This window comes from Chlorocebus sabaeus, chromosome 7, assembly GCF_047675955.1.
Source record: "Chlorocebus sabaeus isolate Y175 chromosome 7, mChlSab1.0.hap1, whole genome shotgun sequence".
In the NCBI taxonomy this organism is placed as follows: Eukaryota; Metazoa; Chordata; class Mammalia; order Primates; family Cercopithecidae; genus Chlorocebus; species Chlorocebus sabaeus.
This window is the reverse complement of record NC_132910.1, coordinates 8,393-80,481: the sequence shown is the minus strand read 5'-3', so window position 1 is coordinate 80,481 and position 72,089 is coordinate 8,393. Positions and strand designations below refer to the sequence as shown.

Genomic DNA, 72,089 nt, shown 5'->3' with positions numbered 1-72,089 from the left:
GCCACCAGTGTGGACGGGTCCTGAGATCAGGAGACCCAGAACAGACTTGTATTTGAAACCCTTCATGTGCTGCAATCTCTTTGAAGAGGACCACAAGTTGTCTGTTAATTATGTTGTAAAATTAATTTTTTATTAAGTGCCATGACGTTTTTGTGTGGGGGGTGTAGGGCTGGTGTGTGACAGTAAAACAGATGCAGTGACACAGCTGGTAGGTGTTGGTTCTGGGCCCCAGTTGGGCAGTTGTATGAAAACAAACAAAAAATTCTCGACAGTGGTATGAACCGAAACACCTGGATTTCGTGTTTTCATGTAATTAACATGAAGGCACACATTTGTATGTTAAACCCACATTTTTCTACATGTAGTAAAATTCACACCTTTAAGTATTTAGCATAGAAACAGCTGTGCAGCATCTTCTCCCTGCCCACAGCCACCCGGATGTTCTGAGTGGAAACTGCGCTGCCGTGGGCTTTGTGAGTGGTGAGCCGTACACAGATATGCACTGTTTGCTGTGTCCGCTGACGCGAGCCCTGGTCAGTTCTGTTTCAGGTGGATGCTTTCGTTTGTACTTCGCTTCTCTTGTTATGTTTGTAAGTTCAGTAAACTTGGGACCAATGGTGAGAGTAGGCGTAGAGGAGTGTGGTGTCATCAATTAAGGAAAATCCACGCTCGCCAGGCGTTGCAGAAGGAGGAGGCGTGCAGGGTTCCACTGCCTGCATGAGCCATGACTGCTGAGGGCCTCTGGGCAGCAGCTTATCTGGGCTACTTCGAAATGCAGATTCCTGGGCACAGACCTGAGAGGCCCTGGAGTGACCACCCTCCAGGGATTCCACCCAAACTTGGCCATCTTGTCTCTTGGCAAGTCACCCGTGCCCGGCTGTCTCATTGACATGCCTGGCCATCACAGAGTTAGCTTAGTCATCTGCACAGTTGGTGTGGGTGTGCTGATGGGTGTACCGGGCTGACCCGTCTTCCTTTCTCCCCCTATGAAGTGTTTGAAAGTCTGTTATCCTACCCTGTCCTCTCCCTGTCCTCAGTGGGTAAAAACAGGAGGTTCATTTTCACTTGGAGATGAGGAAAATTCTGAAGTCTCGTAAAGCAGCCAGGACCATCTTCAGAATCATCTTTGTTCCAATCAGCTCTGATATTTTCAGTTGGAAAGACTTTTCCTCAAACACTTTGCATTCGTTCTGTATGAGAAGTGCTGTAGACTTTCCTGTTGGCTTAGTAATTAGTATCTGTTCTGTTGTCCATCACAACTGTATATATTTTCATTCTGAGACATGTTGAGTCAGCCTTTGCAGTCCAGAGGGATTTCATGTGTGTTCATAGAAGCTTCCATCAGAAACCACATTCCAAATACCTGTGGACATAGAACCTGCTTGTGACTTTGGGAATTGGCAAAGTCAAATTCTATCTCGATTTGAGGCTTTAGGAGCTTTAGAAATTTTGAAATTAGAAAATGAAAATGTGACAAAATTAAGTGTATTTAAAAGAAAAGAGATGTTATGCTGCGGGTTTTAAGTGCTGTGATGCATTATTTGGTTACCTTTAAGGATGTCATGTTCCACCCAAGTTACAAATACAGGAAATAATTTAAATATAAGGTGACCCCTTCAGAACATCCTGGATTTGGTCTTGATCTTCTGCCCTTGAAAATGTGATTTGTGTTTTTTGAAAATATTGTTGTCCTAAACTGTGTGTCTAGACCATCTCATCTGAATTGCTTTGGAAACATCTGCAAGGGCATCTTTATATTCTTGGGTATAGAGTGATAGACACCATTATGCTTCAAAATAGTGAAAGTCCCGTAGAGCAGTTTTTCTTAAACTAATGAGCTATTGTTAGAAATCAAGGGGTGGGTGTAGCAAGTTACAGAATCTCTCAGTGAAAGTGATTATTTAAAATAGAAATTGAGAGAGTGCAATGCATTCTTAGTTTTTAAAGTAAAATGCCAATAGAGAACGTTTTGTTCGCAAGAATGTAAAATGTTACGTCTTTGTTTAGGATTTAAGGATAGTAATTTGTTTCTGAGATCTTTGTGACTGAGATTTGAAATATTAACTACGGTTTATCATCAGTGTTTTATACACATGCACGTATACATATATATGTAAGGTATGTAAAAGGAAAATAAGCATATATGTATTTACATTTATATACCCTTCTATAATGTGTATACTTCTAGTCACATATAGGTCTAAGTGACTATGACTTTATTTGATGACCCTGAGGGTAATTAAATAATTTTCCTGCTCTTAGCCTTGCTTTTGCATCTGAGCAGGGACCCTGCGAAGTGTGCCTACCGCGTTCCAGGCCTTACACAGCCTGTGCCAGGTTTTGGAAGCTGAAGTTTGTCTGCAGCCACTTCGGGAAGCAGGTGGTTGCCAGGATTGCCTAGAGCTCCAGGCTGTCTCCAGTCCCAGCCTCCCTGGGGTAGAAGCTGCCCCACCAGGGGCCTGGACAGGGACGTTAGGACCTGGAGCCAGGGACTGCTCCGGAAGGAGGGCTTCTGTCACTGCTGGGCATGAGAACCGAGGACAGGAGGTGGAACCAGCCTCAGGCCAGTGCACGGCCTCCCGGGAGTGCTTGCGGGAAGCCCTAGCCACCCTTTTGCGACCCCACAGTGAGCACCAAACTCAGTGAGATCCCCTTGGCCCACCCCTCAGGTTCCTAAAATGGTTAGAGTTTCCTGGGCTGTGAATTTTTAAGTCTAGGCTAAAAAGTGCTGGGACAGACTCACAGGGTTCTTTACGTAGAAACGACGGGTATGCTGGTGACTCAGAGCAGGCACTGCATCCTCACTCCAGGGTCCTTTGTGCCAGGTGGAAACGAGCGTGTGGGTCACACAGAGTCCCTGCATCCTCACTCCAGGCACTGCTCTTTGGTTTCTAATTAATAAGCCTTGATAATGAAAATGTGTTCTCCCCAGAGTAGAGTTTCCGGTTATGGAGGCTTACCTGTAAATGCCGTGCCAGGTCAAATATGCTGAGATCTGGGCCAGGTCCTGCTTCCTGACCATGGCCAAGGCGGGTACTTCATTTGGGAGGTGACCCAGAGGGACATCTGAGAGGCCTGCCTGTCCCTGAGGGATGAAGCCGCTGGCCTTCACACGCTGCTCCAGCCTCCATCAGTTCCTTCCTACCTGCAAACTGCCTGCTTTTATGTTGCCATCATTGGAGATGTGTTAGGGACTTCGTATGGAGCGACCCCCATAGGACGAGCAGATCGTGGAAAGGTGGGAACCAGGGCTGGGAGGGTGGTGACCACGGCCAAAATGAGAACCGTGTTGGGCTGGGAGGTCCATCTTCTGTCTAAAGTGTTTTTTAAAATAAAACTGTCTCAGGAGCATGAGAGGGCAGGCCACAGATGGGGAGAACGTATCTGTAAAAGACTCATCTGATAAAGGCTGTTATCCAAACCGCGCAAGGAACTCTCAAAATGCAACAAGAAAATGAACAACCTGATTAAAAATTGACCAAAGACCTGGACAGATATACCCCAACAAAGAAGATACACCGATGGCAAATCTACACGTGGAAAGATGGCCCGCGTCTTATGTCGTAGGGCGAGGCGCCACTGCGCACCCAGCAGCCTGGTCAAAACTGGAACTCAGACACCATCTCGTGCTGGTGGGTGTGTGGGCATCAGGACCCTCACTCATCGCTGGGGAAAGTGGGGCAGCTGCGGCGGGAGGCAGCGTGGCAGTTTTCTGTGGAATTAAGCACTCTGACTGCAGAAGCAATCACGGTCCTGCACGTTTACTCAGAGGAGCTGAAAGTTTACTTCCGTGCAGAAATGTGCACACAGATGTTGACAACAGCTTTATTTATAATTGCCAAAACTAGAAAGGAACCAAGATGCACTCCAGTAGGTGAATGGATAAACTGTGTTATGTCAAAACTGGGATATTATTCAGCACTAAAAAGAACTGGACCACTAAGCCATGAAAAGACACGGATCTTGAACGCATGTTGCTAAGTGAGCCTCCAATCTGGAAAGGCTGCCTGCTCTCTGAGTCCAACCACAGGACAGTGTGGAAAAGGCAAAGCTGTGGAGACAGTAAAATGGTCAGCAGCTGCCAGGGGTTGGGGAAGGGAGGGATGAATGGGAGGAGCATAGGGGGATGTGTAGGGTGGGGAAGCCACTCCGGGTGGGGCTTTCGTAGGGGATCCATGCCGTTCCACATCTCTGAAACCCACAGAGTGAGCAGCAGCAGGCCAAGCTCTCGTGTGAGCTGTGGACTCGGTGGTGGTGCTGTGTTGATGCGGGTCTGTCGGTCGTACAGACGTGCTGGTCCGGTAGGGGCAGGAGAATGATGGAAGCTTTGCCTGTGCTGGGGAAGGAGATATGTGAGGACTCTGTACTTTCCTCCTGATTTTGCTATGAATTGAAAACTGCTTTTAAAAACATCTCTTGAAAAGGCAAAGTGCTAGCCAGATAGCATCTGTGTGAAGGTGTGGCCTATGTTCTACTCTCAGGATTTCCCTGTTAGAATACACATATCTAAATTATTCAGAAGTTAAACCTTTGCATTAAGTAACTCACTACAAAGTTAATTACAGCATCAGCTTGAGCACTGCCAGGATAGCCAGGATCCTGTATATTGACCAGCTTCTCTAGGAGTCAGGCTTTGGGGGGCAGAGAGGAAGTGAGATCTGTAAGCCTGTGGCAGGGAGCCGGCAGGGATGTTTTTTTTTTTTTCTTACATCAGTTTTCCTTATCACTGTGGCCTTCATAGACTTGGGGAGTCAGGAGTCCCCACTCTTGGGCACCTCAGAAACCAAAGGCTGCTCCTAATCCTCATGCTCCAGATGCCTCAGGGGGAGGTACCTGGGTTGTTGGGTGCAGTTCCCTTATTTGCTACTCAGTGGAATTGGCCCACAGCATTTCTGGTTGTTTTTAAGAGCTGATGCTTGAGCTGCTTAAAATCACATATGGATATTGATTTACCTGTAAAAGTTAAGAATGGAATTTGAGCTCAAAGATTTGTGAAAATGCTCAGTTTGTGTACTGATACATACATTACATTTGTGAAAACATCTAAAAGTCCAGGATTTATATTAAACACTTCTTGATTTTTGTAATATCTACCTGTCATATTTCCATTTGATTAATAGATGTCAGAGGGCTTAAATTTTGAGTGCCTGAATTCACTGAATTTAAAACTTCTTACATCAAATGTAATTGAACTGAATGTAGCCAACAGTGCATGCTTTTGTAAGTATTGATTAAAAAATATATAAAAACACATATGAACATGCAGATGGGGGCAACATCTTTGTTTTCTGAGAAGACAAATTTTTAAAAAGCTAAGGGGTCTTATAACTTTTTAGTTTCCAACTTATTTGCCCTAAAGTTGAAAGTTTGGCAGCAGCAGATTGACAGCAGCAGAAGAGGAGATCCTGCGCAAGCGCAGGCTCTGGGAGCAGCGGGGTGAGTGCCGGAAGGAGCTGGCTGGAGGCAGAGCAGGGAGGTGCTCAGGCAGGCCAGGATGGCCTCAGGGCACGCGGCTCAGCCAGTGAGAAAGGGCTCACATTTCCTGGAGAGCCCTTGTCTCTGCCCACGGAAAACCCAGACTCCTTCCAACTGGGATGTGCATCTTATATAAAAGTTGTTACTCCCAGAAAGGAAGCCAGTGGATATAGAATTTTTTTGTATGCAGAAATTACTTTACATTTGTTTCTAACTTTATCCTTTTCTTCCCTCGTCTTAGTGTCTAGTAACTTTCTGCAGGTAACACGCACATCTTAGGAGAGAGCTGTATTTCAGTTGCTGTTGGCTCTGATGTGACTTTGTGGTGTCTGAGGTTCTGCCCAGAGCGTGGCGCTCTCTGCTGAGTGTTGCCTGTTGAAGGCCCGTGTGGAAACTTTCCCTGTAAGCTCGTCGACCCCAGCAGTCTTGGTTCAGAAACCTTTGGACTCGCTGAGACTTCACACAGCCTTCTAAATTTTCTTTTCATTTTAGTGTTCCCCATTCATTCAGATGTTTTCCAGAATGTAAGTAAGCTGCTGAATGCAGGGTGGGGGGTGCCCTCCGTTGGCCCTGGGGAGAAGCATCGCTGTTTCTCCGGATGGAGCTTCCCGCCCGCCATGACGTGCTCCAAGATGGAGCGGGTTCTTTGGCAGAAGTAACCATCAAAGGCCCACCTCTCAGCGGCAGGGTGGCTGTGGGTATGCGACCTCACGGCCATGCCGGCCCCTTCCCGTCAATGGCACCAAGGAGAGGAGCAGGGGGAGGCCTGGGATATGTGCTTCCGAGACTGTGTCATCCGTTTGTAACTAGACATGCAGAGATAGTGTTGGAGATAAGCAGGACACAGTGTCTCTCCCTAATGAGCGCAGGCGTGCCCTTGAGAGGGTCAGGTTTCTGTGCGGTTGATCCAGACTCAGCCTGGCTGTGGCAGTGCAGGTGACTGCTGGGCTGTGGCAAGGCTGCACCCATTGTCCATCTGAAATGGCCCCATTCCCAGGCTCGCTGTGCCAGCTGGGTGCCCAGGCCTGACTTCCTGCCAGGACGGAGGCCCCATGTATGTGGGGGACGGGGGGAGGTGGGGGTCCTGCTTTATTGCCGTATCCAATACCACACAGGGTCAGCACTCAGGAAACATGTGCTATGTGGGTCAGCGATTGAGTTCAGAAACCTGGAAAACTCAGCAGTGCAGGCTTCGGGTATGACCCGTCCAGCCCTCGGGCTCTTTCTCTGAATTTCTTTCCATGACATCCTCCTCATCCCAAGGACCCCTGTCCCCGCGTGACTATTGGCAACTTCAGAGCTTCCTCTGCCTCCCCTCCCAGGCCCTGGTGTGGCTGGGGCAGCTAGTGGCTGTGCAGACCCCACAACCAGTAGATCGTAGGTGCCAACGGCTTGGTCCTGGGTTACCTGAGCCAAGGACTCCAGTGCACGGCTGGATCAAAAGGCCTTGGGTTGCAGAGAGGGTGGTTGGATATTGAAGGACAATCTGGAAAGGAGAAAGGGAAATGGGTGTGCTGGATGGGCAACTGGAGAAGTCTGCAGAGCCTGGGACCCGGTGCAGTTGCAGAGCTGGCATGGGGAACCTGGTGACACAGCCAGCGTGCAAGTGGGCAAAGTCAAAGGCTTCAGACCGACATGGAGGGGCTGGTCTAAAACGATCCTCCTTTTCCTTTAATCCTAGCGACTGCTGGCTTACTGGGTGGGGGAATGAGATCTGTGGTGGCGGCGAGGAGAGACAGGGATTTTAATTAAACCCCTCTTTCTGGGAGAGGGGAGTAGCCGTCTCCGTAGAACGGTGAAGCATTGTCATCTCAGGCAGCTCAGGCTGCTGTAACGAAACACCATTGACTGAGTGGCTTATGAACAACAGGAATTTCTCACAGTTCTAGAGGCTGGAAGGCGGGATCAGGGTGCCACACAGGTGGGTTCTGGTGCGGGCCACTTCCTGGTTCATGCACACCTTCTCTCTGACCCAGACACAGTGGGAGGGTGACGGATTTGCTGGGCTCCTTTCTGAGGCACAAACCCCATTCATGGGGCTCCAGCCTTGGGAACTCATCACCTCCCAAAGACCACCTGACAGCATCGCATTGAGGGTGAGGATTTCAACCTGTGTTTTGGGGGACAGGCAGGCAGTTCCTAACCATCACTCTCTTTGTGTATTTCTGACTCAACATTGAGTCTGCATTCGGCTCTCTGCGAGACAGAGCCTGTAAGCATGTCCACATCGGGGGCAAGGTAGCTGCCAGGGGTGCGAGAACAGGGTTTCAATGTCAGTCGGAGCTGCTTTCCTGGCACATGTACTCATAAGCTATCCTGGCAACATTTGCTCTTCACGAAGAGTCGATCAGGCAGTGGGGGCAGCGGGCGTTGTTGCCAGAAGCTTGGAACTGATGGGCAGCAGAGAAGGGGCAGAGGTCACGACCTTGGGGGTTCAGTGCCAGGTGTCTGCCCTGTGTAGGCCTCACACCTGTGACTGTGCAGGGACTGAGCAGACCGGGGCTTGCTGTCCAGTGTGGCTCTCATGCAGATGATTATCGGGGTGTGCTTTCTATATAATGTTCCCTCAACCCCATGCCCACCCCACCAGTTTCTGTGCCTAGCAGAAATCATGCTGCATCTCTTTGATAGGAAGCTCTGAGTTGTCTATCGAGGTGTAGGAATAGCACGATTTGGCTCAAGTCAAAATACTTTGCAGTGAAGATGCATGGAAGAGGATTCTAGGCTTCCATTTGACGTTTTAGACTGCCTGAGTGTTACAGGACTGTCTTGCTTGTTAAAAAGCACCAGATGGGAAAGGGTACTGGTTAATAAAGGAGACTTTTTACATTAGCACAGAGAGGGTGGCTTTTGAGACAAATTCAGTGTAACGTAGGTGTGTTTGTGAGCCGTCAAAGGGACCATCTCTCTGCTGGCGACACATGTTTTCTGGTATTGGTTTTGTTCTGAAAAAGGATGAGTGGCATTCGGTAGAGTCATTCCAAAATTCACCTGGAAGGCGTCCACATGGTACCTTGTTTTCTCCTGACATTCGGGCACCACGAGGAATTATTCTTGTCTTCAGCACAAGCAGGAGACTTTTCCTGAACACCTGCTCCTCTTTGGCATTGTGGGTGTGAAGGGCTCAGAGTGACCCTGTCTTCATGGAGCTTTCAGACACCACGGGGGACAGAGTGGCATGAGTGTCAGGCTCGGGTGGGACAGAGGCTTTCCCCAGAAAACAGCTGTGGATTCCAGAACGGCCCTCGACCCCTCCTCCCTCTGTTCCTCCACGTCATATTTGAATTAAGGCTGTTCTATCATAGCGGGGGTGTCATGTTAACTGGAAGTGTGCTTTTCTTCTGGGCAGCAAATAAATTAGTGGTATGTTTGCCAAGGACAGCGAGATTTGATTTGATGAATCCAGTGGGGAAAAGGAGAAGGGGCTTGGCTGGGTGGGGACTGGTTTGAGCACACACCATTCTTGGTGCCATCACTTTCTGCAGCTGAACCCTGCGTACGTGTCCCATTAATCTTGCTAGTCCAGTGTTACTGGGTCCTGGGAGTGGTGCCATCTTGGCTCACTGCAACCTCCGCTTCCTAGGTTCAAGCAGTTCTCTCTGCCTCAGCCTCCTGAGTAGCTGGGATTATAGGTGTGTGCCACCACGCTTGGTTAATTACAAAAATGTTTAATATAGGCAGGATTTTGCCATATTGGCCAGGCTGGTCTCGAACTCCTTACCTCAAGTGATCGGCCCACCTTGGCCTCCTAAAATTCTGAGATTGCAGGCTTGAGCCACTGCGCCCGGCCCGATCCTGACATCTTCTAAAGCTGCCTTCATGAACCAAAAGCCAGTCTATGTTTGAAAATCAGGCTTGAAGAGCCTAGGAGGAGAGGGATATACTTCAGCTAAGTAAGTAACTATGCATATGTTAAAAATATGGGCCAAAACCTACCCCAAATGTTAACTCTTCTGCTTTGTGTTTTGTATCCATTTATGGTTATTCTTTCAGTATTAAGATTTTTAAAGATTCTTTTGATAATTATGGATGAATTACTATTAAAACTGAGCTGCATTTGTAACACTTTAAAGAACTAATTGGATGACATTATTTTTCTCGGACGCATTTTGGATAGTTACATAATTAATGTTTATCTCTTTGCCAGAAATCTTTTTTTTTTTTCCCCAGAACAGAAACCTGAAAAGAAACATTCCTTTGCAGTAAGTGCTATTTCACTGTGTGACAATCAATTTTTGAATGTGAGAACACGATCGTGTATTTTTGGGATAATTCTTGCTTAATAGTGATAATGCTAAGTGTTGAAATTATGGAACAATTTGTTTCTTTGAAAATTACTATTCTCCTGCTCACCAGGTGGGAGCTGATGAGAACGTGGATGTAAAAATTAAATTATATTTAGCTTGTATAAAATAAGTTAAAAAAAAAAAACTTTTTTGTTTTGTGCTACTACTGAAGTTGCTTAGCTGTGGAAATGAGGTTATTGCAGGCACCTAGAATTGTATCTCCTTCACTTCCATGATGGGAAGAAATTCTCCAACAAGCACAGGAATCTGACTTTCTGATACTGAGACTCCTAGGCATGAAGTCCCATGGAAGGGGTGGTGATTACGTGAGTGTTGGCGTTGATGTGGGCACCCTCCAAGCCGGACGCGGGAGTAGGGATAGGTGAGCGTTGGCATTGATGTGGGCGTCCTCCAAGCCGGACGCGGGAGTAGGGATAGGTGAGCGTTGGCGTTGATGTGGGCGTCCTCCAAGCCAAGAGCAGGGAAGGGCAGAAAGAACAGGCCCCTCAGGAGCCATGAGAAAATAAAGTGTTGGCAGCAGTGGTAAGGGTTGGTGTCAGGGGCCAGGAAGAGGTGGCGAAGGGGGCATGTGCCTCAAGGCAGCCCTGGAACCCACGGTCCCTGCGGTCCCTGCAGTGAGGTCTGGTCTGCAGGGGATGTGAACGGCCACACGGGGAGGCCCACAGACAGCCTGGACTTGGCTGCCTCAGAACTCTGGTGGACGTTGCAAATAGCCCCACAGGGTTGCAGTGCACATTCCTCGGACAGAAAGAAGATGCTTGGAACTGTTCCAGGCACGAAGCCAGTGCCCTGTGAATAGTGGCCGCTGCTGTCGTGACTGAGTGCCATCCAACTGGGGCCATTTGCTCTGCTCAGTTCACTTAATTGGGCCAGGAATGGGGTTGCCCTGCCTTCAACAACCTTGACGCATTGAACGAGGACTCAGTTGATAATATACTCTGTAAATACGCTCTCTCGGCTAGAGTGAGCAAAGCCCAGGGAGCGGGTGGTTCTTCAGTATTAGACAGGTGTTTGTGGCAGGGCCAGCTGTGCGGCTGCCAGAGCGAATGTGACCAGGAAGCCTCTCCCCCCGGAGGTGGCCAGCATTCCTGTTAAACGTGGCGTAGGCAGAAGGTGGGCGCTGCTGGGGAACTTGCTCATGTTCCTGTTTTCTGATTGGAAATTCAAGGTTTCTGCACATCCTACATCGAAGTTGTACATTGCTAAGACTGTACACATTTCAACACTTGTGGTTTTTTTTCTGCTTTTCGGATCTATACAACCTGGCATTTGGCCGTGGCTTCCAGGACAGGCTGGATGCAGAGTGAAGTCCTCTCTGCACTGTCGATGTTTGCAGATGTCTTTTTGTATAAACTTTTTCTTGAGACTTTCAATTGCCATGCACATAACTCTACCAGTTACAATCGTGAGCTAACAGGGGTTTTTGGTTTTACTTGGATGAATGTTTAACATTTGTATGCTAGATTTGGGGGTGGAGGTCATTTATCTGCTTTTCATTTCCTCCTTGGTTATACTTAGTGACTTTCAGGTAAAGTGTGGAAGGCGTGGTACAGTGTGAATTGCAGGTCGCACTGTGGTGCAGTGGACGAGAGACGCGGGCTGCAGTGGTGTGCACAGTGCATGAGAGAAAAGAGACTTCCATCCTCAAGGGAAACACACAACAATTTAAAAAACTGATGATCTAGCTTACATGAGGTCCAACAAATTCAGTTTGCAAAGTTTAACTTCTAAGTTAATTTAGTAATTTTTCCCCTAAGTCATTAAGTTAGTAGCTTATGTTCAAATATATTTTTTTGTCTAAAGCAAGTCATAAATTCTAAAATGAATGACTAAAGATGTAATAATTTAGGCATACAGCACCTGAAGAGAAAATTGACAGTATGCTAAAATATTGGATACAGATGCTTAAAAAATATAATGTAGCATTCTTCCAATGCATGTGCTTTTAGCATGTAACTTGGTGAGTGGTTTTGAGCTATGTTTGTAGGAATGTGTATCTTTGAATACTTCAGGGCACCACTGCAGATGTGTGCGTGAGATGTGTAAATACTGAATGTTCTTCTCCCTTCCCTTAAATGAAAAGCATTAGCTCTCTTTTTTGTATTTTTATTTTATTTTTATTTTATTTTTATTTTTGGAAGTAGACTCTTGCTCTTGTTGCCCAGGCTGGCATGCAGTGGTGCAATCTCGGCCCACTGCAACTTCTGCTTCCAGGGTTGAAGTGATTCTCCTGTCTCAGCCTCCTGAGTAGCTAAGATTACAGGCACCCACTACCATGCCCGGCTAATTTTTGTGTTTTTATTAGAGATGGGGTTTTGCCATATTGGCCAGGTTGGTCTCAAACTCCTGACCTCAGCTGTGATCTGCCCACCTCGACCTCCCAAAATGCTGAGATTACAGGCGTGCACCACCGTGCCCAGCCAGTTCCCTTCTGTACTGATTTATACAGTTTTTGCTTTTTTTTTGAGAAGTGGTCTCACTCTGTCGCCCAAACTGGAGTGCAGTGACGCAAACCTTGGCTGACTACAGCCTTTACCTCCTGGGCTCAGGTGATCCTCCCATCTCAGCTTCCTGAGTAGCTGGGAATAGACACATGTCACCACGCCCAGCTAATCCTTTTTTTTTTTTTTTTTTTTTTTTTTTTTTTTTTTTTTTGTAATTTTAGTAGAGACAGGGTTTTGCCATGTTTTCCAGGCTGGTCTCAAACTCCTGGGCTCAAGCGATCTGCCTGCCTCGGCCTCCCAAACTGCTGACATTACAGGCGTGAGCACCACATCTGGCAGTTTTTTTTTTTTTTTTTTGGTCCTTCCAGGATTAGAAGTCGATTTTCAGAAAACCCTTCACACTTGCAAACTTAATTTTCCATAATAATATGCCTCTAGGATAAAAACAAGACAGAAACAAAGAAGTATGTGTGGACTGCAGTTAAAAATTTTCAACACAACATAGCTTACGAGAGGTGACATTTACAAAGAGCAGGAGGGCCCGTTCAGTGCCTTCCAGGCATTGGCAATGGCGGTCTGTGGGCGACCCTAAAGTGTGCAGCGTCCTGAGATGTGATCGTGGTGCTCACGCTTTTACCGAGGGCCTCGCAGGAGTACCGGAGGCGGCTCTTCTGCAGGCGGCCAGCCAGGCGGCAGCTGCTGGAGAAGGAACAAACGGTAGAAGACAGACGTACACGATGTTATTGTGGCAGAGAGGTTAAAAGCAGGCTCACTTTGTTCTTCAAGTTTTAAATAACTAATAATGAAGTCCTTAAATATGTATTGCGTTTCTGGATTTTACAGCAGTTGTGGGTGTGTCTGTCTCTCTAGCTCCCGTTTGGGTGCTCCCTGTGAAGAGATCTCAGAGATGCCACCTTTCTTTGTTGAGGTGACAGTGTCTGGAGAGCTGTGAACCCCGCGGTGAGGGGCGGGTGACTGACCTGGGGGGAGGCTGGGTCAGCGTGGGGATCCACCCCCACTCCACCTTCCTGTAGGGAATCCAGTTGTAAGTCTTTATGATATGGGTAAAAGGAACCTGGAAGAGGTGTTATTTTTTAAGAAGTAAGTGCCATGCTCTTTTTTCCTCATTCTTCTCCGTGTTTAAGCAGCATTGAAGGATAAGGCACTACTAGCATGTTTGTTTGGAAACGATCTTGTTGGTTATTTTACATTGAATATGATACTAAGGTTGCCTGGTAACAGAAGTTTCCCTTAACAACATGGAACTCTGTTGAATCTATTGTCCCATTGGCTAAGCCTTCTGAAGTCAGTGCGGTGGCAGCTGAAGAGGCCGCTTCCCCTTGGAGGAAGCCCCTGGATTGGCAAGAGGCAAGGCCCTTGACTGAGGGAGTGAGGCCAGTTTGCAGGGACCCCACATGGCACCTGCGGCTCTCTCCTGCCCCCTGCTGGCTGGCCAAGCAGCTTCGCGACAGTGTGCTCAGTGTGAATGTTCACTGGGCAGGCCAAGGCTTTTGTTCCAGAAACACTGACTTCAGAAACGGCCGGCCGTGTGTGTGGAGCATGGCTTACGTGTGTCTTAAACCTCTTGAACAAAGCAAGTTGATGTTTCAAATGCAAGAAACATCATTTCCTCCCATTGCTTTCTTTCATTTATTTTAGCAGTGTGTTTCTTCTGTGTTAAGAATGAGCCAGATTTCCCCCTCACCCTTTTCTAGCTTGGCTTTATGTCAGTCACACTGGCCAGAACAGGGTAAATTTTTTAGCTTCTCTGCCTTAGGAAGAACCTGTCTTTATTGATTAAAAGTGAGAGGATATATCCAGTCCTTGGGGTCGTGTTTCTATCCCTGCTAGACTAGGGGAGTGGTGAGCACCATTTCTCTGGAGACTGCCTCTCCCGCCTGCGTTGAGTAGCGAGGCCGCAGGGTCAGCTGTGGGAGCCTGCAGGAAGGGGTTTGAGTGCCTGGTACGTACGAGCTCTGGGACAGAGGCGTGCCCACTGGGGGCCACTGCCTGGAACCACAGCCTTCCTGGTGAGACGAGAGGTTCTGAAGAGAGCCGAGATCATGCCCTCCTGGGCAGGCAGTTTCACCAATATGTGCTTTGGAAGGAGTGGATTCTGCCAGTCATGGGCGTGGTGCTGACACCCTCATGGTGGCCCCCTCCGGTCCCTGATAAGCTGACCCAGAGAGGGTCCTCATCTGCAAATGGGACAGTGGCCCCCTTGGCACATGGGGTTACATCAGTGACTTGGCCGCCTGGTGCCTCCTGGAGAGCAGCCGCTGGCCTTTACCTTAGATGTTCACGTCCAAACCAGCTCCAGAGTTTGCATGAAAACTCCCAGCCCTGTTGGAGACTCCTTAGTTCAGCTTGGCACAGAACCTCGGAAAACAGCAGTTCTGTTCCGGGTTCTTCCTTCAGAACTGAGTTCCAGTGCAGGGAAGGGAGCAGAGGGGCCGTGAGGTCAGCTGCAGCCTCCTGTGCCTCCCACTCGAGCTGAGGGCCATCTCTCTCCTGGGCTTCTCCCTGTCGTGTTCCCTGGTGCTCTACTGGCTTTGCAGAGGTTGGCAACGGCTCGTTCCATGGACTTCCTTGGGCCCCGCGCTTGACTCCTGTTCACTGAATGTCGTTAGGGTCCGGCCATCGCTGGCTTTGCTCTCCTTTAGCAGTTTCTAGATGTCCAGGCTTGAAACACTGCAGGCAGGCAGGGCCATGCCTGGGATCAGCCTTCTTCTTGTCAGTACTACTTTGACTAATTGCCTGAGGCACCGCCGGAGGGACTTGCTATTTTTAGAAGCTAATTCAGGTTTAAGACACCATCTAGGTAATGAGAGAGTTCAGGAAAGCTGTGTCTGAGCTCCAGTAAAGGCGGACTCTTCCGTCCCAGCTGTCACTGTGTTTACACTCAGAGGAGCACACGATCGGGGGCGTGGCTCAGGTGTCAGCGCTGCGCTGTTCCACGCACCCACAGCAGCAGCCTGGTGGGACTAGAACTCAGACACGCTCGGGCACAAATCAGCCTCTTGGGAGAGCTGCTTACCTGCAGAATTCTTTTGTCATTAAGTGGTTGATGTCATTCTTTGAATGAGTGACAGTAATTCCCCACCTCAGGGTGGGCTGCGGGGGAGATTCAGTTGGAAAAATAACCCATAAGGCTTTGTGGCTCTGGGGGTCCTGATGCCCCACCCACATTTTCCTTCCCATGCCCGGGATTCTCTAAGACAAAGGGTAAGTCTTAAAGCCTTACGACATCCTAAGTCTTAGATCGCAATTAGAGAGAGAACCCAGTACAGGTGGAACAGTGACACCCTCAGAATTCTGCACTGGCCCTTCAAGAAGGCAGTTGTGGGCTCTTTGGACCCTTGACGGGCTTCTGTCCTCTGTCCTTCCTAAGCACAAAGATGGGAATTCTTCCCATTGCCTGTTTCTCTCCCCATCTCGGCTTCTACACAATGCAAAGTGGCCCGCTAACTAGAGCCCGTGTTCACTTTTGAACACATCAACCAATTATTTTGGGAGGAAAAGAATCTGCCAAAGAAACGAAGTATAGGTTGGAATGGTTTAATGAAGCCTGTGTTTATTCAACAAAGTGTGTTTTAAAATTTCATCCGAAGATCTCAAGTGAAAATTTCCCAGTGGGTGTTAAACTTTGGTGCACAGACTCTCATGTGGCCCCCAGTCTCAAGTCCACACCCCCACTTCATGCTTTTACTCTTGGCTGAGTCCCATGGAGGCCGGTTAGGGAATCCTGCAGGATCAGCCCTTGACCAGGATGGCTGGCTGGCTGGAGAATACTGTGCTTATGTCATTCAGAGACAAGCATTTCTTGAGCGCCTGCTGTGGGTGCTTGGCCGGGTCCTGCTGATGGTGCAGTGGTGGAAGTCCAGCCCACAGTTCCTGCCCTCATGGAATTTGTAGCCTAGTGAGGACTGCAAGTCAAATAACCACGAGCTAACTGCAGGGAGAGACTCCAGGGTGATTTCTATGAAGAGAGGACATGGGGTGCCCCGAGAACCCCTGACAGACGAACTTTGCCATTAGAAACCAGGCGGCATTTTCGTGAGAAAATGACATTTCCCTCCTGGTCAGAGCTGAGGAAGGTGCCTGTGTGTGTTCCGTGGCTGCTGTGACCCTGACCACACACCTGGGGCTGGAAAATAATACTCACTGTCACACAGTTCTGGAAGGCAGGAGCCATGGACTGAGGCCAGTGTTTGCTCCAGGAGAGTCCCTCGTGGCCCATTCAGGTGCCCAGAGCTGCGGGCCTTGCCCGCCTTGTTCCCCGGTGCCGCCGCCTCCCATGTAGGTGTGCAGCATCCTGCTCCAGGGCCTCTACACCCCTCATCTGCTGATGCAAGTGGTGGCACTTAGGGCGCACCTGGATAGTCCTCAGGATTCCTTTATCACCGCATGAGGGAACGTTCTCAGGTTCCAGGCATTAGGACCAGGATTCTTTTGGGGGCTGCTCTCCCGCCCACCACTGTACCTGAATGCACACAGCAGCCAGCATATCCAGAGGCCCCAGGAGGACCTGAGGTTGCTGGATCTAGAGCGGGACCTGGTATCAGAAGCAGGCGGGGCCAGGGATTCCCGAGAAAGTCTTGACGTGTACTTGAAGTGAGCCAAAGGGTTTTGAATGACTGGATCAGATTTATGTTTTTTATAGATGGGTCTCCAGTCTGTGTGAACAGATTGGAGGGTGCCGGGATGGGAGCTGAGGCCCAGGCAGAGGTTTTGCAGAGTCCCAGGAGAGGGCGCTGCAGCCCGGACTCGTGTGTGGGTGGGAAGGTGGCCGATGCATTTCTCTGCTGCTTTTCTCCCCACTGAGCTTGGGTCCTCGTGGAGGGCGGATGGCAGACATTTCACTTGGGGACCTGATGCCTATGCATCCGAAAGACTCCCCAGGCACCTGGGTCTAAGAACCACCGTCTGCCTTTGAGTAGAGTTTCTATAAACGTAACATTCACTGATGAATGGAAGATGGCCACAGATCTAAAATCACAGGGAGCTTTAATGGAAGAAAATAGAAGATCACAGCTGTTCCCATGGACTAAGCTGGTAGGGGAGAGCCCCCTAACTTCTCAGCTCACACCTAACGGTGTCCGTGTCTGGTGAAAGCTGCTTCAGCAGGGACAGAGAGCAGCGTGGAGTGAGCTGGCTTGTGGGGTCGTCTTTTCAGTCTCCTCTTATGGGTCCTGGGAGAAGGGAGCGGCAGATGGCCAGGCCCCCACCACAGGTCATTGAGGTCATCTCCAGGTGGCTGCCACGGTGGGGTGGGGGGGTTGGGGGCATGTTCACACCCACTCCAAGGGCACATCCCGGCTGCTGTACACCCTTCACCTCTGCGATGCTGGGACCGCATGCTCAGGCGCGGTGGGGGCCCTTGCTGCACTTACTCGTCGGGGAGCTCTGGGATGGTGGGTGCACCCTGGCCCTGGGCTGGAGTGACTGATCTCTGTGACCAGACCTGCGACCACATCAAGCAGTCCGCCAGCGGAACCAAGCGGCGCGTGTTCATCAAGTCCATGGGCGGCTACCGTGGCTACCTGGCCAACATGGGGGGCTCACGGCCGGAGCCGCTGCCGCATACATTTTCGAAGGAGCCCTTCGACATCAGGGATCTGCAGGTATGTGACGGGGGCTGGCCTAGGGGGACCGTCCCCTTTGGATCCACTCGGTGCTGTGGAGTGAAACATCGTATCTAGGGTGGTTTGCTTTTCGAGGGGGCATGGAGACAGGTACTACAGAACACGCCATGCTTGATGCCCTTCGCATTGCCCAGATGCCTCTCCCATGTGTCAGGTGAAGGCGGACGTGCCTGGTTGAGGACACCTTCTAGTCTCTTGTGTGAAACACGAGCTTGTTTTTTTGATGTAGTCTGTTGTGTAGTTAATGTTTTCTCACTTCTGTCACAAACGATTTGAGCGCCTCCGCTAACAATCACCACCCACGTCTGCAACTGGCTCTGAAGCTTGCTGCAGCTTCTTTTAAATCTTGAGGCCTCTGATGCTGCGTCTGCCTCTAAACTGACACACACACGGCCGTGGTTTTTTGGCATCTGTGGCTCTTTTAGGGAAGAGTGTCACCGAGCCCGGGGTCTGCCCCTGCTTGGATGGCACAGCAGAATCCAGGCCTGGACCCTGCAGTGTTCAGTTAAACTCCATGCAGGATGACAGGCCTTGGCAGATAAAATGCAACTTGAACAATTGTCTTTAGTTAGTTATATAAATAAATATATAATGTTATATATTGCTCTGCAACCCAGGTTGGAATGCAGTGGCATGATCCTGGCTCGCTACAACCTCCGATTCCCAGGTTCCAACAATTCTCCTGCCTCAGACTCCCGAGTAGTTGAGATTACAGGCACGTGCCACCATGCCCAGATAATTTTTGTATTTTTAATAGAGATGGGGTTTCACCTTGTTGGTCAGGCTGGTCTCGAACTCCTGACCTCGTGATCTGCCCATCTTGGCCTTCCAAAGTGCTGGGATTACAGGCGTGAGCCACTGTACCCGGCACCATTGTCTTTTAAAAGGTTAGGATGTTACTTGTTTCTGGGCCAAGTAGATCAAGTAAAAAGGGCCTTGGCGTTGTCACTAATTATGTGACATGTGAATCACGAATTTCTTCACTATGTCATATTAAATACTTGTGGAGTCATTCACTTCATCATGATGTTTCTGTCAGCGGTGGGTCCCATAAGATGATATTGGAGCTGCCCCAAACAGGTGCACTGTTATTTATCTTTTATAGAAAGATTATATATATTAAAAAACATATGTTATATACATATATATATATTTTTAACTGTGCTTTTCTACATCTAGACATGTTTAGATACACAATTGCCTGCAGTATTCAACAGTCTCAGACATTTAGGTTTGTAGTCAGGAACAACAGATATGTGGCAGGCCCTGCCTCCTGGGTTTGTGAGAGTTCACTGTAGGATGTTTGCACAAGGCTCAAGTCACCTAGCAATGCATTTCTCAGAACATATCCCCCTGTTATGTGACTCATGACCGTATTTCAGAAATCTGTCCAAAGATCCTGCCTCACCAGCATTCAACCTGGCAAGAGCTTCAGAAGAGAAATTATGATTTGTTGTTGTTGTTGTTGAGATGGACGCTTGCTCTGTCACCCAGGCTGGAGTGCAGTGGCACAATCTCAGCTCACTGCAACTTCAGCCTCCTGGCTTCAAGTGATTCTCCTGCCTCAGCCTCCCAAGTAGGTGGGACTACAGCACCTGCCACCATGCCCGGCTAATTTTTGTATTTTTAGTAGAGACGGGGTTTCACCATGTTGGCCAGGCTGGTCTCAAACTCTTGACCTCAGGCAATCTACCCGCCTTGGCCTCCTAAAGAGCTGGGATTACAGGCGTGAGCGACTGCGCCCAGGCTCCTACTTTGTGAAATTCTGCCACCGTGCCCAGTGACAGATTGATTAGATGTAAAAATCTCCATTTTCTTAGGATGAGTCATTAGAGAATTACCTCCCTCTTGTAATCCTCCCAAGATGATCTGATATAGGATGTTACCCTTTTCTAAGACAATCTGTTCCTTAAGAAATCTGTGTGTCAATGAGAGTTTACAAAATTCTCTGATCAGACACTGTTCATCAGGCCGTCATAGGAGATTCCATTGAAAGGCCACAGGTCGCTCTTTTCCTCTGAGAGCGCCGAGAGAACATCGTCATGAAAATAAGGAGCAATAGAGCCATGAATGAGCACTAGGCCAGTCACGGAATTATCATCTTCAGAGGGACCCTGTTGATTCCGGAAGGCGTTTCTAGTGGCCGCTGTGAGGGCTGCTCACATCAGTGCCCTGTGCTCAGCATTCATTGCTGCAGACGTGCTCTCGCCGCCTGGGGAGGCTCCCCGAGACCCAAGCTGTGAGAGCTTGCAGCCTCCTTGGCCACGCTCACCACCACGTGTGGTTGGCACTTCCCGCCCTGCAGGACCTGGCACACAGTAGGTGCTTAGCAGAAGTTTATTGTCTGATTAACAAAATGCTCTTTTCCAGTCCAATGTGGAGCGCCTGACGCAGAAAATGAAGACTACTATCCAGAGGGGCCTTGTGTTCAGGTGAGTGAGAGACCAGGGCTGATCTTATGGTCACCGTAACACTGCGGTTCTTAGATTCTGCTCTGTGACTTTGGGCTGGATGAGTGGTAATTTCTTTGCCGCTGGAGTGCACTATACGCTGAGCAGTTGCAGAACAGAGTCGTGGTGTGTTGCTCTACAGACTTGCCCGCATTTAGACAACTAAAATTTTTGCTTTATAGTCTTACTCTTTTAGATATCTTAAAATCATTTCTCTAATTAGCACCTGATGTTTATGAAGGAAGAAGGAAATAGTCATCCCTCTTAGCCTCAGGGAATGTGTCCCAAGTCTCCAGTGGGTGCCTGAACCTGGGGATAGTACCCGCCCCCTGTATACATGAGGGGGTGGGTACTGATAACCATCTGATAACCAAGGCGGCTACTGAGTGACTCAGGGACAGGAGGCACAGACAGCATGGAGACTTAGGGCACAGGGATGATTTGCGTTCTGGGTGGGAAAGAGCAACACAGCACGAGATTTCATCACTCCCTGTTAGCTGGGCTTAGGTGAAATCGACATCCTGTGTCAGTTTGTTGTGTCACATTATGTGTCGCGTGTGTTGTCACTATACAACAAAACGATCTGCAGTATATGCATACACCCAGTTAGCTGGGAGACATTTTTTTTTTTTTTTTTTTGAGACAGAGTCTTGCTCTGTTACCCAGGCTGGAGTGCAGTGGCGCAATCTTGGCTCACTGCAACCTCCACCTCTTCCAGGTTCAAGAGATTGTCCTGCCTCAGCCTTCTGAGTAGATGGGAGTACAGGTGTCCACCACCATGCACAACTAATTTTTGTATTTTCAGTAGAGATGGAGTTTCACTGCGTTGGCCAGGCTGGTCTCAAACTCCTGACCTCAGGTGATTCGCCCACCTCAGCCTCCCAAAGTGGTGGGATTACAGGCGTGATCCCCACCATGCCCAGCCAAATCATCTAAACTTTTAAGTCATGCCAAACATCACCAGCTTTAGGATTCTTTTGTTGGTGAGGTTTGAGTAATGGGGATTTTAAGGGAACTGTCAGCTTTCATGAAAACAGTGACAACCCCACTACTTGGAAATGCTTATTCAAATTAAACACTTCATCGAGTTAAAAACTGGAGCTTCCTAAGATTTAAAATGGATTATCAGACATGTAATATACTTGACACTCACCCCAAATCAGAATGACCTGGAATGAGCTGCATGCAGGCACACACATGTCATGAGCTGAGCCTGGGACACAGCGGTCCAGCATTCCTAACTCACACACACTCCTTCCTCACAACCTCCTATTCTTTATACTTTTAAACCAGAGCCCGTGAATTTATTCCAGAGAGCTGATGAATCCCCTGAAATGATGATGAAATAGGAGGCGTATGTGTGATTTTGTTAAAGAATCCACAACGTTTATCAGATTCTTAAAGCTGCGACCCATCCCCACCCCAGATGAGTTTATGAAATCCTGATTGAAGATTTTAAAATATTGGAGATTGTTAGTTGACTCATTCCATTTATTAAAATCCTCCTCTTACTGGGCAGGGGGAACACTTGACACTTTTGCTTAACAGGCTGAGTTCAGGCTACAGGAAACAGAGATTGTGTTTTTTTCTGTTCCAGCTATCCATAAAGACCTAGAAATAAAAACGTGAATTCTGTGAAATAGAAATCGTCATTTCTATTTAACAACAAAGTGTTACTGTATAACTGATATTTCATATGACTCTAACCACCAACAGGGTGGGGCACCCTCTCCATTTGATAGAAACTTTGGAACCAAAATCTCTGCCAGAGCTATGGAGTGGATCACTGCGAAACTCAAGGAGGCCTGGGGCAGAGGTAAGGGGTCCGCGGAGGGAGGCCGTCTGCCTTGGTGAAAATGCTGTCCTATCGGGGAGAAGTAGGGTATACTGGTTCCTTCTTCAGTCCAGTACTGAGCTGCGTGTGATGTTCTAACTCCTGCTGGTCTCTGAGCGTTGCTATTTAACCAACCTTGGATTCCTGGGATAAGGTCAGCTTGGGCGTGGGTAACATGTTCTCTTTTATCACTGCTAGATTCAACCTGAAGTTCTTTTGTGCAGGCTTTTTGCTCTGGAGATCTTGAGCATCAGCCCGCAGTTTCCCTCACAGTTTAAGTGGGGCCTTCTATTTTTTGGATGTATGTTAGGACAACCTCCTTGCAACTCCATCTGTCAGAACTTCCAGTTTTGAGGAAGATTTGGCTGCTGAATGAATTGTTCATGTTTGTAGAACTATGCATGTTTTTCCTTAAATCAGTTTTGTAAGTTACATATTCTAACAAATCTTTAGATAAACTGAAAAGTTTTAAAAAACATGACATTTTGTATAATACAATTGTTAATTGTTCCAATGTGGCTGGTCCCCACTCATTCCTGAGTGGCTGTTTGTGCCAGCATCTTTCTTGCCCCCACCCCCCTCAGCTTTCTTCAGTCATACCAGGTGTGTGCTTTTTTAGGGCAAACCATTATCACTGCCAATGTGCAACGTAGAAGAATGACAGTCTACAAAAAACAGTGATGTGAACAGTTTCAATTGGTTTGTCTTTTTGAAGAACTGACTGATTCTTTCTACATCGATTTTCTTTTGCTAATTTAGCTATGGATGTTTCTCACTCCTCTGTGTGTGTATTCGTGGGCATCAATTTCTTAAGGTAATTTCTCTATTCCACTATTTAGTGAAAAATTCTCTCCACTGAGAGGAAAAACAAAAGCTGCTTTCCAGGAAGCCATCAGGGCGATCCCACAAGAGCAGAGCTGCCCAGGCCAGGCGCTGGCCACACTGTGCAGTTGTTCTCAGCTGTTCTCGGCCGTTCTTGGCCATTCTCAGCCTCCCCCAGGCTTCCAGGCCAGGTTCAGGATGGTTGCCAGGAATCTCACTTCTCATCTCGCCCCATGATTCTGCTCTCCCACCTGCCCATGTGACAGGGTGTTGTTAATCTTTTTTAAAATCTTTTATAGGAAAAAAATTTACCACCGATGATTCCGTTTGTGTGCTGGGAATAAGCAAAAGAAACCTTATTTTTCAACCTGTGGCAGAGCTGAAGAAGCAAACGGATTTTGAGTAAGTTGGGGTCTTATTGCCTTAGCAAACCCAGCCAACGTGAGTACAGGACAGGAGAATGGCCATTGCTGTTGCTTTCGGCAACTCATTCAGGGGTTTGAGGAACTAGATTTTCTGAAGCTCAGTTAAAAAATACTAGGTCTTGGCCAGGCATGGCGGCTCACACCTATAATCCCAGCACTTTGGGAGGCCTAGGTGGGTGGATCACAAGGTCAAGAGATCAAGACCAGCCTGGCCCACATGGTGAAACCCCATCTCTACTAAAAATACAAAAATTAGCCAGGTGTGGTGGTGTACACCTGTAGTCCCAGCTACTCAGGAGGCTGAGACAGGAGAAATCGCCTGAACCTGGGAGGCAGAGGTTGCAGTGAGCTGAGACTGCACCTCTGCTCTCCAGCCTGGGGACAGAGCGAGACTCTGTCTCAAAAGAACAACAATAAGAAACCACCACTAGGTCTTTGGGAAGAATTTTTAGAAATATAAAAGCAATGGTTTCATTTGACCCTGAAATTGGCTTTATTATCTAGTTGATTCAGCCGACCCTACAAACCCCGTGTTTCTGGCAAGACGGCTCACTGTGCTGGCCGTGGCATCTCCCAGCCTCACTGCTGTCCCCCCATCCCTCCACAGGCACAGGATTCCCAAAGAACAGTGGTGGCTCAAGCTGCGGCCCCTCATGAAGATCCTGGCCAAGTACATGGACAACTATGATGTGTCGGACTCAGGCCAGCTAGAGCACGTGCAGCCCAGCCCTGGAGCGTCTGACCCAGTCCTGCCTGCATGTACCTGCAACCTGGACTCACCGTGGACCATCTGTTTTTGTAACACTTAAGTTATTTATCAGCACTTTCTGAAAGTATTTATTGACATTAATACCTAACAAGCAAGCACCTGTCACCGACCGTGTGCCCCACCAGCTCCAGTGCGTGCTGTCTGGACTGTGTCTCATGCTTTCAGATGTGTGTATTAAACGTTTGCCTACAACTCCAACAGTCCTCCGTTTTAGTTTTTTAAGTAGGAGATTAAAACCTCAATCTATGGGTGGCTACTAATGGTTTTCTCAGCACTTTTGTGGGCAAAGATTATAAAAATATTTTTAGTAGGGATCACTGAACTATGCACAAGTCATAAAAGGAGAACAAAGCCAGTAGTTTACACAGGCCAAGGGGAATGCCATGTTTATTGCCATGTGTCAGTTTCCAACCACAGCAGCAGGCCAGGACCCTGGGCCTTGACCCCAGGCTCCTGCTCTCCTTAGAAAGTAAAAGAGAACACATGAATCTTACCTACTCGGCCTCTTGATTGCAATCCTAGCTGCATGTTAAAACCACCAAGGTGGGGGTTTGAAAAATCTGATAGCCAGTTTCTCGTCCAGTCCAAGCCACGGTCCTTGCTGGGACCTAATTTGGAATTCTCTGATGACTCTTGCCAGAGTAGACATGGGTGCTGGCGTGACGGCCCTGCTGCCCTCGTGGGCCCACCTCCTGTAGGGACAGCGTTTCTGCCTCTTAGCTCTAGGTTGCAGGAGACCACAGCTGTGCCTCAGAAACGGCGGTGGAGAGCTGTGTGGAGGGAGAGGAGACCCCAAAAACAAGCTGTTTGGGAAATCAGAGTCCAACGGCCAAGAAGAGCTGGCGTGGTGGCTCTCCTTTCTGGCTCTGTGAAGACGAAGCGAGCGCTTACTCACCCCAGCCCACCTGCTTCTCAGGACTGCTTCCATCCGGCCGCCCCGTTGAACTTCCGTCTGTTAGGAGGACACTCCCACAGGGCCTCGGTGTAATCGAGTTTCATGAATCAGCACAGGCAGACACGGGACACCTTTGTGTACCTTTTCATTTTACTTCTGTTTTTTAGTAAAAGCCCTAAATGCTACTTAAGATAATGACTCAAGCAGAGGTTAAATCAGAGTTGCCCTTTATTTTTAGATTCTTAAATATTCTAGAACTAATGAGGTAAAACAAGCCTTTCAGTCAGTAGAAAGTGAAAATTCTACGTGGTGCATCTTTGGCATTTCGTGTATGACTATTTCAATGGACATCTTCCTGGTCGCTCTTAAGATTGACTTGCCAGTCAGTTGGCAACACTTTAAGAATGATATAATATTCTTGGAAAAGCAGTAGCATTTCTGACTTTTCATATTCAGCTCTAGAGGCCTATTGTCTCAGGGGCTCCTGCACAGTTGGGGGCACCAGGGCCGCTCACCTGATGATCCAGGATGGGTCCTTGGCGATTTTGGGATTCTCGGGTCTGAGTATGGCCAGGCCATGCGTGCTCTTCCCAGTGCCGAGGTACCTGAGAGGAAGGCAGGCGAGGTCAGTGAGGACTGGCTTCTACTTCAGTGCCGTTAAGGTCTCCAATCCCGGACGCTGTCTCCCCCACTCCCCGCTCCCCACTCCCCACTCCCCACTCACCTATCGCTCATGGCCAGGAGCTTCTTGTGGCTGATGGTGAAGAGCTGCTCCCTGTGGGCCTGCTTCATCTCATCCGAGAGGCCGTACAAGAAGTGGTCCATTCCTAGAAGACAAACCACAGGCACAGGGGGGCTGCCACCCAGGAGCTCGCACAGTGGGCTATGCCCTCGTGTCCCAGAGGGGACAGGTGCATCTCACTGTTACTTCACATACGTGTTTCAACCACAGGGTCATGTCTAACAGCCCAGAGATCACACCCAGACCTCTAGCTCCCACGAGCCACGCTGACTCTTACCAAGGCCTGCTTCTGCAGCGTGGATGCATTCAGGACCGCGTGAGGCTGATAATGCTGTGAGCAAAAGTGGCTCTACAGTGTAATGTGGCCAGGCCTGGGCCGTGGTCACGTCATCCTTCCACACGAATGAGCCCAGTCACTGCCGTGGGTTGGCCCCACTGGGCCTCAGGTCAGTAACACTGAAATGACAGGATGCACTCTTCTCGCCCAGATGTCGGGAAGCGTGTTTCCAAGGCCAATATTTAGGGTGTCAGACGTGGAAATCGTATCACAGGCAAGGACAGAGGCGCCAGAAGCTGGTGCTCCTGCCTGTGCATGAGGGAACTCGGAAAACAGCAATGTCATCTGCGAGGCTGTGGACTGAGATTCTCACTGTTACATTCACAATACCTTTGTATGAAGGAGCGACAGGAGCATCTACGGTTGAGAAGACAAAGTTTGCCTTCGTCAATGTCTTGCTGCGTGAATTTTCCAGATTTTGCCCAGTAAACCTTCCCAAAAGATTGGAGTGTCTCTATTGTTTTTGGGTCCCTAGGAAACCCAGAGAAATAAATAGGCAAGCATTTTACCAAAGGACAAGTTTATGACAAACCTGTGACTTAACAGTTCAACATTTTCTATGGGTTAACAGCTCTATTTTACATCTGATCTAGTCCAAACAGCCCCCTGACAAATTGCTCAATTACTCTCAGTGGAAGTTTAAATCCGATCACATAAGACTTTCAACACGTTCTCCCTCTTAGACAGGGTCTGTCTGCATAAAGTCCTCCCCAGATGATTTAAATCCACCTCTCTGTGACATCAGGAGAGGAAAGATGTGGAGGGTGGGGGCAGGTCAAGATTACGAGGAAATTACAGAAGACTCACATGGAAAAATCAAGCAAACAAAGGTTTTCCTTTAATCTCCCTTAAGGACACACCCAGGGCAGTACAGGAATCAGTCTGAGGGGGCTGATCCAGACTTCCCTTTGTGTAAATGGAAAGAGCCCAGCCCTCCCTCCACCCTGACTCAGAGCTGCAGAGGGGTTGTGAGCTGCTTCCCCATCCTTGTCTAGAAGAGTGGCTTCCAGCACAGCAAATGGGAGAACTCAGCAGGGTGGCAACAGCTACCGACTTCTCTACCTACGTGCCTGCTTACCTACCTACCTACCTAATCTATCTCTGCATCCACGAGCCAGGCTCTCATTCGCCCAGGCTGGCGTGTGGTGGCACAATCTGCTGACTGCAGCTTCAACCTCCCTAGGCTCAAGGGATCCTCCCGCCTTAGCCTCCTGTAGCTAGGACCACAGGCACTTGCCACCATGCCTGGCCAACTCCTTCTTAAAAAGTGTCAGAATACAGGTTCTCTTGGGCAGCAAAGCCATACACAATCAAGAATTTATTATTTTAGAATAACGGTGTTATGTTTATGAAAGCTAACAGTTGCATCCACATCAGGCACCTCCAAATGAAATGAGCTAAGAATGTTCTCAGGCTATATCGCGCCCCTCACCTGGGGCCTGTGTCCCAGGTCCCCCAGAGCAGGGTTGCAACCTCAGACAGCCACTATGGATACTGTGTTTTTCTCCTATGCCTATGAAAAAGTCTATAGATTAGGTGCAGCAAGATATTAACAAAATACAACAATTATACTGTAATAAAAGTTATGCTAAGTAAAACAAGCGTTCTGTGAACAGAAGCTCTTGGACACCCACAGCGTATCTGATGACCTAGACGGCTACTGAGTGACCAACAGGCAGGTACCGTAGACAGTGTCAGCTTTCATCCCACTGCTTAGAAGAATGGTGTACAATTTAAAACTTTGGAAGTGTTTATATCTGGAATTCTCCATTTAATATTTTCAGACCAAGGGTGACTGGGTAATAAACCGTGGAAGGCAAAACCATGGATGGAGGCACTACCGTGTTTTGCCAAAATATGCTGGCTTAAGCCAGGGTTTACTAAAGACAGAATGCTTCCCGTTTACGCTGCTGGCCCCAATCCTTGCACCAGAAAGGACATTGCTGGGTGTGGCTAAGTGCTCGAGAAGTGAAAAGCAGCACATAGAACAACTTTTGTCTAAAGTTCACTGCAGTAGAAGAAAATGACACTGATAATCATGAGTAGGAGACTAAAACACAGTGTGTGTCCCAATGTGTGAACTAGAGCAAAGCTCACCTGTAAGAGTAAAGGGTGAAAACCCCACTGTGGCTGAGTTTTGCGCCTCCACTGTAAGCGCCACCTTTTTCTCGAATTTCTGTATGTAGGAATTTAGCAGTCATCAAACATGCAAGGATTTTAAGACTGAAATTAATGATTAAAAAATGCAAGTTTAAAACACCATGGCTGATAAAAAAACATAGACAATGAAGTAATTATTGGATTCAGTGAAAATGAAAATAAAATCAAGTTGTACAATAATGCCACATAAATTATGGTCCCATGTTTTTGGTCTTGTTTTTTAAGAGACGGGATCTTGCTCTGTCGCCAGGCTGGAGTGCATAAGGGCAATCACAGCTCACTGCAGCCTTGAACTCCTGTGCTCAAGGGATCCTCCCACCAGTCTCCTGAGTAGCTGGGCCTACAGATGCGTGCCACCACGCCTATTTTTACAATTTCTGTAGAGGCAGGGTCTAGTTCCGTTGCCCAGGCTGGTCTTAAACACCTGGCTTCAAGTGATCCTCCTGCCTTCAAAGTGCTGGGCTTACAGGCATGAGATTTTCTTTTTAATTAACAAAAACTAAAAAGCACAAGGAAGCACAATTTTCAAGCAGTTGTCTTGGATTACATGGTTGAAAGCAGTGGTGGTGGGGAGGGAATCTAACACTTCCAGCACCACACTGCTTAACTTGTTCCAATGCATATGTGGCATTTTTTAAATCTGGTGAAGTAGAAAGATGTTATTTCTATTGTAAAGGCAAATGTGCAAATGAATATTTAAATGTCTCACATCAGGATACCAAAAAAAAAAAAGGAAACTGAAGTCAAACTCTTTGAGTTTTATAGGAATCCCTTAAGTAAACACACACTCTCCGATACATCACATTTCCAGGAACGGGGCTGATTTCATCTGCCTTCCACTGCGAATGGTGACATCACATTCTAGATGATTCCAGAACACATCCTCCTCCGACAGAAGGCAGGGCAGACAATGATGGTAGCGTCTGCAGCAAAGACACAGGCTCCTTAAAGGCGCCCGTGGCGAGATCAGCCCCGGGTCACCACTTCCACAGATGGGCCATTTCCCAAAGCAGATGAAGGGAGTCAAATAGGCCAGGTGGGAAATCAAGGAAGGAGTGGGCATGTTCCCAGGGGCTGTGCTGGGAGAAGTCATGACCATCTCGTGTGGGCCCTCCAGGAGAAACCCAGTGCCACTCGGGTGGCTGGGGCGTCATCAGTTGGGACCAGCGAGGTTGGAGCCAGACCCTGGGGGACGGAGCCTCTACAAGCACCAGCAGGGATGGCCTTCAATCCATCCATGCATCCTCCTCCTTGAGAAATTTCTATTACTTGTATATTAAAAACACATGCTCACTGTTGAAAGATTATAAAATACAAAAAACAAGGAAAAAAAGATCTAGACTCCCCCTGGCCCAGGGGGAACCTCCACATTTTTAGCGTTTTCTGTCTGCATTTTCCTATTGGATGGTGGAAACAGACCACTCTTCTGCTGGCACAGCAGACAGATCTGTTTATCTCCTACAAATATGGAAATTAATGAACAAAACAGCTGACCACACACCTCTTTTCTACAGAAGAGCTCTTTCTGGGCCCCCACTGCAGCCCCACATTTCCTCCCACCTGGCTACACACCTCCCCATCTGTGGTCCTACTGTGACACACGTACACCCTGGAGGCCCGGCACCTTCTCCTATCAGGATAGACTGCCCAGGCCTAAGCCTGCCTTCCCCTCTCTACCACTCGGGTGGCTGAGGCACCATCAGTTGGGACCAGTGAGGTTGGAGCCAGACCCTGGGGGTCTCCTCCTTGGTTTAGTCCCTCATGGGGGTAGCTGCCTGGGACAAGGATACAGGAAGTGAATTTCCGGGATATAACATTTTTGCACAGATCTGTGTCATCCACACCCAACTGACAGGTCCCCAAAAGTGTATGTCTGTGAGTCTGTCCTCCTGGTCTGGCCAGTTTCCACAGATGGGATGAACACAGCCGAGGGGCAGCCACACTTTGGAAGAAAGGGCTGGAGGGCCAGTTCGTAGGCTGCAAACTCCCTCGCCCCACGCCACTTTGGGAACAGGCCTGACCCTCACTCTCGGCCGTGGCTTCGGCCGCTCAACCCCGGGCCTCCTTCCCTGAGCTTCTGACTTGGTGGGGAGACAGGGGAGGCAAACTCCTCAGAGGGACTGTGAGGCAGCCTCCAGCCCTGCCATCTGCAGGGCTCTGCAGGACCACCTGGTTTCTCCCCACTGCCCTGTCCCTCTGTGGCCCCGGGTCAGGCACCCCCCACCCACCCACCCACAGTCTGGCTCATGAGGTTCTCCTGCAGCCCCCATGGCTGCCTGGGTCACCTCCCACTCTCCCTTGTGGCTTTGTGTCTTGATCTACCTTTGCTGTCGTTCCATGCATCTGTCCTCACGAAGGATTAATCTACCATGTTTATCAGAGGTCTCAACCTAAATTCATTCAATTTCCACCTAGAGATGAGGGGAGTACATGGGGCATTTTGAAAGGAGTTTGTGGTTAGGGCCTTTGTTCATAAAGACTCTGCTGTTTAAAGAGGGCTGCTCGTAGACTCACAAAGCCCCAGGTCCAACACTCAGAGTCAGTGCAGACTCTTCCTGTGCTAAAACATGCCCTGTGAACTCGAACAGGCTTGACAAGCTGCTTCTGTAAGGCTCAGGCCTGAGAGATCCCAACCTCCACCCTCCTACCTGGCAAGATCTGGGTCCGTGTAGGGGACAGTTCGGATGCATTCGCCCACATAATTCACCGGGAAGTGCATCAGGAAGTGAGTCTTCATCTGCCAGGGCTTGAAGGTGGGTTCCTGAGGGATAAGGTGCGGTCAAAGGTGGCTGTCCTATTTTTATTTTGGCCTTTTCTTAGTGTGTGTTTTCTGTAACTACTGCTGTGTAGAACTTCTATATGAGTTTTAGGTTGTGAATCTTGCCCACCCAGAGTTCCCCCACCCCAGAGAGCCTCCACTTCGGCCCCCCTGGGCTGGTCCTGCCTGTGCTCCGCTTGGTGTGAATGTTGAGTGTGATCGGTCCACAGGGCTGCTTGACCCTGCGTCTCCTTCCTTCTTGTTGCTGAGGCCAGTTCTGTTCTCTCTTTCTCCACCTGAACTGCATTTGAAGCCAAGATGAAGGATGAGAAGTGGTTGCTAAGAAGGACCCTCCTGCAGCGAATTCGCTGTGAGGAGGCTGCGCTGGCCCAGCCTGTCATTTCCTTCTCTAAGCTCCTTCCAGAGGTCGGCAAGGGGCAGCCTGTCCCTGCCTGCTCTCGTGGCCTGCGAATCAAGAATGGATTTTACATTTCCAAATGATTGAACAAATAAAAAACTAACACTTCTGTGGGGAAAAGAAAGAGAGATCAGCTTGTTACTGTGTCTATATAGAAAGAAGTAGACATAAGAGACTCCATTTTGTTCTGTATTTGAGATGCTGTTAATCTGTGACCCTACCCCCAACTTTGTCCGTGCAAGAGACACGTGCTGCGGCGACTCAAGGTTTAATGGATTTTGGGCTGTGCAGGATGTGTCTTTGTTAAATAAGTGCCTGAAGACAGCTTGCTGGTTAAAAGTCATCACTATTCTCTTAATTTCAACTGCCCAGGGACACGTACATGGCCAAAGTCGCAGAGACCTCTGCCTAGAAAAGCTAGGTATTGTCCAAGGTTTCTCCCCATGTGATAGGCTGAAACAATGCTGCTAAAAGGTTTATGGAGATGTTTGCATATGCATCTCAAGGCACAGCATTTTCCTTTAAACTTATTCATGTCACAGAGATTTTTGTTCATATGTCTTACTGCTGATTTCCTCCCTACAATGATCCTATTGTCCTGCCACTCCCTTATCTTTAAGATGGTAAAGATAATTATCAATAAATACTAAGGGAACTCAGAGACCGGTGCCAGTGTGGGTCCTCTCTAAGCTGAGCGCCAGTCCCCTGGGCCCACTTTTTCTTTCTCTATACTTTGTCTCTGTGTCTCATTTCTTTTCTCAAGTCTCTTGTTCCACCTAACGAGAAACACCCACAGGTGTGGAGGGGCAGGCCACCCCTTCATCTGGTGACCAACGTGGAAGCTTTTCTCTAAGGTGAAGGTACACCAGAGCGTGGTCATTGAGGACAAGTCGATGAGAGACTCCCGAGTACGTCTACAGTCAGCCTTGCGATAAGCTTGTGCACTCGGAAGAACCTAGGGTAACAATGGGGCAAACTGAAAGTAAATATGCCTCTTATCACAGCTTTATTAAAATTCTCTTAAAAAGAGGGGGAGTTAAAGTCTCTACCAAAAATCTAATTATGCTATTTCAAACAATAGAACAGTTTTGTCCATGGTTTCCAGAACAGGGAACTTTAGATCTAAAAGACTGGGAAAAAATTGGCAAAGAATTAAAACAAGCAAGTAGGGAAGGTAAAATCATCCTACTTACAGTATGGAATGATTGAGTCATTATTAAAGTAGCTTTAGAACCATTGCAAACAGAAGAAGATAGCGTTCCAATTTCTGATGTCCCTAAAAGCTGTGCAGTAGATTGTGAAAAAGAGGCAGGGATAGAATCCTGGAAAGGAAAGGAAAGTTCACACTGTAAATGTGTAGCAGAGCTGGTAATGGCTCGGTCAATGCAAAATGTTTATGATAATCAATTACAGGAGGTAGTATATCCTGAAACGTTAAAATTAGAAGAAAAGAGTCCAGAATTAGCAGAGCCATCAGAATCTAAACCACGATGGCCAACTCCTCTTACAGCACCTCAGATGCCTGTAACTTTACAACCTCAAATGCAGGTTAAACAAGTACAAACTCCAAAAGAAGATCAAATAGAAAAAGAGTCTCTGGCATGGCAATGCCAATCCAAATACAGTGTCCACAATATCAGCCAGTAGAAAATAAATCCCAGCCGCCAGTAGTCTATCAATACTGGTTGCCAGCCGAGCTGCAGTATCGGCAGCCCCCAGAAAATCCGTATGGACAACCAGGAACATTTCCACTGCCACAGGGCAGGGTGCCATATCCTCAGCCGCCCACCATGAGACTTAATCCTACAGCACCGCCTAGTACACAGGGTAGTGCAGTACATAAAATTATTGATGAGGCAAGAAAACAAGGAGATATTGAGGCATGGCAATTCCCAGTAATATTAGAAGCAAGACCACCTGGAGAAGGGGTCCAAGAGGGAGAGCCTCCCATAGCTGAAGCCAGATATCAGTCTTTTTCTATAAAAATGCTAAAAGAAATGAAAGAAGGAGTAAAACAGTATGGACCCAACTCTCCTTACATGAGAACATTATTTGATTCCATTGCTCATGGACATAGACTCATTCCTTATGATTGGGAGATTCTGGCAAAATCATCACTCTCACCCTTTCAGTTTTTACAATTTAAGACTTGGTGGATTGATGAGGCACAAGTACAGGTCCAAAGAAATAGGACTGCCAATCCTCCAATTAACATAGATGCAGATCAACTATTAGGAATAGGTCAAAATTGGAGCACTGTTGACCAACAAGTAATAATGCCAAATGAGGCCATTGAGCAAATCAGGGCTATCTGCCTTAGGGCCTGGGAGAAAATCCAAGACACAGGAACCACCTGCCCCTCCTTTAATACAATAAGACAAGGCTCTAAAGAGCCCTACCCTGATTTTGTAGCAAGACTTCAAGATGCTACTCAAAAGTCAATTACCAATGAAAATGTCCGTAAGGTCATAGTGGAGTTGATGGCATATGAAAACACCAATCTTGATTGTCAATCAGCCATTAAGCCATTAAAAGGAAGGGTTCCCGCAGGATCAGATGTAATCTCAGAGTACGTTAAAGCCTGCAATGGAATTGGAGGAGCTATGCATAAAGCTATGCTTATGGCTCAAGCAATCACAGGAGTTGCTTTAGGAGGACAAGTTAGAACATTTGGGGAAAAATGTTATAATTGTGGTCAAATTGGTCATCTAAAAAAGAATTGCCTAGTCTCAAGTAAGCAAAATGTAACTACTGAAGCTACTACAACAACAGATAAAGAGCCACCTGGCCTATGTCCAAGATGTAAAAAGGGAAAACATTGGGGTAATCAATGTCGTTCTAAATTTGATAAAAATGGGCAACCAGTGTCAGGAAATGAGAGGAGGGGCCAGCCTCAGGCCCCGCAACAAACTGGGGCATTCCAAATTCAGCCCTTTGTTCCTCAGGGTTTTCAGGAACAACAACCCCCACTGTCACAAGTGTCTCAGGGAATAAGCCAGTTATCACAATACAGCAATTATCCCCCGCCACAAGAGGCAGTGCAGCAGTAGATGTATGCACCATACAAGCAGTCTTTGCTTCCAGGGGAGCCTCCACAAAAAATCCCCACAGGGGTATATGGCCCAGTGCCTGAGGGGGCTGTAGGACTAATCTTAGGAAGATCAAGTTTAAATCTAAAGGGAGTTCAAATTCATACTGGTGTGGTTGATTCAGACTATAAAGGCGAAATTCAATTGGTTATTTGTTCCTCAATTCCTTGGAGTGCCAGGCCAGGAGACAAGATTGCTCAATTATTACTCCTACCTTATATTAAAGTTGGAAAGAGTGAGATAAAAAGAACAGGAGGGTTCGGAAGCACTGATCCGGCAGGAAAGGCTGCATATTGGGTAAGTCTGGTCTCTGAGAGCATACCCGTGTGTAAGGCCATTATTCAAGGAAAACAGTTTGAAGGGTTGGTAGACACTGGAGCAGATATCTCTGGCATTGCTTTAAATTAGTGGCCAAAAATTGGCCTAAACCAAAGGCTGTTAGAAGACTTGTCGGTGTAGGCACAGCTTCAGAAGTGTATGAAAGTACATGATTTTACATTGTTTAGGACCAGATAATCAAGAAAGTACTGTTCAGCCAATGATTACTTCAATTCCTATTCATCTATGGGGTCGAGATTTATTACAACAATGGGATGCAGAAATCATTATGCCCGCTCCATTATACAGCTCCACGAGTCAAAAACTCATGATTAAGATGGGATATATACCAGGAAAGGGATTAGGAAAAAATGAAAATGGCATTAAAGTCCCAATTGAGACTGAGAAAAATTAAGAAAGAAAAGGAATAGGGTATCATTTTTAAGGGCGGCCACTGTAGAGCCTCCTGAACCCATTCCATTAACTTGGAAAACAGAAAAACCGGTATGAGTAAATCAGTGGCCGCCAGCTAAGCAAAAACTGGAGGCTTTACATTTATTAGCAAAGGAACAATTAGAAAAGGGACACATTGAGCCTTCATTCTCACCCTGGAATTCTCCTGTATTTGTAATTCAGAAAAAATCAGGCAAATGGCATATGTTAATGGACTTAAGAGCAGTAAATGCTGTAATTAAACCCATGGAGCCTCTTCAACCCGGATTGCCCTCTCCAGCCATGATCCCGAAAGACTGGCCTTTAATTATAATTGATCTTAAGGATTGTTTTTTTACCATTCCTCTGGCAGAGCAAGATTGTGGAAAATTTGCCTTTACTATACCAGCCATAAATAATAAAGGATCAGCCACCAGGTTTCAGTGGAAAGTATTACCTCAGGGATTGCTTAATATTCCAACTATTTGTCAAACTTTTGTAGGTCAAGTCCTTCAACCAGTTAGAGGTAAATTTTCAGATTGTTATATTATTCACTATATTGATGATATTTTATGTGCTGCAGAAACAAGAGACAAATTAATTGACTGTTACACATTTCTGCAAGCAGAGGTTTCCAGTGAAGGACTAACAATAGCTTCTGATAAGATCCAAACCTCTACTCCTTTTCATTATTTAGGGATGCAGAGAGAAAATAGAAAAATGAAGCCACAAAAAATAGAAATAAGAAAAGATACACTAAAAACATTAAATGACTTTCAAAAATTGTTAGGTGATATTAATTGGATTCGGCCAAGCCTAGGCATTCCTACTTATGCCATGTCAAATTTGTTCTCTATCCTAAGAGGAGAGCCAGACTTAAATAGTAAAAGAATATTAACCCCAGAGGCAACAAAAGAAATTAAATTAGTGGAAGAAAAAATTCAGTCAGCGCAAATAAGTAGAATAGATCCCTTAGCCCCACTCAACTTTTAATTTTTGCTAGTACACATTCTCCAACAGGCATCATCATTCAAAATACTGATCTTGTAGAGTGGTCATTCCTTCCTCACAGTACAATTGAGACTTTTACATTGTACTTGGATCAAATAGCTACATTAATTGGTCAGGCAAGATTACAAATAATAAAATTGTGTGGTAATGACCCAGACAAAATAGTTGTTCCTTTAACCAAGGAACAAGTTAGACAAGCCTTTATCAATTCTGGTGCATGGCAGATTGGCCTTGCCAATTTTGTGGGAATCATTGATAATCATTACCCAAAAACAAAAATAATCCAGTTTTTAAAATTGACTACTTGGATTTTACCTAAAATTACCAGACATGAACCTTTAGAAAATGCTCTGACAGTATTTACTGATGGTTCCAGCAATGGAAAAGCAGCTTACACAGGGTCAAAAGAGCGAGTAATCAAAACTCAATATCAATCAGCTCAAAGGGCAGAGTCGGTTGCAGTCATTACAGTGTTACAAGATTTTAATCAACCTGTTAATATTATATCAGATTCTGCATATGTAGTACAGGCTACAAGGGATATTGAGACAGCTCTAATTAAATATAGCATGGATGATCAGTTAAACCAGTTGTTCAATTTGTTATAACAAACTAAGAAAAAGGAATTTCCCATTTTATATTATTCATATTCGAGCACACACTAATTTACCAGGACCTTTAACTAAAGCAAATGAACAAGCTGACTTACTGGTATCCTCTGCATTCATAAAAGCACAAGAACTTCATGTTTTGACTCATGTAATTTCAGCAGGATTAAAAAACAAATTTGATGTCACATGGAAACAGGCAAAAGATATTGTACAACATTCCACCCAGTGTCAAGTACTACACCTGCCCACTCAAGAGGCAGGAGTTAATCCCAGAGGTCTGTGTCCTAATGCATTATGGCAAATGGATGTTACACATATACCTTCATTTGGAAAATTATCATATGTTCATGTAACAGTTGATACTTATTCACATTTCATATGGGCAACCTGCCAGACAGGAGAAAGTACTTCCCATGTTAAAAAATATTTATTATCTTGTTTTGCTGTAATGGGAGTTCCAAAAATAATTAAAACTGACAATGGACCAGGTTATTACATTAAAGCTTTCCAAAAATTCTTAAATCAGTGGAATATTACACATACAACAGGAATTCCTTGTAATTCCCAAGGACAGGCCATAGTTGAAAGACCTAATAGAACACTCAAAACTCAGTTAAACAAAAAGAAGGGGGAGACAGTAAGGAGTGTACCACTCCTCAGATGCAGCTTAATCTAGCACTCTATATTTTAAGTTTTTTAAACATTTGTAGAAATCAGACTACTACTTCCGCAGAACAACATCTTACTGGTAAAAAGAACAATCCACATGAAGGAAAACTGATTTGGTGGAAAGACAACAAAAATAAGACATGGGAAATAGGGAAGGTGATAACTGGGGAAGAGGTTTTGCTTGTGTTTCACCAGGAGAAAATCAGTTTCCTGTTTGGATACCCACTAGACATTTAAAGTTCTACAATGAACCCATCGGAGATGCAGAGAAAAGCACCTCCACGGAGACGGAAACACCCAATCGAGCGCCATTGACTCACATGATGAACCAAGTGGTGATATCAGAAGAACAGATGAAGTCACCACGCACCAAGAAGGCGGAGCTGCCGACCTGGGCACAGTTAAAGAAGCTGACACCGTTAGCTGGAAAAAGCCTAGCTAGCACAAAGGTGACACAAACCCCAGAAAAAAATGCTGCTTGCAGCTCTAATGATTGTATCAACGGTGGTAAGTCTCCCCATGCCTGCAGGAGCAGCTGCAGCTAATTATACCTACTGGGCCTATGTGCCTTTCCCACCCTTAATTGGGGCAGTCACATGGATGGATAATCCTATTGAAGCATACGTTAATAATAGTGTGTGGGTACCTGGTCCCACAGATGATCGTTGCCCTGCCAAACTGGAGGAAGAAGGAATGATGATAAATATTTCCACTGGGTAACGTTATCCTCCTATTTGCCTAGGGAGAGCACCAGGATGTTTAATGCCTGCTATTCAAAATTGGTTGGTAGAAGTACCTACTGTCAGTCCCACCAGCAGATTACTTATCACATGGTAAGAAGAGAAGATAATCTCACTTTAGACATTTCTAAATTAAAAGAACAAATTTTTGAAGCCTCTCAAAGTCACTTAAATATTGTGCCTGGAGCTGAGGCGTTAGATCAAGTGGCAAAAAATCTTTATGGATTAAACCCAACGACTTGGATTAAGTCTATTGGGAACTCTACTGCAGTAAATTTTGGAATTATGTGTCTCTGTTTAATCGGCTTGTTTTTAGTGTGCCGGACCAGCCGAAGAATCCTGCGTCAAATCGAGACAATGAACAATCCTTCATCGCCATGGCACATTTATATAGAGGAAAAGGGAGAGAGAATGTTGCGGGAAGTCAGGGACCTTGAATGCAGGGAATGGCTGAAGCCACGGCAGAAAAACATAAAATATGAAGATTTCATGGACATTTATTAGTTCTCCCAAGTTAATACTTTTATAATTTCTTATGTCTGTCTTTACTTTAATCTCTTAATTCCATCATCTTCTTTGTAAGCTGAGGAGGATATATGTCACCTCAGAACCCTGTGATGATTGCCTTAACTGCACAAATTGTTTGTGGAGCATGTGTGTTTGAACAATATGAAATCTGGGCATCTTGAAAAAAGAACAGGATAACAGCGATGTTCAGGGAACAAGGGAGATAACCTTGAACTGGCCACCGGTGAGCTGGACGGAACAGAGCCATATTTCTTCTCTTTTCTTATGCAAATAGGAGAAATATCGCTGAATTCTTTTTCTCAGCAAGGAACATCCCTGAGAAAGAGAATGCGCTCTGAGGGTAGGCCTATAAACAACCCCCTTGGAAGCGTTCTGCCTTTTACGGTTGAAGCCGAAGGGATGAAATAAGCCCCGGCCTCCTGTAGCGCTCCCAGGCTTATTAGGATGAAGAAATTCCCACCTAATAAATTTTGGTCAGACAGGTTGTCTGTTCTCAAACCCTGTTTCCTGATAAGATGTTATCAATGACAATGAGTGCCCAAAATTTCATTTTTAATTTTAATTTTAACACCATCCTGTGATCTCATCCTGCCTCCACTTGCTGGGTGTGGCGGCCAGGAGCCCGAACGCGGGGGGTGCCGGCACCCCCGGCGATGGGGCTCCCAGAAGCCAGGAGGGCGGGCCGGGGGTGGCGGCCGGGAGCCAGGGGGGCGGGCCGGGGGTGGCGGCCGGGAGCCCGACCGCGGGGGGTGCCTGCACCCCCGGCAATGGGGCTCCCAGAAGCCAGAGGGGCGGGCCGGGGGTGGCGGCCAACACGGTGAGACCCCTGTCTCTACTAAAAATACAAAAATTAGCTGGGCACGGTAGCAGGCACCTGTAATCCCAGCTACGTGGGAGGCTGAGACACAAGATTCTGTTGAACCCTGGAAGCAGAGGTTACAGTGAGCTGAGATTATGCCACTGCAATCCAGCCTAAGTGACAGAGCAAGACTCTGTCTCAAAAATAAAAATAATAAATAATAACAAAAGAAAAAATACATATGCATTCCTAGTCCCTTGGAGCTGCAGCAACAAAGCTGGTGATATATTTTGGGTGCTTCTAATCAATGTTTTCCATGAGCCACACTGCAAGTCTCAACCTTGCCCCTGCTACAGTAATTATCTATTACAAATTAAAACAAGAGCCATAACTCTGTCTCCTACTAAAATATTCTAATTGAGACATGTTAACAGAATACATTTCTTTGGGTGATAAAGTATCCACCAGGGTGGGGAACAGACGGCCCACCGCTTGTGCTGTGGCCCTAACCACCAAGGACTCATGAATCATCCACAGCAAGGCTGGGGACTCAAAAAGAACACTAAATTGCTCTTTGACATTAATTCTTAAATCTTGAGAAACCAAAGTTCTCTTTGTAACAGACTTGAAAAAGGATGAAGTCAGAAGTAGCTCAGCAGAGATGCACCAACTCTTACCTGAGAGAGACACCCCTTGCTAATCACGTCTGGATTAACGGATGTGCTAAAAGCATCTCTTCCAACAGAGACACAGACTGCAAACAGGAATGCCATGAACACCTTCCCCAGATAACCCAGTCCTGACCCATCCACCCCTCAGGAGGTCCCCAGACAAGTCCAATAAGGAAATGACCCCACAGCAGATTCAGGTGCAGGCAGTGAGGGTAGTGGCGTCAGGGAATTCCGCTGTAAACCTTGGCAGCACGCAGGGAGGTGTACCCAGCTGGACAAGTGAAGTCAAAAGTGCAGGATGATCTGGCCATTCCAAATATGCAGGGCATTCCAATTTTGTTAAAAAGAAACCCAGCCTTTGAAAAGGCCCGGACTTCCCACAATGTGTGGTATTTATAGTGTGGAGGGCACTGTAGAGAAGTTATCAGAGGGTTCATGACGGCAAGATCCACGGAGGCTCTGCCATGTGCCAGGCATGAGACAAAAATTTACACAAAACACCTCATTTCACCCTACACAGAGTCCACAGACTGCTCCACAGTCTCCCAGGTAAGAGTTAGTGCATCTCTGCTGAGCTACTTCTGACTTCATCCTTTCTCAACTGCTTCATGTGTCACCCTACACAGAGTCCACAGACTGCTCTACATTTCACCCTACAGAGTCCACAGACTTCTCCACATTTCACCCTACAGAGTCCACAGACCTCTCCACATTTCACCCTACAGAGTCCACAGACTGCTTCACATTTCACCCTACACAGAGTCCACAGACTGCCCCACATTTCACCCTACACAGAGTACAGAGACTGCTTCACAGAATACTACCAAAGGGGACCATCAAATGATCCCCAAGAAGTAATGAGCGCCTTAAAAGTAAGAAAGCCAACCTCCTCCCCCTCTCTTAACTCCCTCTCCTCATTTCCGCAGAACCAAAGAAATATGAAGGGCCAGTGACGCCCCACTGAAGAACGCTCTCATGGTGGTTACACTCTGTACATAGGGAGCACAACACTGCTCCGTGCTGCATGAGGCTACTATTCTATACTACACTAGTACGATCTGTTTGTTCTATTCTATACTATTCCATTCTCTATGATAGAATACTACAGCTTCATTCCATACGATAAAATACTGTACTATCTGTTCTATTCTATTCTATTTTCTTCTATACAGAAAGGAGTTAGCCAGCTTGCTTTAGGCAGACAGTAAGGGAAGGGTCCCAGAGAGCCTCCAGCCCATGTTTTGTGCAGATAGGGGGACTTGCACGGGGGGGCTCGCCTAAACATGCTCACAGCAGACTAAAGGTCCCCATGCACACGAGGGAATGGGGTGGAACCACCAGATATTTGCCCCTTAGACAGCGAGCCCAGCCCCATCAGCTTCTACATAAAAGCCCTTGTAGTCAACTGGGAAGGGAGCGACCAGCAACCTGCTCTCAGGACCCCTCTTTTCGCTGAGAGCTTAACTTTTAGCTTAACAAGTTCCACTGCACTCACTCTTCGATGTCCCCGTGCCTGTTTCTTCCTGGTCATGAGACAAGAACCTGGACCCAGCTGAGCTAAAGAGCAAAACTCCTGCATCAGTGCTACAGAACACTATCCTCTCTGTTCTGTGCCATGCGACTCTACTATTCCACACCACACTACGTAATATTAATACTATGCTGTGTGTTCTAATCTAGATTGTATTATGCTATGCAATACTACGTCATTAGTTCAACTGTATACTCTACAATACTATCCTACTTGTTCTATTCTAGACCATGTAATACTATTTGTCCTATTGTATACTACACTACATAATGTTACACTGTTTCTTCTATTCTATGCTACCCTATATAACATTATGCTATTTGTTCTATTCTGCGCTACTCTATATAATTCTATTCTGTTTGTTCCATTCTATACAATACCTTGCATCATTTTACCATGTTCCACGATACAAGAGTAGAGTCAGTTATACTTTCATAATCTCTTTTCCAAGCTCTTACCCAGTAAGAAATGTGATGTTTTACTATGCCTCACATAAATGCACATTTCATGATAATCAATGCCATTTCCTATGGTTGTAGAATTCTGTCTCTATGATTCTACTGATACGGCTTCTTTGGGCTTTTCTTTAAGTCCCTTGCAGTGTCTGGTTTCCTAGTGAAAAGACGACTAAGGTCCCGATAAGATCCTACAAAACCAGCATTCACACAGGCTCACCTGTGTGCACACTGCTGGACTCCGTGTTGAAGGAGTGACAGGAAGACAGATGGCTGTCGGTGGATGGAAGGCAACAAGCACAGAGTAGATTCCAGAACTGAGACGTGTACCAAGGCTCTGGCACAGCTGAGGGTCGATCCCAATTCTAGCCTCTCACAGAAAGGCAGAGGAGACTTAGCACAAAGAGCACAGAACTTTGCTTTAATAAAGCAAATGCTTACCATCCACTGTGAGGAGCTCAAGGAGAAATGGCAGTAGGCTCTACTAATGATACTGCTTTAAAAAATGGAAGGGAGAGGGTACATTTTCACATGGGCCATGTGGAAAGTTGGATGGACCTGCCACTGGACCTGCCCCTGGACCTGCCGCTGGACCTGCCGCTGGACCTGTTCCTGGACCTGATGCTGGACCTACCGCTGGACCTGATGCTGGACCTGACGCTGGACCTGCCCCTGGACCTGCCACTCGGTCTGCTACTGGACTGCTAACAAATGCTGCAGATTTTTATGGAGAGAAAAGTACAATGCGTCTGAGAGCAGCTGTCCCAGCTCTGGATGAAGCCGGCAGAAAAAGGAAGCAGCAGAGACGCTGGTATCATTCAGTGGGCAGAGTCAATGACCCTCCTCTAAGTCCAGCAAATCTCAACCTGCATGTCTGCAACTAGAAATACCAATCACAAGCCAGACCTCCTGGCAAATACCATTGACCCACTGTAATTCTCTGTGGTGTATTATGTCCCATGTACAGGAAATCATTCACAAAGCCTTTAACCAGGAAGTACTAACATGACTTTTAATGCAATATAACAGCTTTGCACCCATTTAACATATATTTAACCCCAGTGGTATATTTAAATATATATTTTATAGAACATCAGGCATGTTTACCTAATGGCTCGAACTTTCACAATGTCTCTCTCCCTGAGAGGACAGCGGAGGATCCCATGCACTGTCTCCAGGAACATGCCCCTCCCAGAGAGGATTCACAAATCAAATGTGCACATGCATGCATGCACAGACATATATCACACACACACATACACATGGACAAGCACACCTACATGCAATGCATACATTCACACATGCACACACATTCACATAATCACGTAATACCACCAAACACATGCATACACATACAACACTCAAACACACACGCACATACAACACTCAAACACACATGCACAAGCATACACACAACACTCAAACACACATGCATATACATACACATTCTGACACACATACATATGTAAATGCGTAGACATAACGTGCACAAATATACATGTATAACTATATACACACGAGCATCCATGCATGTCTACTTGCACATATGTGCAGTCGTGCCTAAACATGTAACAGATGCACACACATACATGCAACACAAATACACATGCACACATATACACATGCATGCACATGTACATTACACACAAAGGCACACATACATGCACAACACATATACATGCAATACACACTTTCATACACATAAATGCAAACACACATACATATATACATCCCTCAAAGACCCCATTATTCAATTCTAAACAAAGTAGTTTATCCCCCAAATGTACCTTCTCGTAATTAATAAGCTCTACTGCACATTTCTTGTTTCAAATAATGAGGTCTCACACACAGCACACACACATTTATACTCCAATACGTGCGAACATATAAATAGAAATAGGCACACGGGCACGAAGACCCTCTTCTGTAAAGGTATTCTCAAACTTGAACTGAACGAATTCTGCTAATTATAGTCAGAGTCAGCAAAGATATATATTTGACCTCGGAATGAATATACTCATTCTTTTCGTTACCCCTGGCAACAGCAAGAATGTAAAACAGAGTTGTGCGATACCATGTCACTTATTCAATCCCACTTCCTGGGATCTGACCCACTTGGAATAGCGTTTCTGTCTGAGTGATTTCCTTCTGACTAAAATCATGAGACAATTCCTTCTCTTCCTGCTTTCTCTTTCCCAGGCCTTTTCACTGCCCTTTCATCATCTCGGAAACTAAATCATACTTGTCAAAATGGAATGCAAAGAAACAGCCTTAGGAGAGAATCCCACAATGGAATGGACCCCAGAGAGGAAAAAATATTCTTTTTGAAAATGTACAAAAGGAAAAGTCAAGAGGTCTGGGTTCCCTCTCATGACAGAAACAGACGTTAGCATAGCAGGTCGCTCAGCACAGTTCAGCTCTGTGTATGAAACAGAGATTCTAGTCCTTGTCCCTGTTTCAAGCTCTGTGTTTGAAACAGATTCTAGCCCTTGTCCCTGTTTCATGATGTTGCAGTGAAGGTAACAAAACAGACAAAGGGCACAGGCTGCAGAAAAGGATTTTAAAAGGATGACTTTTAAAATGTGAGCCTGCTTTTCAAGGGCACAATGAGGACATTTTCAAGTATATTAAAGCTGATATATAAGAGATGGGTATAAAGACTCTACAAGGTCATTAGACTTTAGACTTACAAAGAAAACAAATCACATTCTCCTAGCATCACCAGTCAGGTGTTCCACAAATACTAAGAATAGCCACTGCAATGGGGTCCACTATGAGGAGTCAAAACACAACCCATGAAGCATGGCCGAGAGCTCCTATAACCTGATTTCTAGGAATCTAATTTTAAACATCCTCACAGCTAGCACATCACAAAAATGCAGAGCTCCAAATGCTGTAACACAAGTGCTAACAACACCTACCCAAAAATATACGAGGCATTTCAGGCAAAAATCCCAGAATCAGAAGAACACAAGTTTTATAATTTCTTCAAGAGCTGGTGCTGGTTGAGGCTCTTCTGCAGACTTCAACAAAAGACACGCTAGAATTAGCCATTGACGGTAACCCTGAGTCAACACGCACAGTGTTCAGAAAAGCACAAGGCCTGCTCCGACTTGAGACCCCTGGGAACTTTCTCTGGACCACACCGAGTGGACGACTTTGAGAACTCAAAATAACCAACAACCAGTCCATGAACAGAAAAAGAAGACTGCAGCCTCCCTGGGGACCTGGCTCCATGCCTGCCCCCTTTCTTCCGGATACCTTTGCCCTTCCTGGCTCCCTCATCCACCTGGAGATGCTCTGGGTTCAGGCCCCTCTCCAGTTGTGTCTCGGTCCACAGCTGGCTACCTGTGTGAAGCACCAGGCCTTGAAAGGCCATCTCCACCTGCTTCCTGCACTTCCCACCCACTTCCACCATGACGCCCAGGCTCTGGCTGCTCTCAGGGATCAGGGCCGCCAGGCTCCCCTCACAGGCTCCAACTGGAGTCCTGCCCCCTGGTTTTCAGCAACACTTGGGACTCTCCTGGAAACTCTCGGCTCTGGGCTTTCGTGAACTGCACCATCCAGCTCTTCTCTGGACTCTAAGCAGGGCCTTTTCTGGGTCTTCCAACCCTTCCTCCATTTCCAAATGTGGGCTTTCCTTTGGCCTCCTCTCTCCAGACGTGCATGCCTCACACTCTGGCTACTTGACCTGCACTTCTACCTAAGAGGCTCCCAAATGCTCCCTGCTCCAGATTTTCCCCAAGCCTCCTCCTGTATTTCCAAACTTGCAGCTTGCAGTGGTGTCTCTAAGTATCTCTGAGTCAGGTCCACAGTTGCTTCTCCTGATTTCCGGCAAAGCGCAACGGCGACCTCGAGGTGCAGACTCGCAGCTTCATCCGCCTTCCTGTACTCCCTCTTCCCCTCCTGACCCAGGCACCGAATTGCTCAGCTCACTGGCTGCCTTCTCTCCTCCTCCGGCCACGGCGAGTGCCCTGCATGAGCCTGCCCTGTCACCCCCCGGCTCCACGGCATGCTGCACATCAGAGACACGATTCTCTCCGAAATCCACAGTGGTTCCCTAGTATCCCACAGGTAAGGACTTCCACATTCTGGCCCCAATCAAACTTTCTGGCCTCAGATATGCACATGCATATTTTATCTATGCAAAGAGAGTACAGGCCTCACACCTGCTATCATTCCTGGGCTCCTAGCTCCTCTTAAAGGTGCTGTATGAGGTACCTATGCACTTTCCAAACACTAACTGAATATGCGCTTGGAGAACACTTACTTGATAATTTTGTGGCCTTGTCGGATAACGTGGACAAAGTGAGAACTATGCAGGTGTGTGGATGCTGCCTTGCCCAGACCTCACTTACCCAGACACTCCCAGATGCTCAAGGTGACCAGCCCTATTGGCGCACAGGCAGGCACAGGCTGCACCCCTACAGCTGGGCCCCGCGAGCTGAACTATAATTACGAAGCAGCTGTTTGCTCCTAAATCTGTTTATGCTGGTGCATTTGTTACACATTACTGAAACCAATAAAGTATGACTCCAAAGAGAGAATAATTGTATGAAAACTAAGTTGGATGCCTTTCAAAGACTTAATATAGGGGATTTTTTTTTCATTTTAATCTTTTTAAAATTGCTATCAAATTAGGTATGGGCAAAAAATATATACAATGTTTGAGGAAATAATTTTTAATGGTTTCATATCTAACATACCTTGCTTCTCTTGTGTTGCCTATTCTCTTCTAGAAGAACAAAAACTGTGGCAGGCCTGCGATGGCTGTGGTTGAGGAAAGGGGCCACAGCCACAGCCAGCAGAACCATGCTCAGCAGCAGCCTAGCCCCGTGTGGAAGAGGCGTGAACACTCTCGGGAGAGGTGGATGTGCACTAACGGTTCCCAGCTCTGACCTCTTTGATTAACTGAATGCGGTGATTGGTTTTATCTGAACGTCAGACAAAAGGGTTTCTACGTCCAGGAAAGACTCTAAACACTCTGGACGCTGCTGGGGCAGATGGTGACCGTGACCCAGTGATACCACTCTCCAGTGGGCAGCCAACCCAGTCTCCTAATCGTAAAGGACATTCATAGCAACACTACGAAAAAGAAACACTACTGTTCTGACCCAGAAAAGTGAAATTTAAAACATAAAATACACAGGTTCTAACTAAGAGGCAGACAGACCGGGCACGGTGGCTCACGCCTGTAATCCCAACCCCTTGGAAGGCCAAGGCGGGTGGATCACTTGAGGTCACGAGTTTGAGACCAGCCTGGTCAACATGGTGAAACCCCATCTCTACTAAAAATGCAAAAATTACCCGGATGTGGTGGCGGGCACCTGTAATCCCAGCTACTTAGGAGGCTGAAGCAGGAGAATTGCTTGAACCTGGGAGGTGGAGGTTGCAGTGAGCCGAGATCACGCCACCGCACTCTAGCCTGGGCAACTCCTTCTCAAAAAAAATAAAATAAAATAAAATAAAATAAAATAAAATAAAAATAAAATAAAAGGCAGACAAACAAAGGAGATTTCCTCTGATCTTAAAAACAGAAGTATTTAGGCCGGGCACGGTGGCTCAAGCCTGTAATCCCAGCACTTTGGGAGGCCGAGACGGGCGGATCACGAGGTCAGGAGATCGAGACCATCCTGGCTAACACGGTGAAACCCCGTCTCTACTAAAAAGTACAAAAAACTAGCCGGGCGAGGTGGCGGGCGCCTGTAGTCCCAGCTACTCCGGAGGCTGAGGCAGGAGAATGGCGTAAACCCGGGAGGAGGAGCTTGCGGTGAGCAGAGATCCGGCCACTGCACTCCAGCCTGGGTGACAGAGCCAGACTCCGTCTCAAAAAAAAAAAAAAAAAAAAAAAAAAACAGAAGTATTTGTTTCACAGTGTGGATAATTGAAGATCTGCATAGAAATCACCTAGGGTCCCGCCCTCCCTCACAACAGACTGGGATAGAGGGAAGGAGGGCAGGAGGTGAGCCCCTTGTCCACGAGAGCCTCCTCCCACCCTATCCCCTTCCTCAGGAGGGCGGCCTGCCCAGTGCAGGCTCCCTTCTCCCCAGGTAAGACCCTGGCGTCTCTACAGGAACACCCACCTCCCTTCCCTGCAATCCACTCCAGCTGCTCACGGCCAGTCAAGGGGGGCGCTCTTCAGAGAGGAGCAAACGGTTTCGAGGACAGCCTGAACTCCAACGTCCCAGGTGTGGCCTGCCAGGAAGCACAGAGGAAGGATGCAGGTCCCGAGAAGGAGGAGGCGCAGGAGGACGATGAGAGAGAAGAGAGAGAGACAAGAGAGGCAAACTGCCCAGCGGGGGGTTGAGCACAGGACCTGGCTGAGGCCTCCTGGGGAGGGGCAGAGGCAAACAGCCTGCTGCTTCTAGGCTGCTCGGGAAGATACAAGCTCGAAGGGGCTGCAAGGCAGGACTCACTGAGGAGCAGTCATGTGGATGCCCCGCCTCTCACATGGCACACACTGACAACATGCAACTCACATGCAACACAACACAACACGCATGTATAATGCGGTTATACAACACTGACAACACACACTGCACACAAACACACACAACCTATACAACACATACCCAATATCTGCGACTCACAACACAATATGCATTTATAACACACTCATACGACACATAACCAATACATGCAACTCACAACACAACATGTGCGTACAACACACTCATACACACATACAGCACACGTAACCTACATACAACACAACACACACGTACAATGCACTCATACAGCACACACAACACACAACTCACATACAACATGCACATGCAACACACTCATATGCAGGGGCCCTTGAAAACAGTATGCTAAGAATAGATAGGGCTCAAGGACAGTATCTCCAATTGAACTTTTAATGAACTCCCGTAGGCGCCAAGAAGGTGGACAAATAAGGAAGAGCATAGAGACAAGGAACTAAGCAGAAGGTTACATCTGGGTAAAGAAAGTTTGTTTTGCATTGTGTTCTTTCTGCCGACGTGGGGTTTATGGAGTATAAATAAAGTGAGGCGGAGGCTCTGAGCGTGGAAGCCATGTATTCTTGTCCTGTGTTGTCTTGTGTGTACATTCTTTTGTTTAGGAAACACGCGGACTCCAACACTCATACAACACACAACACTCATACAACACACAACACACATAACTCACAACACAACATGCACACACAACACTCATACAACATACATACAATACACGCAACTCACAACATACACATACAACACACTCAAACAGCTCACGTACAACACATGCAACTCACGTTCAACACAACATGCACGTACAACACACACAACACACGCAACTCAACACAACATTCACGTACAACACATTCATACAACACAACACTCATACAACGTACACACAATACATGCAACTCACAACACAACATATACATACAATACACTCATACAACACATGCAACTCACGCACAACACAGCATGCACGTACAACACACTCATACAACATATAACACATACAACATACACACAACACACGCAACTCAACACAAATACATGTACAATTCACTCACAACACACAACACTCATGCAACACACAACACGTGCAACCCATAAACACATGTACAACACACTCATACAACACACAACACTCATACATCACACACAATACATGCAACTCATATACGACATACACATACACACATACAACACACAACACTCATACAACGTACAAAGCATGCAACTCACAAATACATGCACAACACACTCATACAACACACAACACTCAAACATACAATAAGTGCAACTCAACACAATATGCACATACAACACATACAACCCATGCAACTCACATACAACACAACACACTCATACAACACCTTCATACAACACACACTATACATATTCTAAGTATGAAATAGAAAACAGCACACACACAGTTTCTAAATTTGATGAAAACTTTTTTCAAGAAAGTCGTCTAACATCCAAACTGGTACCATGTCCTCATTTTCAGTTGCTGTTCAGATTCAAGCATTTTTATCATCTACTCTATGAATTACAATAATACAGCATAAACCCATTTTTCATTTTACACCCAATTTGGTGTGGGGTGCTCCAAAACAGGGGCCAGGAGCCTCAGAGTCGTCCCTCGGAACAAAACACAACCGACACTCAGAGGCCAGAAAGGGAACTCGGGGGGTGACATACACTCTCTCATCTGCAGAGCTCTGCTTCAAATACTTTACATGTAACCAGGGCTGGAACGGGTTGGTGAGGGTACAGACATGGCAAACTGAGAAGAAACTGGCAGGTGGAGAAAGATCAGTCAAAATCCAAGGAAAAATGCTGAACATTTTCCACAAATAGTTCACACAACAGATGATACTCAGGCTACTGAAAGTTTATTGAGAGAGGTCTTGCTCCAAAGAAAAAGTTCTCTCCCAAAGTTATCAAAGATTCAGAGCAGGCACCTGCACCCAACACACCATCTTCCGAGGGCCTATGAGTCAAAAAGAAGGTAAGACAGTAGTAAGGGTACAGGGGGAGGAGAGCGGGAGGGGACCGAGAACTCGGAACCAAGAGATGGGCGGACACTGAATGCCTGACTCCAAGGTTATCACCTCAGAAAACAAGTCTGTTTAAGTCCGTAGTAACAGTGTTAGTACTTTCACTGAACCTGCACTCAACACTAGAGAACCTCCCTGTGTTATGAAGACGATCTGAAAAATAACATTAATTCACAATGTAGAGTGATGATTCAGCCACAGAAAATAAAATTGATATAATTCACTACAAGTCACACTATGTCTTTCTTTAAGACTGGTTTATGATGCAGAAAAGAGGCAGTTTGAGATCTAAAATACTTAAACTGGCAAACACCTTGTTTCCCTGAATTCTCACAACCGTGGCACCAGCTAGAGTAAGACAGAGTGGTTTTCAGAGCTTCCAGAACAGCAGAACAGATCAATCATAAATATGCAAAAGTGATCTGAAGACAGAATTAATTAATATTCCACGTTTTGGCTTAAACTAGTCATGTGATTTCCAATAAGTGGGAAACATTCACACCAATTTTTATAAGAAAGTTCAATGTGGGCCGGGCGCGGTGGCTCAAGCCTGTAATCCCAGCACTTTGGGAGGCGGAGACGGGTGGATCACGAGGTCAGGAGATCGAGACCATCCTGGCTAACACGGTGAAACCCCGTCTCTACTAAATATTACAAAAAAAAAAAAAACTAGCCGGGTGAGGTGGCGGGTGCCTGTAGTCCCAGCTACTCGGGAGGCTGAGGCAGGAGAATGGCGTGAACCCGGGAGGCGGAGCTTGCAGTGAGCCGAGATGTGGCCACTGCACTCCAGCCTGGGCGACAGAGCAAGACTCCGTCTCAAAAAAAAAAAAAAAAAAAAAAAAAAGAAAGTTCAATGTGAACACATAGTACAGAACATTGCCTTTGTTTTGCAATTTATTTATTTAATGTGACAATTTCATTTGTATTTAGTTATTCTTGATGTTGAATGCTCATCTTTATTAATGATGAGCTACCCATTTTCTGACTGAGGAAACAGAAAGTTGTCACTGCCTAACAGCAATACTCAAAACAGCCTGTATGAAAGGGGAAGGTATATCTGTGCGCACACAGATGCATACACATGCATACACGTACCTATACATGTACACACACGTTTACATATGTGCATACACATACACACATACACGTGTATGCACGTGCACACGTGCATGCACATGTACACGTGTGTGCATGAGCGCACATGCATGCACACATACGCACATACATGCATACATACGCATATGCACAGACACGTACACTCATATACACACGTACACATGCACACACATACATGCATATGCACGTGCACATGGACACGTGGACACGCACATACACACGCATACACACATGCACACACCTGCATGCGTACATGCATACGTAAGTATCATCTCAGGTACATGGATTCAAAATTCTGATGCAAACAAGAATAATTACAAAACAGGGTAGGGTGTCAACAAGTGAGAATTGAGATGAAAGTTCTGATATGTTCCAGAGACAATACGGGAGGTCGTCACATCACATAAATATCTTACCCATTTTAAACGTGACAATTCCTGCCAACATCGGCCTGGATTAAGATGATTTCATTGACATAAGGAACAGAAAATATAATATTTATTCTAATGAGATTCTGTAATCATTACATTATTTTCACAATTATAAGTAATCACTAAATAACTTCCTCCCAAGGGTCTAAAAATAAAAATAATATAACAAAAGAAAGTCACAGTCCTGACAGCTTTATCATGCAAATCACAACTGTGAAAATCAAGCATGTTTTTGAGACTATGCCCTCCTCAAATATCCTTCATGGAATTTTGTACTAGTAATGGCTGGTAATTAATTGTTATACCAGCTGGAAAGTATATCATTTGGGGTATGTGAAGTAAACATGTAAAGAGAAATGACCACACACACCTGAAACCAGACCTCATTTCACAACCGTTTCCTACTTTCGATTTGCTTAGTTTACTTCATGAGGTACCTCGAGGAGAGAAAGCAGAGCTGGGATCTGCCCCCAGGCTGCTTCGGGAAGAGCTGGGTGGGCACCAAGACCCTCAGACCGAGGGCTGAGCTGCGTGGCTATGACCCCATCACTGCAGCTCCCCAAGCGTGTGTCCCTGTGTGTCACGCAAAACCCTGCCACACAGGTGACACAGGCCACATGCCTGACACAGGCTCAGCACACAGGGAGCGATCAGTAAGTGGTGACTAGAGAGAAGCGACGGCCTTCAGCGTGGATGGAGAAAACAGGCCACAGACTCACAGAGGAAACGCCACAGATCCACAGACGGAGAAAACACCACAGACGCACGGACGGAGGAAACACCACAGACGCACGGAGGGAAGAAAAGCCACAGACACACGGAGGGAGGAAAAGTGCCACAGACGCAGGGACGAAAGAAACGCCACTGACGCACGGACAGAAGAAACATCACAGACGCATGGACGGAGGAAACGTGCCACAGAGGCACACACGGAGAAAACAGGCCACAGATGCATGGACGGAGGAAACAGGGCAGAGACGCCCACACACCAGTGTGGAACATCGGACAGGAACGTCCCGGCCATGCACTGTCCACTCCCCCTAGAGACTTCCCACCCCCAGAGCACTCAGGATGGCTGTGGAGCTCCTGCCATGCACCCCAGAGGCGAAGCTGGGGAGCAAGAGATGAGCAGGTTCACGTCCATCAAATGCAGCTGCAATCCCTGTAATAACTGGAGGTCACTATTAAACAGAAGGGCACTTCACTTGGAATAAAAGCACTCTGCATAAAAGAACTAAAGATTGGCTGGAGACAGCTTAGAAACCGTCACCATTATTCTTGTTAGTGACAGCGAAGCTTCAAGAGTGGTCATTTTTCCTGTAGAAATCCCACAGAGGTGATTCCTGGAACTCATTTAGAATATTTCTTTCCCAGAAACCACACAACCAAGAACTTAATGTGCCGTCTCTTGACCAGAAAGATTCAGATTTCTGATGGAACTAAATCCTGTCCAGCCTCCTGATTCTAGAAGATGCTATACAGAAAAGCTAACTCAAAGGGGTCTCATTTCTTTTGTCGTCCATGACACATATAAAAAAAAATTTTAAATATACAAAAAATGTAGGAATTGTACAGTGAATACCCATGTGTCTACCCCCTGGATCACAGATTAGATTTAAATGTAAAGTTCTAAAGTTCCCAGCTAAGGAAATGTGCAGTGTAAGCCTCTACCTGGTTAGAACCAAGGGGAATGGAATGAGCTTTCCCCAGCCTTGCTGCTCAGCTGGGAGGGGCTGCCACAGCTCAGCCACCCCACCCCAGAGCACCCAGGATGGCTGTGGAGTTCCTGCCACCCACCCCAGGTATGAGGCTGGATCCCCAATCACGGTGTTAAGAATGAGCCAGCCTTTAGAGGCCATGTGGTCTATACTTGAATAGAAAATGTTCCAGGAAACTAAAGATTCCAATGTGTGTGCTGAATTCCTAACCATTTGAAACCCAGGCTCCTCATCTATACACGAAAAACAACGCTCTCTCCTGGGAAAGCATTTCAGAAGGACGAAAAAGGATCCACATGAGAGCAGCTGAAAACTACAAGGCATCATGCAATTATAAGCCTTTTTCTATATCTTTGTTTCAAGGAATGTCAGCATTCTAAATATTGCAGTTCATCCCACATCACCTTTCAGGAGCAAATCATAATGATCAAAACTATCAGCAGAATCACTACCAGCTCATTCGCCACGTGCTTCTTCTTCCTGCACGACAATTTCTACAGAACGATGGGACCATCCAAGAATGGCTCCCTGCCATCATGTGCCCATTCTCCTTCCCCAGGGAGCTATTCCTGTACTCATGGGGCATGGGAAACCTGTATAACGCCACCAGAAAGTCCTTGTTTGACTTACACACTTCCCAGAAGGGCTGATTTTATCCAGAATCCTAACAGTGTCAAACACTAAACCTAAGAAATCATCAAGAAACCAAGGAAATGTAAGGCCATGTCCTGCCCCGGGTGCATGGTTACTAGGGGAGAAATAGAAAATGAGACATGAAAGGAAACTTTTAAGATATTCAGACCATCACTGGATGATTCCAGGAACCCATTACAGATCATTGCTCTTCCTAATAACAGGAAAGAAATTCTAAAATCCCAACAGGCATGGTGAGTCCCTCACTTGCATGAAGTCAAAATAATAATCCATCACTCTCTTCAAAAGGACAACAGAAAAACTCTACTTCCTCTTCATATTAATTTGTGTACAAGCACCTTAAGTGAGAAAATCTTAATGTCTGGACTGTGATATCAATAGCAAAATAATCCCAAGATTCCCAATTAAAAGATACAGACGGGTTGAATGAATTTAAAAGAAGAAAAACCGACTATATGCTGCCTACAAAAAACTCAGTTCAGCCGCAAAGACACACATAGACTAAACGTGAAGGGATGGAAAAACACATTCCACATTAATGGAAATTAAAAGTGAGCAAGAGTAGCCATATTTATTTCAGATCAATCACAATTTAAGTCAAAAACTGTAAAAAGGAGACAAAAAGGTAATTATATAATAAAGAGATCAAAATAGCAAAAGGATATAACAATTACGAGTATATGTGCACCCAACAACAAAGCACTCAGATATATAAAGCAAATATTAGTAGATCTAAATAGAGAGAGAGGTCGGGCGTGGCGCCTCACGCCTATAATCCCAGCATTTTGGGAGGGATGTGGGGGCAGGTGGATCACCTGAGGTCAGGAGTTTAAGACCAGCCTGGCCAACATGGTGAAACCCTGTCTCTACTAATACAAAAAATTAGCCCAGCATGGTGGCATATGCCTGTAATCCCAGCTACTTGGGAGGCTGAGGCAGGAGAATCACTTGAACTCAGGAGGTGGAGTTTGCAATGAGTTGAGATTGCACCTCTGCACTCCAGCCTAGGCAACAACAGCAAAACTCTGTCTCAAATAAATTTATATATACATATATATATATACATACACACATATATATATGTGTGTGTGTATATATATAGAGAGAGAGAGACAGAGAGAGACAGGGAGATACCAACACAACAATAGTAGGAGCTTCAAAATCCCACTGTCAGCACTGGAGGTCATCTAGACAAAAAATAACAACAAAACATCAAATTTAAAGTCCAGTGTAGACCAAAGGAACCTAACAGACATTTACAGAACATTTCATCCAACAGATACAAAATGCACATTCTTCTCCTCAGCACATGAAACATTCTCTAGAGTCCACCACATGCTAGGCTACAAAAGAATTCTCAATACATTTTTTCTAAAATTGAAATAACATCTAGGATATTCTCAGACTCTAACAGAATAAAGCTATAAATCAACAACAAGGAACAGACACTTCTCAAAAGAAGACATTTATGCAAAGAGACATGAAAAAATGCTCATAATATAGAAGGAGACCACCACTTCTCCTGTTGTCTTTCCCAGCTTTTCCCCATCTCCCTTTTTCCCTAGTTTATAAGACAGGAGAAGGGGGAGAAAACAAAAAGTTGGAAGGAAACAGAAGTAAGATAAATAGCTAGATGACCTTGGCACCACCACCTGGCCCTGGTGGTTAAAATAATAATAATAATATTAACCCCTGACCAAAACTACTAGTGTTATCTGTAAATTCCAGACATTGTTTGAGAAAGCACTGTAAAACGTTTTGTTCTGTTAGCTGATGCATGTAGCCTTCCATCATGTTTTGTCTGCGGCTAGTCCTGCTACAATAATCACTCGCCATCAGAGAAATGCAAATCAAAACCACAATGAGATACCATCTCACACCAGTTAGAATGGCGATCATTCAAAAGTCAGGAAACAACAAGTGCTGGAGAGGATGTGGAGAAATAGGAACACTTTTACACTATTGGTGGGACTGTAAACTAGTTCAACCATTGTGGAAGACAGTGTGGTCATTCCTCAAGGATCTAGTACTAGAAATACCATTTGACTCAGCCATCCCAATACTGGGGATATACCCAAAAGATTATAAATCATGCTGCTATAAAGACACATGCACACGTATGTTTATTGCGGCACTATTCACAACAGCAAAGACTTGGAACTAACCCAAATGTCCATCAATGACAGACTGGATTAAGAAAATGTGGCACATATACACCATGGTATACTATGCAGCCATAAAAAAGGATGAGTTCACGTCCTTTGTAGGGACATGGATGCAGCTGGAAACCATCATTCTCAGCAAACTATCGCAAGGACAGAAAACTAAACACCGCAAGTTCTCACTCATAGGTGGGAAATGAACAGTGAGATCACTTGGACACAGGAAAGGAAACATCACACACCGGGGCCTGTTGTGGGGAGGGAGGAGGCGCGAGGAGGGAGGGATAGCATTAGGAGATATACCTAACGTAAATGATGAGTTAATGGGTGCAGCATACCAACTTGGCACGTGAATACATATGTAATAAACCTGCACATTGTGCACATGTACCCTAGAACACAAAGTTTAATTTTAAAAAAAAATCAACAACAAGGTGAACTTTCAAAACTGTATAAATACATAGAAATTAAACAATATACCCTTGAATAGCCAATGGGTCAATGAAGAAATGAAGAAGGAAATTTAAAAATTTCTTGAAATAAATGAAAACAGAAACACAACATATCAAAGTTTATGGTATACAGCGAAAGCAGTATTAAGAGGAAAGTTTATAACAATGAACTCCTACATTTAAAAAACAGATTTAAAATAAACAACCTAACAAGGAACTGCAATGAGCTAGAAGAGCAAGAACAAATCAAATCCAAAAGTGGTAGAAGAAATAACAAAGATCAAAGAGGAACTAAATAAACTTGAAACTAACAAATATAAAAATGAAGAAAGAAATGTTGGTTTTTTGAAAAGATAAATAAAATAGACAAACCATTAGCTACACTAAGCAAACAAAAAGAAATCCCAAAGAAATAAAATTAGAAACAGAAAAGGAGAATGATAGTTGATACCGCAGAAATACAAGGGATCATTACAGACTATTTTGAACAACTGTATGTCAACAGATTGGAAAATCTAGAAGAAATGGATAAATTCCCGGACACGTACAACCTACCAAGATGGAACCAAGAAGAAACGGAAATCCTGAAGAGACCAATAATGAGTAACATGTATGACTAAGTAATAATAAAAAGTCTCCCAACAAAGAAAACCCCAGAACTAGGTGACTTCACAGCTGAATTCTACACATTTTTATTTCAATTCTTCTCAAACTATTCCAAAAGTAATGAAGAGGAAGGAATTCTGCTAAGTTCATTCTTCAAGACCAGCATTACCCTGATACCAAAATAAGACAAGGACACAATAAAAAGAGAAAACTATAGGTCAATATCCCTGATGAACACAGATGCAAAAATCCTCAACAAAATACTAACAAACTGAATCCAACAGCAAATCAAAAAGATTATACACCATGATCAAGTGGGATTTATCCCAGGATGCAAGGATTGCTCAACAAACACAAATCAATAATCATGCTACATCACATCAACAGAATTAAGGACAAAAACCATAATATCATTTCGATAGATACAGAAAAAGCATTTGATAGAATTCAACGCTGCTTCCTGATAGAAAGTCTCAACAAACGAGGCACTGAAGGAAACATACCTCAACACAATAAAGGCCATATGTGACAAACCCACAGCTAACATAATGGGGAATGGGGAAACACTAAGAGCTTTTTCTCTGAGATCTGTAAAAGACAAGGACGCCCACTTGTGCCACTCCTATTCAACACAGCACTGAATGTCCTAGTCAAGAGCAGTCAGGCAAGAGAAAGAAATCAAGGGCACCCAAAGTGGAAAGGAGGCACTCTAATTGTCTGTTTTCAGACAATGTGCTCTTATATATTTTAAAAAAAAAAAGACTCCAGCAAAAATCTCTTTGAACTGATAAACAAATTCAGTAAAGTTACAGAATACAAAATCAACATATAAAAATCAGTAGCATTTCTATAGACCAACAACGAGCCAGTGAAAAAAGAAATCAAGAAAGCAATCCCATTTAACTACAAAAATATAAAATAAAAATAAAAATACCTCAGAAGAAATCTAATCAAGAAGGTTAAAGATCTCTATGAGGAAAACGATATTCTACCCTCTGAAGGTAGAACAGTGGCTTCTAGAGACAGGAAAGGGCGACGGGAAGGCAGAAAGGGAGAGGTTGGCTAATGAATACAAAATTACATCTAGATAGTAAAAATAAGGGTTAGTGTGCTATAGCCTTGTAGGGTGACTATAGTTTACAATTTATTGTATATTTTCAAGCAGCTAGAAGAGAGGATTTTAAAATATTCCCAGCATTAAGAAATTACAAATGTTTGAGATGATGGACATGCTAATTACCCTGAGTTGCTAATTACACACGAAAAATATGTATTGAAATATCACACTGTATCCCACGGATATGTACTACAATGTGTCCATTAAAAATAATAATTGTTAAAAACCCAAGGGTCATTTCTCATTTGTCCTATGTCAGTGTTGTGGCCCATTGATGGAGACCTAGCCATTTGCAAGTAAGACTATAGTCACTTGAGCTGAAAGCAAATGAATCGTCACAAAAATTACCACTGGCACCAAGTCTTCTTTCCAGAATTTCCTGCCCACAGCACTGTCAGAGTCACTGTGGGCAGGAAAGACACACTAGCACTCAAGTTTCAACCCCAGTACAGTTGATGCTTTTATTTCTCTGGTTTGGAATAGGTGTGTGTTCATAATTTACGTTTACTCCAACTGTCCCCTTGCTTAAATAGCTTCTTAAGGATAACTTCCTCTTACTAAATTCCAACAGCTTCTGAGCATCCATTATATTCTCCAAAGTAAATAAAAAGAGAAAATGTGTTGAAAGCCTGATAATGTTCACTTAAGAATCCAGCATGATGTACAGCTTGAAATGGCTACTCCACCTTGTTCCTTTACATGACTTTTAAAGTAGCCCCAGTTATTATACATAATTGAAGTCATAATTTCTGCAATACCATTAGGTCCACGAACGGTGGGGTCAGGGGACTTCAAAGTCTGTCTCCGATTTTTTTTTTTTTTAAAAAAGGAAAGCTCATGAGAGTAGGTAATGAAAATAAATATTCACACAACTCGGAACAGGGGATGGTGAAACATAAAGCTCCAGCCTGGCACAGGTGTCCAGCCAGTGAGGGTGGGGACACAGACTCATACGGTCCCCACAATCCCTCAGAAGTGCCACAGACAGGTGGGTGGCCTGAGACAGAGCCAGGCTCCGAATTCCGGGAGCTGTCTGGCTCATGTGCACCCCATGTGGTCCACAGTGCATGAGGATACCCAACATCACCAGTCCCGGTGCAGAACACAAGAATGCCCCATGGCATGAGCCCCCGCTGCACAGCATAGCCCGAAGGTGCCAGCTCAGACTCCTACACACGCTGGTCACCAAGGCACTGCCCTCCAGGAAGGAGGACCCCAGAGGTCGTGGCAGGGTGAGGTTTTGCTCTTCATCATCCCCGAGCAGAGGGGAAAGTCCAAGCAGACATTTGGGGAGCCTCTACACGTGGTTCTGGGACTCTGAGTGGAGGTTCAAAGATGTCCCCAGGTACGCCAGACTCAAACCTAAAAGAGACCCATTCTTCCAGATATGCCCAGACTGGAACCTATATAGGCCATCCTTCCTAGCTTTTCTCTGGAAAAGCAGGCTTAAAATAGTATCGACTAAAAGGGGCCACCAGGAAGACAGAAGTACTATCTTTAAAAAAAGAATTTTTTTTTTTTTTTTTAAAAAAGAGGCACTGAGGCTCTGACCCATCTGAGCACAGAGTACATGCTCGGCAGCATCTGTCAGAGCAGAGCAAGTACACATATGCTCTCCATGACCTGTGCTCCCAGCACCCATGCTCCCCACACCCATGCGTCACACGCCTGTGCTCCCCACACCTGTGCACCGGGCATCCGTGCTCCCCACACCCGTTCTCCCCGCACCCGTCCTCTCCATGCCCATGCTCCCTACACCTATCTGTGCTCCCCATGCCTATGCTCCCTGCATCCGTGCTTCACGCACTGTGCTCCCTGCACCCATGTCTGCTCCTCGAGCTCTCTTCCACTGATTTCCTCTGTACATCCCTCTTGATAGTCACTGTCACCTCGAATCACCTGGCTAAATGGAGGTAAAGAAAAAGTCTAGAGTAGCACATTGGAGGACAGAGTGGAAGTGGCTATTTACCAACAGGGCTATGAGATGAGCGCATCTGATCCCCATTAATCCTGACGGTCAGTTGATTAGCCCTGTTCAACAGCTGGGGACACTGAGGTGTGGAAGGGCGGGCTTGCTTACCCCAGATGATGCTGACAGTGTGGGCCCAGCCCAGTCCCACAGCCACCAGGAGGAGGCTCCTCACTGGGCAGGTGCGGAGGTGCAGCCCAGAGAACGCTTGGGACCCTGGCACAGACTCCTCAGGAAGGAAACAGAGAAAGGCCCACAGAGACTCAAGCAGCACAGAAGAAGGTCACCCACAAGTTAAAAATAGATGTTTGTGCTTTACCGTCCCAGAGTGCTAAAAATCCAACCCACTCACACGCACAGCCTGACGTGAGCCTGGCCTCCTGCAGCACTGGGCTAAGCGAGAGACGTACCTGCCCCTCTCCCGACAATAGCAGACTCGGCAGCTATTCTTCAATGTACTTGACACCCTTCCGTGAGGATTAAGCAACACTCTGTCGACACTGGCTAAGTTTAATCCCGACACAGCCAACCATCTAGATCTGCAGTGAAAAAACAACTTACTTTGGATGATTCTGCCACTGAAAAAGACCCTGAATCTCCCAGCAAAGTTTAGTGACACGACTTACCTTTCTGTTTTCACTTCAGGTACACTGGCCCACATGATCTAATTTACCTGCTGATAATGCCTTGGAAAGACCACCAGGGGGCCCCACACCATTTTCAGCTTTAGAGGATGTGAATTTCCCTTTGATGAGAAAAGTGATGGGGAAAGAAAACAAGGATCCAAAACAGATGCCTGTGTGTTTCCTGGGAGTGATAAAGTCAGGAACTGCCTCTCTGTGTCAGGCGAGGGAGTAACAGAGACAATGGCACCAACTCCTGAGACAGAGGACCTGATGCATGGTGCAGCCACCGCCTGTGGCCAAGGAAATTCCAGGGAATGTAGACCCCAGTTGCATGGTACAGCCACCATGTGCGACCACAGAAATTCCAGGAATGTAGACCCTCAGTCACATGGTACAGCCACTATCTGCAGCCACAGAAATTCCAGAGAACGCAGACCCTCAGACACATGGTACAGCCACTATCTATGGCCATGGAAATTCCAAGGAATGCAGACCCTCAGTCACATGGTACAGCCACCATATATGGCCACGGAAATTCCGAGGAATGCATACCCCAGTCGCATGGTGCAGCCACAGCCTGCAGCCACAGAAATTCTGGAGAACGCAGACCCCAGTCGCATGGTACAGCCACCACCTATGGCCATGGAAATTCCAGGGAACAGAGACCCTCATTCCCATGGTACAGCCACCACCTATGGCCACGGAAATTCAGGGGAACGCAGACCCTCAGTCACATGGTACAGCTACCACCTGTGATCACAGAAATCCTGGGGAACACAGTCTCCAGTCGCATGGCGCAGCTACCATCTGTGGTCACAGAAATCCTGGGGAACACAGACTCCAGTCGCATGGTGCAGCCACCACCGGCAGTCACAGAAATTCCAGGGAATGCAGACCCCAGTCACATGGTACAACCACCGTCTATGGCCACGGAAATTCCAGGGAACATAGACACCAGTCGCATGGTGTGGCCACCACCTGTGGCCATGAAATTCTGGGGAATGCAGGCCCCAGTCTCTAAAGTATGAACTTCACTGCAGTGAATGTGGAAGAGTTTCTCTCTGGGCAGAGCTCAGTATCCAGAAGGGAAGTCGGCCCTAGGAATGCCTTCCTCCTCTTCAGAGCTCAGGGCCTAGGGCTGACACCCTTGGGAGGGGTCCTTGTTCAGCAATTGTGCCTGTGGAGGGTCCCCCAACACTCACCGTGCACCTCCTAGGAGCGGAGGCTACAACAGGGAACCAGAGACCAAGCTCTGCTCAGACAACAGTGAGCTGATGGCCTTCCACTCTAAGTTCAACAGGGACCCAGGGACCAAGCTCTGCTCAGACAACAGTGAGTTGATGGCCTTCCACTCAAAGTTCAACAGGGACCCAGGGACCAAGCTCTGCTCAGACAACAGTGAGCAGATGGCCTTCCACTCTAAGTTCAACAGGGACCCAGGGACAAAGTTCTGCTGAGACAACAGTGAACTGATGGCCTTCCACTCTAAGTTCCAGCTGCATGGAATGTGTATTCCATGAATGCCTGTTAAATGAATGATTCATATAAGGTCATCTGTGCTGACCTTTGCTGGTCTGCTGACTGTAAGCTTCAGAGCATAGGCCTCATTCCTGGAGCAGCCAGCTCTTCCCAGAGCGACGGCCGCTGGAGGGCAAAGCCCAGAGCTTCTGTCCTGCAGCAACGCACTCAGGACCCTGCGCTGGGCACGCTGGGGGCCTCTCCAGCAGAAGATCCCCAGCCCTGACCTTGCAATACCAGTGAACCCCAGGGGAGTCCCAAGTGCTCAAAATCAAGTAAATGTCCATTGTGATTTAACATATCAATTTTAGAAGAAAGGGCATATTGCCACCTTCCTCCTCAAACTAGGGACTATAAATCGATCCATCACCCTAACTGAGACTCTGCCTTAAATTCTGCTAAAACTACCATCCAAACACTGAAATTTACATTAGCGTTAAGGGAAAAAAAAAAATTAAACCAAACACCTGTAAGAAACAGTCAAGTGACCTGTGATACATCAACCCAAAGATTAAACATGAAAATAATGAAGTAGCAAGATATTAAAAGAATATAAACTCTATGTACATCATGGCCCAAGGTTCTAAAATTACACAGAGACAAAGACTGGAATGGAAGGGGGATATGTTTACAGATACATTTTTTAATTTTTAATTTTTAATATTACTTCTCTAATGTATGATTTGACTAACCAGATAATTCAGCAAAAAATTAAAAAATCAATTATGCCTATAGATAAATATGTAAAGAATCCTTCTCTTTGATGCCAATGGAATTAGTTTGGGTCTGACCCACAGTCTTCAATCTTTTAATTAAGACACAAAAACCATCTTTCAAGCTGTTAGAAAAAGAAAAAAGAAAAAGATTGAAAACCAGGAGCCCAGAAGAAAAGGACTCGCTATGTATCACAGCGTCTCTCCACGCCTCTCCACCCTGGACAGTGCTCCCTCTTTCTCCATTTTCATACCTACTGCACAAAACACTTAGCAAAGAACTATCTCAATTCATGAGTCACACAGCACAAAGGGCCAGTGTCGCTGCCAAACATACCCTGCAGCCCCAAAACGAAGAGGCAACTGGTTCCTTCCTTCCTCAGTGAAGGAAGAATGAGAGGCTGCTGGTTGTAATTTTAAATCTCACACCTCAATGTCTTAGCACTTTCCTGCTTTGTTGGTTTCCAGGGCTTATTAAAATTAACCACCCCCCACCCCCCGCGGATACTGAAGAAAGAAAGCAGGACGGTTGTGCAGGCTTCCAAGAGGCAGAGCCTTCCTTCCATGGCCACCTCTGTCTGTCTACCCACAGCAGCAGGGTTTACCAATTAGTCTCCCTTAAAGAGCAGTTTATGCTCATCGTGAACAAATGGATGCAATTGCTTCTTTTGAGATGCAGCAAGTTTTGGGCCCTCAGCAAAAAAAAAAAAAAAAAAGAAAGAAAGAAAGAAAGAGAAAAAACAGGGCAGTGGCACAACAGTCATAACCTCTGCGTGGCACACACACAGAAGGAAAATTAAAGCCCTGGAGGCGGAGGCGTTCAGAAAGGGAAGGTGGAAGCAGGAAGGACGCCCACGGGATAGAGTGGTCAGATACAGACCACCTCACCAAAGGGCGCCTTAGATGTTCCAGAGGACAAAATGCCCCTCTTTCCAGGGTAAACACCCATTTGCCAAACTCAGCCAGTGACGGCAAGCAGGAGTTTGCTTTTTTTTTAAGGCGTCTGAGAAATGATGAGAAGAGCAAGAAAAGAGCTTAATAATGGGACTGACAGGGCCCTGGGCTGGTGACTCAGCTGATGTGCACAGCATCAAAACCCAGTTCAGGACAGCACTACAACTCACCCCAGCAATCACTGCTTTAAAAATCAGTTATAAAAAAAGACGACCCATTTGAAAGCAGCCAGAGGAGGAAGACAGAGAGTGTCTCACAGAATCCAACCGCTTGTAGCCTCGGAACCATAACAAGAATATGAAACTAGCGGGTCCAGTGTGAGGCAGAACAGAGACGCCGTCAGGGCTCTCAGGAGGCTGAGCAGGAAGCGCATGGCTCAGGCCCTGCAACGCCCTAAGGGCGCCTGGAGCAGCCCACAGGCCTGTGTCCTTCGTGTGGGTTCACCTTCCTAGTTTCCTGGGTAAATTCAATGTACAGCATTTATTCGCCAAGAAAAGAACATTCAAATCAAACTACTGTCATAACTCTGAGGGGCTCTTAACACTCCAGTCCACACGTTCAAAAGCCCACAAATATCAGTGCTGCCACTGTGCAGGTAACAATGTTTTGGATGCATCATGCATGTAACCAGTAACGATGTTTTCATGTTTTCCGTAGCCATCTCATTCAGGATACTAAAATGATCTGTGACGACTTGATACTTAGTTATCTGTGATTTTCAGATAGATTTAACAAGGCTACCTGGCCAAGAAGGCCTCACCCTCCTGAACCCGGGCACCGGTGCCCTTACGTGCACCCGGGGCCTGGGGAGCGAGTCTCCACCACCTCCCGCTCTTCAATGTTAAATGTCCTCCCGGCGCGCCCGCGTCGTGGGCCCAGGCTCGGCCCCCACTGGAGAGCCCTTTCCACATTACAGGACAGGGGAAGCCCAGAGCCCGCGCTGCGGCGCCGCTGACGTCCCAGAGTCCCCGCTTCCTGGTCCTTCCCGTCCGCGGAGGCTGGCGGGGAGGGCCTGGGACCCATTTTAGTTTTCGGTTTTGTCACGAACCGGAAGGCGACAGCACATGCGAGCGCAGGAAACCCTTTTTTAAAATCTTCCAGCGGAAACGCGAGGGGCTGCCGGACCGCCTCGGAGACGCTAGGCGGGAACCCAGAGCACCCCGGCCATTTCCTGCTTTGCAGCAGCCGGGACCCTGCCCACGCCGCGCGGGGCCCGAGGCGACAGGAGGCCCGCGGGCATCCGGCCGTTTCTTCCTCGACATGCTGGGGGGTGGCGTGGGGCGGAGTTGGGGGGCGGGGGCAACTTAAGAAGTGATCGCGCTGTACCCAGGATTCGGAGGGGAAGCCCGGCCCCATCCTATAGCTCAGAGGCAGAACGACCCCGGAAGGTGCTCCAGGCGACCCCCTCTACCAGGCTCAATTTAAAACATAAACCGGAGAGGGTGGAAAGCTCACTATTTTCCGGATGGAGGTTCCTACCGCCATGTCCCTTCCTCCTCCGCCCCACCCGGCAAGGACCCCGGGGTTGCCTTGCCGGCTCCCGCCGCCCCGCAGGTACCCCTGCCGCTCCCGGGCACGGGCTTCTCCCCAGTTCTTCCCATCGCTTCGCCGCTGTTCTCCCCAGTTCTTCCCATCGCTTCCCCACCTTTCCCCGGGTCCTCCCATCGCTTCCCCCTCTTCTGCCCCGTTCCCCCATCCCCTTCGCCCTGTTCTCCCCTTCTCCCTCTTCTCTCCTTCTCCGTCCGTCCCTCCCTCGCCGCCCGGAGCGGGGCGCGCACCTTGAGCATGTCCCCCGCTGGTCAGCACGCCGATGGCCTTGCCGGACCCGGAGAGGTGCTCCAGGAACTTCCGCAAGGAGCCCTTGGGGGCCCGGGAGTCGTCCGCGTCCAAGGCGAGGAGGCCGAGGGCAGTAGCTAGTCCGGTTGCGCAGCAGGAAATGGAGACGCTGCGGGCGCGCGCCCGACTCGGAAACGCTGCCCCGCCCGCGCCCCCGCCCGGCCCTAGCGCCAAAGGGCCTTGACGGGCGGGGCCCAAGCGCACAGGAGGGGCTGCGGGGGTGGGGGGGCGGCTAGGGGCAGGGGCAGGGAAAGGGGCAGAGAAAGGGGCAGGGGCTGGCCGGGGGCGGGTGTGGGCAGGAGGACCTACGCGGGGGTCGTCGTAGGTGGCTGCCGCGCCAGCGGTGGGTGAAGTCGCGGAGGCGGGGGTAGCACCACAAGTGGGCGGGGTCCCTGCGGGTGGGGCCGCGTTGCTGGTGCGCTAGCCTCGCGGGTGGGTTGGAAGACTCTGGTTGGGGCCTTTAGAGATGCCCGGAGCGCCACAGGTGGGGGCAGGGGCAGCGACCGGGGGAGGGGAGACCGCAGGGGGGCGGGGTCACATCGTTCGCTGGGCGGGCCAAGGCAGGGCGGAATAGAACGCCGGGAGCATCTCCGGGTGGGGGGGCAAGGGAGACCGTGAGTGGGCGCGAACGCAGGGGCCGGTGGAAACCCCGCACTTGCGGGGAGCGCCGATGGCGGGGCGGGGTGGAATTGGGGCGCGGAGACCCCACCTGGACGCGGAGGCTCGCGGTAGGCCCGGTAGATCCGGCTGTTGTCAGCACCGAGCCCGGCCGTGCGCACAGCTTCTTGCTGGCGGCAGGATTCCTCCTGGGGCTGCGCTAGGAGCCTCTGCGCGAGGCTTCCTCGATCCCCGCCCCCAAGTTTTCTCTGCAGCCTGAGGTCGGGAAGGACGCCCGGAGAGTGGATCCTCCAGGTGGTGGGAAAAGCTGAGCGCGGCGAGCTTAGCTATGACGAAGCTGCGATTTCCCGGGTCCACGGGGTCTGTGGCGCTCCTGGGCCCCCAGCCCGTCCCGTGGGGAGAAGAATCCTTGGGGTGGGGGAGAGTGTCGGGGCGCTACCCTCAGAGACGCCTGGGCGCGCGAAAGTCAGAGTGGGACAGGAGGAGGCGCAACGGGACTGACCTGGCGCGGAGGCGGGACGACCCTTCCTCCCTACGTACACTGTGCTGACCTCGGCTGACTTCACTGACCAACTCCACGTGCTGAAATACGCACATCCAAAGCACTGTGCCAGTTGCCCATCCACAGCTTAACAGCCTGGTGCCAGTTACCTGCGATGGGAGAGGGAGCAGCCCCCACAAAAGCACGGGTTTATGGGATCCCGGTTCCTTCAGTGCTCACCCCACGAAGAAGGGCTCCCAAACGGCCCCACTCGAGGGCTTTCCGGAGGATGGTCCTGCGCAGTGGGTGTTTGTTGAACAGATAGGAAACAACAAAAGAGACTAAGAAGAGGTTTGTTCTATGAACCCGGGAAAGTGAAGCAATCGCAAAGGAGAGTCTCACCAAAGGGCAATCCTGGGGAAAAGATGGAGAGGCATGGATTTTTCTTGGATGTGTGCCTCATCCTGGGCCTCATCCCGCTGAGCATCAAATATTCATTGCAAAAGAGGAAAAAAAAAAATATGCTGCGGATAGTGCTGGATAGTCTAATTGCTCCCTTGGCCAGAATTAACGGCGAAATTCCTAACCCCTTGTGGTCCTCTGAATCACCTGTCCTATGCACACCCCCATTAAACCACTGAAGTCCAGTTTCTGGGAACTCAGCCAGGAAATGTGTATTTTTAAACAAACCACCTTGGTTGTCCTGATGAATGCAAAGTCAGAGAGCGCTGCTCTCATGCAGTGAACCTGAGCATTATTCTATTAAATAAAAGGGAGAGGAGAATCCTGGCTGTCTTAAGGTGGCAGTTGAGTGGCCTTTGCCTTCTGGTGGGCAGAAGAGCAGACTGAGGCTCTAAGCACCTGTACCCACAGCTGGGCTCAGGATCTGTGCTGGAGAATAGAAGGGCTAATATAGTTATTCATGCCTTTTTAGAACATGTTACATGTGGAGAAGGTGGGCCACACTGAATTTTATTTTAGCCAAATACCCGTTATCTCCTTATGCAATTGATATTTTTATATTGAACATTAGGGGATTGGTCATTTGTCATCAAATTGTCTGTAATACAGAAAATGATAGATATAACCTAACAGTTCAAATATGATGAGTTAAATAAATGATGGTAAAAATATGCGCTGCAATAATATTTAGTTGCTGTTACCACTACAAAGATATGTGTCTACTGACATGGAAATATGTTCAGGACATACAAATAAGTGAAAAGGCAGGCCTAGACACAGTGCGAGCCTGTGCATGCGTGCGTGTGTGTGTGTGTGTGTGTGTGAGTCTGCATACATATGTAAATGTTTCTGAGCATTTTATTTCCTTTCTTTTGCTTAGTATAGGCAATGCCATTTTTCTCTGCGATGAACAGGTATTGTTTAGGGAATAGAAATAGTTAATGAAAAACAATAAAATTTAGAGTGTCAAGACCCCCAAGGTTACGGATTATGTTCAAAAGTCTGTCTGTGTATAAGGGCTGGGACTGGGGTCATGGTGGTCACTGACGGTCCTCACACATCTGTTCTTATGAGTTTGGCCCATTGCTCAGTCAGTCAGGGAATTAACATATATTAATATATACCTGTAGCAAAGATGGAAAAGAATAGCTATGGCTTTTTTTTTTGAAAGTCATGTATGTCAATGTTGCTACAACTAGAGGTTTTTTTGTTTTTGTTTTTTTTAACTTTGGCCTTAGCAATGAATCTTCTAATTCAAGAGGAAGATATTACATGCCATGCTGACCATACAGCTTCCACCCAGTAGGACCTGAGGTGTGTGTATGTTCTTTATTGTCCCTTGACAGATTACTCCAAAGGCCCACACCAGCACACACTTATACCCCAGGAATGATTACTCCTTGGGCCAGGAGTTCAGGCAGGCTTCACTGGGCCCTCTGCCCCAGGGGCTCTCCAGGGCTGCAGCAGCTGTCTGCCTAGGGCTGCTGTGTCTTCTGAAGGCTCAGGCTCATCAGGGGAGGAGCTGCTTCCATGCTCACTTCTGTGTTGCTGGCAGGATTCTGTTGCTTGCAGGCTGTTGGACTGAAGGCCCCAGTCTCTCTGTGGCATCAGCTTCAGGTTGCCCTCTGCCCTGGGTGCGTGACTGGCTTTGCCAGAACTAGCACCTACCAAGAGCCAGGGGGAGAGTTCCAGTGGACAGAACCTCAGCTCCTCCCAATCCAATCTCAGGAGAGACCGCCATCTCTTTTGCCTGGTTCTATTCATCAGAAGTGAGCCACTGAGTCCAGCCCTCTTCTAGGGTCTGGCTGTGAACACTAGGGGCAGCGGACAAGGGGAGCCACTTGGGAGGGGAGGTGCTGCCTGGGACCTGCCTAGGACAAGGTGAAGGAGAACATGCATAGGGACAGCTGCCCTTCCCACTTCCCCTCAGTGTTGAGCGCAGGAGTTGCCGATGTGCCCTAAAGGAGTTCTGGCATCCCAGGAGGGAAGCAGCTCCCAGCCATGAGGACACCATGACCCAGTGCCCCAGCATGTGGAGCTGCACATTCCAGGGCTACCTGAGCTGCAGCCTCTTCCCCTTCTCTGCTGTCTCAGCCTGTGCATGGAGTGGGCATCTCAAATCTGCAGGGGCCAAACTGAGCTCAGGCCTCTGCACCCCCCACACAACCCCCCACCGCTCAGTCTTCCTCACCTCAGCTCCTGGTGACTCCATCCTCCCACGGGCTCAGGCTGAAGCCTTGCAGTGCTCCTCCACCCTGGCATCTAAGTCCCTCAGGAAAGTCCCTATTGGCTCTTCATTGCATCTGGAGCCACTGGGGCCAGGCCACCACCTTTGACCTGGACCGGAACAGGCTCCCTCCTCATCCCCTGCTCTGCCCCAACCTCCACCCCACCTCCATGTCTCGGGTGTCCTCAGCTTCAAAGTCAGGGTGCACCTATCAGGATGTAATTCAGGCATCTTCTCTGCTGACTCGGTGTCACAGACACCACACAAGCCACACTGGCCTGTCCTCTGGTCCCTTCAGATCCTGGTGCTGCCCAGAGGCCCATGCAGGCACCCGACAACCTCAGACCCATTCTGCTTTTTCCTCAAACCAGGCCCTCCTCTCCCTACCGACTCTGCCCACTTTCCACAGGTCTGTCCTGCAAGGTCTCCTGCATGGTGAGGCCTCCCCAGATCACCCTCTTAGAAATTTTGGGCTCCATGCACACTCCTGTTCTCTCCCTGCTGCTCTTAAAACATCCTTGTCAGTGTCACACATGGGGCGTTTCACCTATCTGCTGGGCTTCTCGAAAGGTCCCCTGGCTGAACCCTGAATGCCGTGGATTCAGAGATCTTTGACTATTCCCTGCTGCAGTCCCAGGGCAACAGCAGAGCCCAGGACAGAGTGAACCTGTCATGGGTGCTGCTGAATGAATGAATGAAAGAGGGAGTGAGTGAGTGAGTGAAGGAGTAAATGAGTGAGTAAATGAGTGAATGGGTGAGTGAGTCAGTCAGTCAGTGAATGAGTGAGTGAGTGGATGAGGGAAGGAGAAATGAGTGAGTGAGTGGGTAAATGACTGAATGAGTGACCGTGAGTGAGTGAATGAATTGCCAAGGGAGTCAATGAGTGAATGAGTGAGTGAGTGAATGGGTGAGTGAATAAGTGAGTAAGTGAATGAATGAGTGTCTTAGTGAATGAGTGAGTGAATAAGCAAGTGAATAAGTGAGTGAATGAGTGAGTGACCGAGGGAATAAATGAGTGATGAGTGAGTGAGTGAATGAATGAGTGAGTGAGTGAATGAATGAGTGACTTAGTGAATGGGTGAGTGGGTGAATGAGTGAGTGAACAGATGAGTGGGTGAGTGAGTGAATGGGTGAGGGAAAGAGTGAGTGAATGAGTCAGTGAGCGAACAAGTGAATGAGGAAGTGAAGAAGTGAGTGAGTGAATGAACGAGTGAGTGAGTGAATGAGTCAATAAATGAGTGAGTGTGTGAGTAAAGGATGAGTGAATGAATGAGTGAAGAGGTGAATGAGTAAGTGAATGAGTGAATGATTTGAGTGAGTGAATGATTGAGTGAATGAATGAGGAAATGAGTGAGTGAGTGAATAAGTGCGTGAATGAGTGAGTGAATGAGTGAATGGATGAGTGAGTGAAAGGGTGAGTTAGTGAATGACTGAGTGAGTGAATGAGGGAATGAATGAGTGAGTGAATGGGTGAGTGAATGAGTGAGTGAGTGAGTGAATGGGTCAGTGAATGAGTGAGTGCATGAGTAAATGAATGAGCAAGTGAGTAAAAGGGTGAGTGAATGAGTGA

General features: G+C 47.0%; 1 protein-coding gene and 1 long non-coding RNA gene across 16 annotated transcripts; one reads left to right on the top strand and one right to left on the bottom strand.

Annotated features, from left to right (window-relative positions):
* Window positions 1-12,537: 12,537 nt before the first annotated feature.
* LOC140711982 (presequence protease, mitochondrial-like) lies at window positions 12,538-68,079 on the bottom strand. Of its 15 annotated transcripts, none has more exons than XM_073017311.1 (8): window positions 30,954-31,063; window positions 28,243-28,321; window positions 26,086-26,616; window positions 25,791-25,893; window positions 25,582-25,671; window positions 25,067-25,149; window positions 24,666-24,863; window positions 12,692-12,925 (listed from the first exon to the last, which is right to left on the bottom strand). In XM_073017311.1, the coding sequence occupies exons 4-8, from the start codon at window positions 25,889-25,891 to the stop codon at window positions 12,852-12,854; spliced, it is 546 nt and encodes a 181-aa protein (XP_072873412.1). In that variant the 5' UTR covers window positions 25,892-25,893; window positions 26,086-26,616; window positions 28,243-28,321; window positions 30,954-31,063; the 3' UTR covers window positions 12,692-12,851. The 15 variants fall into 15 exon arrangements, 14 of the variants coding, with proteins under 14 accessions (XP_072873416.1, XP_072873417.1, XP_072873412.1 ...); XM_073017312.1 differs by having other exon boundaries at window positions 26,086-26,502; XM_073017310.1 differs by having other exon boundaries at window positions 28,243-28,368; window positions 30,954-30,972.
* On the top strand, window positions 21,939-24,369 carry LOC140711983 (uncharacterized). Its single transcript, XR_012093331.1, has 3 exons — window positions 21,939-22,137; window positions 23,277-23,379; window positions 24,010-24,369. It is a non-coding gene; the product is annotated as an uncharacterized lncRNA (long non-coding RNA).
* Window positions 68,080-72,089: the final 4,010 nt, after the last annotated feature.

Excerpts from the sequence above, each read along its gene's own strand:
- LOC140711982 (XM_073017303.1), bottom strand. The coding sequence starts at position 31,005 with ATGTGGGCGAATGCATCCGAACTGTCCCCTACACGGACCCAGATCTTG. Across the intron at positions 25,150-25,581 it reads GACCCATCCTGGATCATCAG|GCCCTGTGGGAGTGTCCTCC; the intron begins GTGAGCGGCCCT and ends GATTACACCGAG. Across the intron at positions 12,926-24,665 it reads GCAATCAAGAGGCCGAGTAG|CAGCTGCCGCCTGGCTGGCC; the intron begins GTAAGATTCATG and ends TTCCTTCTCCAG.